The sequence below is a fragment of the Amblyomma maculatum genome, chromosome 11 (assembly GCF_055883805.1).
Source record: "Amblyomma maculatum isolate TAMU_Amacu chromosome 11, ASM5588380v1, whole genome shotgun sequence".
Classification (NCBI taxonomy): Eukaryota; Metazoa; Arthropoda; class Arachnida; order Ixodida; family Ixodidae; genus Amblyomma; species Amblyomma maculatum.
This window is the reverse complement of record NC_139354.1, coordinates 35,752,070-35,824,158: the sequence shown is the minus strand read 5'-3', so window position 1 is coordinate 35,824,158 and position 72,089 is coordinate 35,752,070. Positions and strand designations below refer to the sequence as shown.

The 72,089-nt window shown below is 47.7% G+C and overlaps 1 protein-coding gene and 1 non-coding gene across 6 annotated transcripts; one reads left to right on the top strand and one right to left on the bottom strand.

Moving 5' to 3' along the window:
- Positions 1-19,517: 19,517 nt before the first annotated feature.
- Positions 19,518-19,604, bottom strand: TRNASTOP-UCA (transfer RNA opal suppressor (anticodon UCA)). Its single transcript has one exon. It is a non-coding gene; the product is annotated as a tRNA-Sec (tRNA).
- A 3,108-nt stretch (positions 19,605-22,712) lies between these two features.
- On the top strand, positions 22,713-40,134 carry LOC146173473 (uncharacterized). 5 transcript variants are annotated; one of them, XM_084584920.1, is made up of 6 exons: positions 22,713-23,082; positions 31,520-31,867; positions 35,982-36,198; positions 36,665-36,886; positions 38,659-38,887; positions 39,059-40,134. In XM_084584920.1, exons 1-6 carry the CDS (start codon positions 22,982-22,984, stop codon positions 39,397-39,399), a joined length of 1,458 nt encoding a protein of 485 aa, XP_084441046.1. In that variant the 5' UTR covers positions 22,713-22,981; the 3' UTR covers positions 39,400-40,134. The 5 variants fall into 5 exon arrangements, with proteins under 5 accessions (XP_084441046.1, XP_084441042.1, XP_084441043.1 ...); XM_084584916.1 differs by having other exon boundaries at positions 22,720-23,082; positions 38,659-40,134; XM_084584917.1 differs by having other exon boundaries at positions 22,927-23,082; positions 31,438-31,867; positions 38,659-40,134.
- The last annotated feature ends 31,955 nt before the right edge of the window (positions 40,135-72,089 follow it).

Below are 72,089 nucleotides of genomic sequence, written 5' to 3'. Positions count from 1 at the left end.
GTGTTGCCAAACCTCTGCGAGCGGCGGCTGACGTGGCTATGGCGCTTGCGGACGTTAAGAAGCGGCAGATCTCTCTCTCTCGCTCTCTCTTTTTTTTTTTTTTTTTTTTGCGAGAGTCGTCCATTCTTACCGTTACGCTGTACGCGCGGCGTAGCGTCAGATATGGCTGCTGTGGACATTAAAAAGCGGCAGTTATTATTATTTTTTTTTTTTTTTGCGGGAGTCGTTTATCCTTGCATGTATGAATCAACGAAAGCACGCGGTCAGCTGCGATCATGACACTGGCTTTTAGCATTTTTCACTTCAAACAGCATTTAGCTATCACACTTTCCAATAATTTTGTGGCAGTGGACTACGCCCGCCCCAAGTGCGGCGTGATAAATCGAACCAGGCTTGTGCAATCAAGCCATCACGGGCACTCTTCCAAGTTCGCTCCCCGCCACCGCAGGAGCTATCAAAAGATAAACGCGCCCTGACGTTATCACTGCGCAGCATCTTGGCACGCTGCCAAGAAATGAGCTGTGCATGAGACGACCCAAACGGAGTGACGCGCGCCATCGACATGCAAGCGAAAACGCTTGCGATTTCTGCCGCAGCGACACAGAAACCTTTTGAGCTTCCGCGGTGGCGAGAGGGACGCAGTTCCAACAAGTTGGAAATTCTTCGCTCTGTCATGGCCGCTCGCTGCTGAGATCGTTCAATCGCTTGCATGTGAGCGAGCTGGCCTTAACGCTTTTTTTTTTTTTTTTTTTCAAATTCTCTGGTGCAAAAGTGGAGGGTGGGATCATTATGGGATTGGGTTGATTACGCGACAAATACGTAGTTTTTTCGCATCGTAAGTGCCGTCACAAGCCGATTTCTGTATATCGAACTATTTCGCCATCCCCTTCGAGTTCGATATATCCGTGTTCGACTGTATGCCATTGTCTGTTTCATGGCTTGGACTTAGTCCACACTTGGACTAAACACTCAGCTGCATGCAAAAATAAACATTTATAGCGGTGTTTAGTTTACTGAAATACTCTGTATGCTTGCATAAAATTTGTACCTGGCATCATTCGAGGTTCAAGCGGTAGCTCTACTTATTGCCCACACATATTGCTCGATGCAACACGGAAATAGCAGGCTAAAATGTGTAGGCTATTGATGCGACTAGGAAGAAGGAAAAGAAAATGCACGGTCCTGAGGTGGTGAACTCTTTTATTGCGCCCAAAAACAGGGGACCAGTCTAAGGAACGGTTGCGCTGGTTTAGAGGAGGTCGGCGGAGATCCCTTAGCATGTCGCGGCCTCCACCGCGCGCTGGATAAGCCAGCGTTTGTCTGCTGGCTCGGAAGTACGCAGGAGAGACTCCCACGTCTCTGGGGTGTTTGAGTTGTCTGTGTTGTAGTGTGTACAAGTCCACGCCATGTGTATAAAAGTGGCCAGAGTTGAGCAGTGTTTACACATGAGTGCTATTTGTTCCGGAAAGATCCTAACTGCTGTATAAGAGGGGGTGTGGGAAGCTGCCAGTTTATAGTTTGTGCAATTGGACGGCCTCGCGTCGTGTTAGATAGCGGTGTGCGGGAGGATGTGTGCATCTTTGGAGTCGGTAGTGCTGCAGTATGTCCGTATAAGTGGTGAGTAGAGAAGCGCGTGAGTTATGAGTGTCAGCGGAAGGCTACCAACCCAAACGCTATTGTACTCACCGACTCCCAACATTCGTGCAGGAATATTACCAGCGGACTCATTTATCAATCATGTCTGACACTATTAGCAAAACACCCCCCTAATCGGGCCTCAACCATATGGTTTCCGGGACACACGGAACACACAGGAGGGAATGACGCCGCCCACCGGCACGCCCGAGCTCTCTTACACCGGGATCCCCCCTTAGCCGATGAGGAACACATCACACAGCCTATAATCACCTTTGCTGAACTCCTACAGGCCTACAGACAGGCCAGACAGACATACCCCACACCTCACAAAACTCTAGACAAGGCAGAAGAGCACACCCTCCGGCGGCTACAGAAAAACTCTCGTTACACCATTTAAACTTCACCAATGGTACCCCTCACTTTACAACCCAGAGTGCCCACACTGTGGAGAAATAGCTACGGCTTTTCACATGGTGTGGGCATGCCAATTAAATCCCTTTATCGATAAACTTCCTAATCACAATTTGGAGCAGTGGGAGGCCATTCTGCACAGCGAGGACCCCGACAGGGCCCACGCTGCGGCGCAGGCCACTGGGCTGCCGGAATAGGCTGACCACCCACAACTCCGAGAACTCCCATGCACTAAATAAAGTTTTCAATCAATCAATCAATCAATCAGCGGAAGCAGGGTGGCTGATCATACTGTCAGCTCGGTAGCTGAGATCTCGAGCGAGAGTGTGCGCCTGGGCATTTCCGCTGAGCGGCTCGTGGGCTAAAGCCCAAAGAAATAAGCGAGATGTGGAAGAGGGTGCTGTAGAACGTAGAATGTGTAACGCCTGGCAAGAGATATACGGCCAGCATCGTAGTTGCGGATAGCCTGTTGAGAATCACTGATGACGACTTTGGTATTAGGGTCGGCTAGCGCTAGCGCAATGGCAACCTCCTCAGCTGCGGTGATAGTTTCTGCATTGGGAACGCTGCAGGCTGTGTACCAGCTGCGGTGAGGGGCGAGAGCTACCGCCACAATCGCTGGCCTCGATGGATGGTAAGAGGCGTCCGTATACGTGACGTCCGGACGTCCGCTGAAGCGTTTCTCGAATTGAGCCCGGTCGGCCCCTCTCTTGGCGTGGTGTTCCGGGTGCATCCGTTTGGGAATGGGGAGGGATGCGGAGATTTAGGCTATATTCCCGTGTAAGTTCAGAGTAACTTGGGGCCGATCTTGGCGGGGAGATCCCAATTTGCTGCAGTACCGTTTGGCCAGTGTCTGTTTGTGAGAGCCGCTCATACTGGGCGGTGAGGGTTGCTTCGATCAGTTCGCTCACGGTATTTGAGATTCCGAGAGCCATAAGGTAGCTGTGGACATGGGAAGACCTAGGGCCGTCTTGTACACTTTTCGAAGTGACGCCTCTAGCCGTTCGCTTTCGGTACGAGTGAGACGTAAATAGGGTCCAGAGTAGGTGATACGGGAGCAGATGAAAGCTTGAACGAGGCTTAGGAGGTTGGACTCTCGCGTGCCATGATGCTTGTTGGAGATTCGCTTAAGCAGGCGTCCGATCTGTACCACCGACTGGTCGATGCGTTGGAGCGTGATCTTGCTGCCGTTGGCCTGTAGATGCAAGCCCAACATCCTGATGTTTTATCTGTTCGAGGAATCGGGTTTCCTTGCACCTGGAGGTTGATGTCGGGAAGTATCTTTGGAGGGCGTCGTTCCGGGGAAGGGATTATGATATACTCGGACTTTGTCGCCGAGCAGGTGAGGCCAACTGTACTTAGATAATCTCCGATCCGTTCGATGGCGGTCTGTAGAGTCTCTTCAATCTGGCCGTCACTGCCGCGCGTGACCCATAGTGTGAGGTCGTCAGCATAAATGCTGTGATGCAGGTGGGGGATGTCGGCCAGAAGCTTCGGCAGGCCTATCAGTGGGACGTTAAAAAGCATCGGCGAATGTATGGCGCCTTGCGGCGTGCCATGGTTTCCCGGAGAGATGATGGAAGGATCTCCCGTGCCGGCTTTAAGTTGCACTGTGCGGTAGGTGAGGAAGTTCGGATGTACGCATACGCGCGATGTCCAACACCGAGAGCCTGAAGTTGTTAAAGAATCGCTTCATGGATGACGTTGTCGAATGCCTTGGCAACATTGAGGCCGACGATGACTTTCGTGTCTAGTGTAAGTCTCATGACTACCTGATGATGGAGAAGAAGCATAATGTCCGGAACAGCTAAATGAGGGCGGAAGCCGAACAAATTGTGTCTGGTAGAAGATGGTTGTTGTCTATGTATCATAAGAGCCTGGTCTGGATAACGTGTTCCATCAGCTTCCTAACGCAGGACGTGAAAGAGATGGGACGGAGGTTGGGCAAGGTTGGTGGTTTGCCCGGCTTGGGGATGAGGACTAGATTGGCGCATTTCCACTGGTGAGGAATGGTAACGCTAGCCCAACATTCTTGAAATTAGTTGTTAAAAGCATGAATGGATGCGTCGTCTAGATTTCTAAGCATTTTATTTGAAGTGCGGTCAGGGCCGGCCGCCGAAGTTGTCTCGAGGCGATTGAGTTATGCTCGGACCTCCGCAAAAGTGATTGGAGCGTTTAGACAGATATTGTCCGCGCCCTAATAGAAGGGGAGGTTAGTTGTTGGTTCGGGGCGGATGCAAGTATTCATAAGCTCTTGTTTGAGCTCGTCAGACGTGCCAGGATACTGGTGGAAGATTCGCTTGAGCTGTTGGCGTGTTTGGAGTTTGCCTCCAGCTTGGTCGAGTAAATGTCGAAGGAGGTTCCACGTGTTACGAGCGTTTGCAGTCTTGTTCATCTGGTCACAGATGTGCCAGCTCTGTTGAGTGAGTTCTATTGCATAGTTCTCGATATTCGCGCGCTATCCGATCTAGACTAGCGCGCGATGTGCGCGCGCTAGTCTACGTCGGATATCGAGGTTCCATTTCTGAGGGGCGAGTAGAGCTTCGAGCAACTTCTTGCGCTCCCACAGATGGGCGTAGTAGTGGTCGCAGTGTGGGACACTGTCCTCTAACTCAACGGTTTGTGTGGCATCGGCCACTTGTTTGAGAATTTCCGTTCATGCCTTGATGTGAGTAATAGCGGGGTGTTTGTCCTGCTGTTTCCTGTGCGTCCGGAAGGAGTCCCAGTCAATCACCTGAGCCGGCCGCGTACATTGCCTGGTGGGCTCATGTATCATGATTTCGAGCACGAAGGGATCACTCTCAAAAGTTTCGTGACTGTGACGCCAAATCGCTTTAATTCCGGAGGTTATAAAGGCAAGATCCGGCGTTGTATCCCGGTGTAGGCCAGTACCGTTGTTGGGGTAGGACACGTCGGCGATAAGGGTCATCTGGTGCGTATGCCAGTCATTCCAAAGGTGTCGGCCTTTAGCAGCGTCGTAGTGGTAACCCCAAGCGCGGTGATGCGCGTTAAAGTCACCGAGGATGAGGAGGAGTTGCCCCTGCGCCAGCTGCTGGGCTTTGAGGAAAAGCGGACGGGCCTGCTACTGACTCAGTAGCTGAGCCACCCCGTTGTGGCTGTAGGACGAAGGAAAAGAAAATGCACGGGACTGCTACTGGCTCTGTAGCTGGGCCACCTCCGCTGCCTCTTGCGGACAGAAGGGATTGATTTATAGGAAGGGAAAGGCGCGGTAACTGTCTCACTTGTTTTCTGTGGACACCTTAACCGCGCCGCAAGGGAAGGGAGGAAGGTGGGAGTGAAAGTGGAAAGAGAGAAAGGAGCCGTAGTGGAGGGCTACGGAGTAATTTCGACCTGGGGGATCTTTAACGTTCGCTCACATCGCACAGCATACGGACGCCTCTTCGTTTCGCTGGACAGAATAGAGAAAGTAGAGAAGAAAAAGAAGAGGGAGAAAAAGACGCGCGCCGCGACAACTGCCGTCGTTCACCACCTAAGCGGTGGCGGGTGCAACGACGGCCTACAACTGTTAAAAAATTAGCTGTGGCTTAGCTCTGGTTAAGCCTGAGTGATTGCGAAAGCAATATCTCCCTGGCTGCGCTTGGCTCTGCTGGTGGTTTGGCATGGCTTCGACTTTTGTGCAACTAAAGGATTTACTCTGGACACAACATGGTTTCTATTGTTTGTTTATTCCAATGAACACGCTTTGGTGGTCCGTAAAGTAGTGACTCTTGGACTGAACACTGGTTGCACTGGCTAAAGTCGATCGTCATCCCACTCTGGATAGGCCTTTCGTAAGGTAGGAAACATCAGTTCGCTTACCGATGAAAGTTTGTCCTTGTGTCACAACCGCCCGCACACAGAACACTCGTAGCCGAACGGATTGTTCGTAAAGCGTTTCTCAAACTCACGCGTAGCAGACTCAAACTCGCCGACTTTCATCTCTTGTTCTTCTAGTCATTGAGCCATAATGTCACCGCCTCGGTTCACCACAACGTTCTGCTTCTTCTCTGCATACGTCTTTCTTCTTTTAGCAAGCCGTTCTTCTCTCCGGTCCGGTGGCTCTTCTACACGGCGCTTTCTTCTGTGGTAATTATATCGCTCTGCACTACTCATAGACGATTGTTCGGCATTCAGAGAATCCATGAAACTACTCTCGCTCACTGAACTTGTAGAACGCCTCCGGGCTCGCCATTCTGCAGCATAGGCGCGTTGCTTAGCCAACCGCTCTTGCCTTTCTTCATCTGTCTCGGCACGCGGCGCCGGCGTTTGCGCGCGCAACACCTTGTGCAACTAGTCAGACATCACTAAGCGGAGCGCGCCTGCGGCGCCCCGTTTATCCTTTCCTAGCGAGGTCCCTCACGCGGCGGGCCAAGGAGGCCGTCACGTGGTAGCCGCCGCGCCGAGCGAAGGAACGACTACGGCCGAAGAGGAGTGTTGGGGCCCCTGCTCTCCTCTGGTCGTGACGTCACGCTGTCACGTGGTAGCCGCCGCGCCAAGCGAAGGAACAACTACGACCGAAGAGACGAGTTGGGGCCCCTGCTGGTCGTGCCCCTGCTCTCCTCTGGTCGTGACGTCACGCTGTCACGTGGTCGTGCGCCGCAGCTGCGCCGGAGCGAAGGAACGACCTCCACCGACGGCAGAAAAGTGCTAGCAGTATTGCTTTCGCAATAAAATTCGGTAGCTGGCTAGCCCCCGCCGCAAGCGGCATTGACCTACCGTCCCAGCACCGTAGGGCCCCTTGGAAGGGCTCAGTGCCGGCGTAGGTCATTTCATGACTCTATCCAGGGTCCGGGCAGCCGCGACAGAAACGCGGCGCCTGACAGCAGAGGGCTAGCGTGATAACGTAGGGTCCCGCAACTTCTTTCTCGTCACTGGTTGCCGCTAAGCGGGTTAAACGGCGATTGTTACTGAGAGATGTGTCTGAACGCAACCTAACGGTAACATACGGTCACTAAAGGCAGGAAATGATTACGTTGAAAAATATTAAATACTGTAAGCGTTGTCACTCTGTTGTCTCGCGGCTGTGTTCATGACAGGTTTTGTGGCTATTAAGAATTAAAAACATCACATGATGCAACCTACTAAAGGGAAACACCCTCCACAAAGATATTAGTAGCTTATTTTAATGTTGCAATAAAAAAAAAACGAATTTCGAAGAAGTTTACAAACGCAGGATTCGAACACACATTTCATTCGCTACATGCTCAGGTAAGCAATGTTGCGCCACCAAGGCAACGAATACGGCAGGCTTTAAATGTACTCTTATTCATTTTTAAAATGTTTCCACTATCTGTCGCCAGGTGCCGCTGCTCAGGGGACCCTACTAAAGCCCCTCTATCTCTGGAAAGTAGCGAAATTGTAAGATCTTTGCCGCCGTTTCCCTCTCCCGGTGCTTTCCTCTACGCTCCCCTCTCCAAAGAGAGAGTGAGGGCGGATTTTCTGGTTTGTCGTTGGCTGCCGGGCCCCCTGACGTTACAAACACGTCACCATACGTCATCAACGAGCGCAAAATCTTGTTTTGCTTGTTTTTTATTTTCTCGCTGCCGCCATTAAACTGCCTCGTCGTACCGTTCCTGTAGCTTGCGCGCGTGCAGTTTCGTGCACGCGATGCCGTGCTGCTGCGCGTTTCAGTGTTTAAGTAGAACAGAACGACTGCCGCGCTTCGCTGATTACCAACACGGCACCGGCAAGGTTAATTGAGTTGTAGAACTTTTCACAGTCTCACATGTCACTGACGAACCCATCGCCAGCCGTAATCGAAACTGTAAAAATTGCTGAGAACTTTTTCCGCAGTAACAGAGAGGGTCTCCTCAAAAATTCAATCAGCACTGCACAACTGCAGGCCCGGATAAAAGATAGCATTTTATTGGTATCTTGCTTCCCAGCCTGCCACGATGTTGTAAACGAGATTGTGAGTGTTTTCGTGAAAGTACGGATCCAGATTTTTGTCCGAGATGAAGCCTCCAAAATATCTCCAGTGACTAGTAGTAAATACGGTAGCAAAAGCGTAGGCATGCGGGTCGCTGCAGCTCAGATTCGGTGACAGTATGCATTCGTAATTTCATGTTTTATTAATTTGAAACATTTGTGAAAGTTGTGGTTTGAAAATATGCATACAATTAATATTTTGTCTGTCGCCTGAATGAATCTGTAAATTGTTCAAAATTTCTGGTAACTGCTTGTATTTTTTAAAGATATTCTCGTGCATATCTGAAGCTTATAATCATCGAAATTAAAATTGGATTGTAGCGTGTGTGAAAAATGTTTCTACGAAAATTATTTGCTTCCACTTCGTTTTCTTATCTTTTCATTTCGTTAAGGTTTCTCAGCATCTTCCAATTGTCTAACAGTGTTTTTCTGTGCATTTATTTTTATTTGAAAATGTGTGTTTTCAATTAATGTGCCTGCGCCAGTCTTAGGACCCTTTTCAAAGCGACCAGTGCTGTGTCAGTAAAATCAGATGCTACTTGGTTCCAATGTGCAACAGTGTTTATCGCTACATTTCTTCTGTATTTGGAACTGTGTATTTTGTATGCGCCACATCTTACGACCTTTAAAGCAAACCAGTATTGTGACAATAAAATAAGACCCTATTTTGCCTGAGTCATTTTGCCGATCAATTGATTTTGCGAAGAAATAAAAGCCACTTTTTTCACCTACAATGCCTCTGATTAGCAGCTGTAGGAACACTGCTTCATCGTTTTCTTACAGATGTGATTTGAAAATGAAAGCATACAACAATCGACGCTTTTGCTTATCGGTTAGCCAGAAGCGACCGATGTTAGAATTCGCCGGTTTGCCGCTCACGCGCAAAGATGCAGAAGATTTCTGAAGGGGCCATTGGCTCTCATTCAGGGTCATCTATCTGTCACCCAACACAGATGACACCATAATTGCCTGCTCAGTTTATTTCCCGTTCTTGATGCTTCAGAGTACCCGAGCGCGATGCTGAGTGCAAACATTTCTTGCCGTTTTGAGCATGTCTTCTCCTTCCTTCTTTGTTATTGCGAACCATATGTGCCGCTAAAACCAAACATAACATTTTCAAATCGATTAGTAGTTACCTGTACAAAGCAGATTTAAAAGAAGGCTTTAAAAGGCAGCACAAAAAGCCCCCACCATTCACTATCATTGACCCTTCCGCGGCGCCCCTCGAGCGCAGGCAGGTTCAGCGTGCCGTGCGCAGCGCTCCCGCCGGTGGGAGAGTGAAATCAGAGGAGAATCGAGGAGGAAAGCAGCCGAAGGGAGGAGAGTTTCGCTACTTTCCAGATAGAGGGGCTTTAGACCCTACTAAAGCGACCCTACTAGTACAGTGTTCTGTTCTACTAGGGTGCCTCGATGTAGCGCGCCGCCGTACAGGGTGGAGACACCACCTTCGACGGCGCCATGTTGGGGCAAGCTCAGATACGGGGGGCTATGGAGTGCGGCCCGATTTCTTATTCAGCACGCGCTTGCGCTAGATGGCTTAGCTGTGTAACGTTTTTACACACATATTCGCAATTCTGAGCGCTTTTTTGCTCGAAAAAAAAAATGTGAAAGCAACTACTGCTTGCTAGCATGCGTAGTTCTAAGAGGAAATGATCAAATTGCAGATGGTAAGAATTAACTCTTTCGCCGTCTCGGATGTTCAAATGCGGCTATTTTGACGACTGGCTGTTTTATAAAGCAGTGCATTTTGTTCAGCCGGACATGAATGAGTTTATGAGGTGCATAACATTCAGTTGCGTCTATTGCTATAGATCAACAACCATGTCTGCGTTTCAGTCAGCCGTATATTGAAAATTATTTGTATCGCAATGGCGCATCGTAAACCGTAGAAAAAACACAGCAAAAAACGATGCGTAAATCAACCTTTGACATGTGTCACACGCTGATGCACGCGGCATTTTATTCCAAAACAATCCTCATCAAGACTTTGAAGCTAATTTTGGATGCACGCCTAGGACACATCTTTTAATCAAGGTTGGCGCCAGCTACAGTTTTGCTGCCGTACCCATCATTCGATTTTTCTGGCTGACTTAGCCAACTCAAGTAAATGCGCAAGCGCATCGTCCCAAATCGCTCTAATAGTCTGTTCATCAACTTTGGGTGTTCCGCGCAATCAACCACTGGAATCGGAACGGTTTGTTCGATAAGGCATTGAACGGATTTTTTGGACTCTTCAAATAGCAGGTGTCGTTTTGCTCTGATAAATTTTTACACGCGATAAAACAATGTCGGGACAGCCGTTGACTTCAGGAGCCGCTGTCCATACACTGTGCTTGCCCTCGAACTGGCGCTAAAATGAGATAGGCGACAAAACAGTCATTTTGCGTCTTTTGTAGTGTGTACGCAAATAAATGAAAGTGCTTGCGGGGACAACAGGTTGTGCACATCGCCTCGCGATGAGTAATTAATTATACAGGGAAGGAAAAGCTGCATTCGGGATGAACTTTTGTACTGCGCAAGCACATTGCTTCCTCACGACCGCTTTCACAAGATGATGCCGCTACACCTTCCAGCTCACGAGAGCAGTTTCTTTGCGACTTGTCAAGCTGCCAATCATATACTTAAAACAACTTAATTTTCATGAGAACCAAACTTTTTTATACTATTGCGAATCTCAAGAACCTCGCGAAAAACTGCTCCACTGTAAAATTAAAAAAAGAAAAAAACAGCTTCAGAGGACCTGTTATCTCTATTTCGCGAAATTTTGTGGTAGCGATAAGCGCACTTGACAAATTCCAGCGCGGCTGACTCACGGGGAGATTTTTTTTTTTTTTTTTTGCAACCAAAATAATTGCTACAAACTGCGTTTCACTTCCTTCTCGGTCGCGAGGTGACATGCCATCTGTCGCTCTTCATTGTGTTATTTCCCGAGAAGGAGAGAGGGAATGCAATCTGTGTGAATCTGAAGCCTCGGCGGTTGCCACCAGCTTTCAAGATCGAGTGTAAAGGGGAGCGTCGAAAGGGCGCAATGGTGCATTCCTTTGACGAATACCAGGCTCAATCTTCTCCACATGTTCTTGGTGCGACTATGAGCACATAAAGGCAGATCCTCAACAACAGATACTGTGTGACACTACGCGAACGATACTAAAGTCTAGTGTCACTCACTGAAAGTTACACTAAATTTTCCCGAGTAACTAAAACATAGCAGACGCAATTGTCCTTATATTTAGCTTATAAGTACTCACTAAAACATAGCAGATGCAATTGCCATATATTTAGCTTATAAGTACTCACGTAGGCTGGAAATTCAAAATTTACACTTAAAAAACAGAGCGCGCTACTCCCGATGCCAGGCAATGCGATGCTTCGACCTGCTTCAACGTTAAAGAAGGCAGACCAAAGTCTGTTGCGCGCAATGCTAGATTGGGAAGCCAAAAACCGCACAAAGCTCGTGCTTGCAAGCAGATGGGTGAAGCGGCGTGAGATAATGTCATTCCAAACAGAAGTGGGTAACTGCGTTCGACGAGTACAAAAATATCTTTTAAAACGCTTTCGTATAAACAGATACAGACCGCAAGAAAGACGACACGCGCACATATGCAAGCGCTTGTGTGTATTTTTGTCATCTTTCTAGTGGTCTGTGTCTGCGCTAGACCTTTTAACAGAATAGAAATGCACCTATTCGCTCAAAGGAAATTTTATGGATGCATAAAAGCAGCACAGGTATTGTGGCTTACCTCGCGGATCTTCGCGTTGCCATTCGCTGTCCAGCCTTCACGCTTCATTTTCGCCTCCCATACATTTCTCCGCATCATCCCGTGGGAAAGGAGAACATCTGGCTCCTTTTTTTTTTTTTTTTTTTTTTTTTTTTGCTGAGTCAGCACACAATGGAACACAACAGCCCGGCATGGTAGTTTTTGCGATAGAACACAGTAAAATCGCCCAGCACTCAGCGCACCGCACAACCGCTTCGGACACTCAGCAACGACACGAAGCGACTTGCCCCAAGATGGAGAGCTCGGAGAAAGCGGCGGCGTGGGGCATGCCAAAGAGTGTCATCACCCTGTACGGCGGCGCTGGTATCGAGGCACCCTAGACCCTACTAGTCTCGGCGAGCGAATATTGCGCGCTGTGCTTTTATTGCAGCGTGCAAGCTCTATGCCGTGCTGTTGCGCGTACAACTGCAGCAAGCGACCTGAAGATGGTTATGCGGTATTCATGATATCTCAAGGCAAGCGTGACGGCTTGCGCACGAGTCAATGGATTCACAAGATTAGTCGAAAGACGTTTATTCCTAGAAACAACAGAGTTGTTTGCGACGTCGAGTGCCTTTCTCACTCCCCGTAATAACGCGTCACCTGACGCTGCGTTTTTTATTCCTGCTTGCTGCTCAATATTTTTGCGGCGGCAGCATGTTCATTGTTTAAAAATAAGGCTGTCCTCTGCAGCATACTGAATATTCTGCGAGGCTCCAAGGCTCCACCATTTAACACGCTTCGACTTCTGTACAGTCAGAAACAGGGCGCTATAATCTGCTTTTTGCTGTCAGAAATAACTGGAAAATTACAGTCTCTCGATTGCATTTGTCGCGATTATGCTAGGATCCCTGGCCTCCTTCACTAAAAATCAAAATTCGGGCTTGTAGAGGAGCTAGCCTTTCCAGCTTTTACTTGTAGTGTGCGTCGGTTACTCGGGAGCATTGAATGCTGGCCCTGGAAAACTCTTTTGCAAGTAAACCCGAGGTATTGCGGGTAATCTGCACTAGTTAGGTCGTATGGCATTTTTTTTTTTTCAATTCTTGAATGTGTCTTGCCATGCTTCGACGCACGCGTGGGTTAAAAAATATGCGTTCGTATTATCAGGGATACGGCCAATGTGCAGGAGGTGTTCATATGATCACACACGCTTCACTTTGACCATGACTACAAGGCGTTGGCAGGTTACCTTCGCTTTGAAAGCTGGAGCTCTAAAAGCGCGATTCCGCGTATTCATTTATTGCGAGAAAAGTTATCCCATCGATGTCAAATCAGCCGGAATCATTGCATCAATTTTCTGTATTTACGAAACTTAAACAATCAATGATGATTATAGTTATTATGTAAAAATAGGGGAACATTTTGCGAGCAACAATTCTTAACACTGTAACATATTGCTCATTTCAATTGTATGCAAGATTTTTGTTTTTCACCTAGCCTGAGTAATTATCTCATCGCTCTATGTTCTAGCTACATTTCACTGAAGACCAGTTTGAGCCGCCAATATTACACGAACTCGAAAAAAAAAAAAAAAAAAACAGACCAAACGCAGTTCCATCAATTTTCTCTCACCGACCTGTCCTGAAGTAAAGGAAGCCTCCTCGACAGAGACATGAACCTCGCGCTGATAGTAGTCAGTTATTTCGGTGGCTTGCTCTTTTCCCACCTCCATTTATGAGAAAACAAGAAAGTATAAGAATTAAAAGTCAATGTATAGTTGTCTCGTCAGATATTATGAGATATTAGAGATATGACTGACAACGTAAGTCAATGAAAATTGAAGTATATCAATGGGTCATGGGACGGCATCAGATTAAATAGTGATGGTTATGAATAGTGATAGGTAATGATGGTGACTGTTACGGATAATAATAGCAAAATTATAGTAATAGGCCCGGATAGTGAGGTGATAGTGTTCATTGCGGATAGTGACAGTTACGATAGGTCTCTGGCATTAGTAGATATAGTGATAGGATAGCGATATTTAATGAATTGGCAGTTATATGCTTTCTCATTTCCGCACGTTGAAGACCTATGTGCACCTTGTAATTTTTTTATTTGATTGTTGCGTTCAATGAAATCAAGCTCTTTTACACAGCGCATGAGACCACAGCATGCTTACCCCAGAACTTCAGTGCATCGGCAATAGGGCCCACCACTCCTCCCAGTGTACCCTGCTGTCTTTTAACCACACGCGAAGTCAGTGAGGGGCCACGTACTCATAAAATTATTTAATTCCTCCATCAGCATCATATCAAGACTGCCGTGGCAAATCTGTTCCTTGCCTCGAAGCAGCAAGGAACAGCTCAAAATTTGATTTTATACAAAATTAACTAATGAACGCAGATTATCGCGGATCGCTAACTAGCACAGTGCCATTACACATGGCCTAAGCTTTCCAACGGTATACGGTTCGGTGTTGCAGCTAAAATTTAGATTTTAATTGCAATTTACTAAATATCAATTAATTTGGCCCAGTAATTGATTGAAATACATGTACAATTAACCAATAATCCAATCTCATGGTTGATCACGTGAAATATACTATGCTTAGAGAGATAGCTTGACAGTAACGAAATAGACTACGTCCTGCTTTAACCTTCTCTAATCTTGAAGTTCAAAGCACCAGCCTGGATCGTTTTCTGAAGTTTTATCGCGGTGACAGATTTCACGCTCTAAAAAAAAAACAAACACAAAGTCAGAGGCAGTACTAGATTAAGTGCACAAAATAAAACCTTATCTGAGACTTAACAAGTGTCTGTAGCACAGAACTCGCCTGAAAGCTTTGTTTATCAGTATTCCCCATTCAAACAGTTCTAAGAAGAAACCAATCAATTCATGAACTTTACTATCGGCATTCTCAATGCTTTTCTCGCAATTTTTCAAAAATTTTGTGCACTCCTGGAGCGCAGACCTGGCCCAAAAGCTCGCGCTTCACTCACTGCTGCGGCCGGCCGGCGGGCATCAGGGGAAAAAAGCGTGTCGTGCGCAGCGCTCGCCGCCGCCGCGCGAGGAGAATCGAGGAGGAAAGCGTGGCGCGGAGGAGAGTGTCGCTACTTTCAAATTATCAAGGGACTTTAGACCCAAGTTACGCCAACGATTGAACTTTGCCGCCGCCGCGCTACTTCCTCGCCTCCTCCTCGCCCTTTGCGCGCCCCTTCGCTGAAGGCCGGCTCTCCGCCCGATTTCCTGAGCGACGATTGGTCTCCCGGCCGTTGCCATTGGAAACCGACGCGCATCCGGCGTTTTCCTTGTGTTTTCTTTTTCCTTCGCGCCATTTTTCTCCTAGTCTCGGCTAAAGCCTCTTCCTACTAAAACCCCTCAATAAACTAAAAGTAGCGCCATCTCCTCTCTCCTCCTCCGGCGGCGCCGCTCCTCCTCTCGCATTTCGACCGTGGCTCCACCTACGGGGTGCGCGACTAGCGCGCGCTCTCCGGAGCAGGCGCCCTTCACAGCCGTCTCGATCAGCGCCGCGCGCGCCGATCGAGGCGGCCGTGCGCCGGGTCTCACCAGAGCCTTGCATTTTGTCGCAATGTGTTCAGGTTAAAATATTACTCACTGCTGAAACATATTTACCGAATGTTGACAGGGATTTCCCGCCAGAATAGTTTCAGCTGTGAGTGTCATACACCACATATACGCGATTTCGGCGTTGGTTCAACTCGCCGTCATCTCCGTGTGTCCGTAGTTCGTCACATTTGGCCACTCAGCGGCATGCTTTATAAAATTTGTAACTAGGCGGCGGACAGGAACAATTCTGGAACAGTGTGTATGGTTTCTTCGCAGCGTTGACTGGATTGCGAGCTGCCGGTAAACTTGAGAAGTGTGGCAGCAGCTGTCTTCCATGTATTTTCAACTTAAGCTGCAGATCAAATTAACTATAGGCGGCGGAGGCAGCAGTCTGTGTGGAGTCTTTGCAGCTTTGATTGACTTGTGAGCTACCGGTAAACTTGGGGAGGGAGGTAGCAGTTATTTTTTTTTATATTTGGCGTTGAGACGGTGCCGTGTTCAGCTGCCATGGTGTGTCACCATAGGTACACGATTTTGGCGTCGATTTAACACGCCTTCACCTCCTTGAGTCCGTCAGCCGTTGACAAAAGTGCGCAACATGCTTGAAAAAAAAATTAACTAGGCTGCGGAAGCTGCAGTCTGTGTGGTTTCTATGCAGGTTGGACTGAATTGTAAGCTACCGTGAAACTTGAGAAGCGTGGTAGCAGTTTTCTTTTTTATATTTTGCGCTGAAACGGTTCCGTTTTCAACTGTCAGTGCGTGACACCATTTGTACGCGATGTCTGCGTTGGTTGAACTCGCCTTCACCACCGTGCTTCTATCAGCCGCCGGCCAAAGAGCGCAACATGCTTGAAAAAAAAAAAAATTAAATAGCCAGCGGGAACGATTTAGTAGCAGTCCGCGTGGCAGCAAAACACACGGCGATATGTGCCGCGCGCGCGCCGCCCGCCCCGCTGGAAAGGAGGAAGCTGCACGCCCAGCAAAAAAAAAAAAAAAAAAAAAAAAAAGCGCGCGCGCGCACGTGACGGCGCTCGGCCAATGAGAGGGTCGAACGACGAAGGAGAGCGCAGGAGAGGAGGCGGGCGGCAAACTTCACATGTTGGCGCTACTTTTAGTTTTTTGAGGGGCTTTAGACCCTACTAGGGTGCCTCGATACCAGCGCCGAGGCACCCTAGACCCTACCGTTGAGAGAACGGAATCGCGCGGGCTAGCGTCAGTAAAGGGACGGTTGAAGAGAATTTTATTTTTCATAAACATCTACAGAAAACCGTCTGGGGCCTTAGCGGACAAAAATTGCAATAATTCTAGAGGTGTTCAATCACGTACATATACATACAAATATACATGCTCTTTCGCTGATAACATTTCTGCAGAGCTTTTTTGCTTTGTGGAGCTATTTCACCATTGAAACGTTTCTCTCACTTGCCTATCTTCCTAGTATGAAAGGATAGGCGCGGTCACTTTACCATTTGCAACAACAATGAATCTCGTTGACCAATGTCGGAGGAATTCTTCCTCCCCCAGCATGACAAGTTCCTCATTCAAGTGAGTATATACTAATGTTCTTAATCTATGCAGCATCGGAAACATGGCTTTTTGCGGTCGCCCCCGCAACACAGCCAGGCCTCTCCGTTTCCACAGTACATACATGCCTATACACATGACAAGCTCTATGAAAATGTCTCTGTGGCGACTCTGCCACTGCATTCTGGCCTGAAACATGCGCGTCACTAGGCGCCAGAATGTGCGCGCCACACAACATTCATGCCAAACATGATCTAAGGTTTCAGTGCGACCGCATTACGGGCATAAAGCGGAGGGCGCCACGCCCCACGCCGCAAGACGATCGGCCGTAGGTAGCGCTTCCCATTGCCGGAGCCAAGTAAAGCTTCTTACATCTGCTGGGAGGGACAATGGTGCGATTCATCCGCCTTCTTTTGCGCATTTTCCTGCATTGCTCATCGACAAGAGCTTGGAGTGCTACACCTTCACAAAGCTCGCTCGCAGTCATTTCTCTAGGGTCACATTCAGGCGTGTTTTTAAAGAAATGCAATGAGGTAATTACATACATGTAAAATGGTGGCGGTCTCTCGGCCGCCGGGCCCTTCCGAACAAGAAATTTTGCTATCCGATTCAATGGAAACAAAAAATTAATGCGAGTAACAAGCCGAGTAACGCCATATGAAAAAACTTCGCTAGAGATATAGGCAAAGCATGGAATTTATCTAGGTTCTCATGTATTTAAGCTCGCTCTTCAAGATAGTCAATGCCATGACATATTTTATCTTACAGTGCTCATAACTATTGTCTTACGTTTCTTCCGCATTTAATTATAATGTTTAAACTCTTCATTGAGTGGACTAACATTAATCATAATTGGCTCACAGGAAAAGGAAGGCACAGTATCTGTCACACACGTTTTGTGGACACCTGAACCGTACGGTAATGGAAGGAAATAAGGTGGGAGTGAATTGAAAAAAAAAAGTTAAAGAGCACTGCAGAATCCGCGCATGGAGTAATGCGAAAGCACGGATACTGCTGTTGGTTGCTTCTAGTTGCTTAATTCACTTCTTGCTTGCCCATTTTAGTCTTTGGTACTTTTAAATTGCGCGCCAATCCCTTACTATGCCCGTCTTTCGGCTCTAATTCCGGTAGCGTGACGTCACATTCTTGACGTCATATCCACTACAGCACCCTTTTTTCTCTTTCCGCTTTCACTCCCACCTTCTTTTCCTTACACGCGGTTCAGGTGTCCACAGAACAAGTGTGGCAGATACTTTGCCTTTCCTTTCCTGTGACCCAGTTATTCTAATTCTAATTAATTCTAATTATATTCTAATTAATAACCCAATTAACTTATTGACCTAATTATTTCTTCGGCAACATTACGTCACCCTCTATTGATTGACATCACTCATTAACCTCTACCACGTCTCAATTACTACTGCTGCGGACGCGATATTGCAGACATGATCTGCGGCCACGGCCTGCGGACATGGTCTGCGGACAGAAATCTGTGAACATAGCGAAGTAATGCTTCGCATTAATAATCTGGCGACAGCTACAAGCCAAAACCTTTCCTTCCCCAGCTTGGTTGACCTTGGCACACCAGGGCCGGTACGACCCCACATGCTCTCTATGTGGCGTACCTAGAGCCACCTTCAATCACATAATGTTTTTATGCGAAGATTTCAAGCCACCGCCCCAATGGGGCCTCACTGACCAAGAGGGTTGGAAGATCGCGGTCTCCAGCTCGGACCCAGCAGCGCAAAAAATGCTGGTTGACTGGGCTGGGACAGGGGAGTACTCTGGCTGGGGCTGAGACAGGGGAGGTCGCTAGGGGAAGGGATTAGCGCATGCCGCTTTGGAAACTCTATGGCTAGTGTCAGCCTGCACAGATAGCTTCGTGAAGGCGCCATGAAGAACCCATGGTGGAAGAACTAATTAATCAAGATTATGCTTCTTATGAATTTTATTACAGATGTTCGCTCTAAAATTATTCACACACACACACACGCACGCACGCACACACACACACAAACACACACGCGCGCGCGCACACACACGCACACACGCACGCACGCACGCACGCACGCACGCACACACACACACACACACACACACACACACACGCACGCACGCACGCACGCACGCACGCACGCACGCACGCACGCACGCGCACACACACACACACACACACACACACACACACACACACACACACACACACACACACACACACACACACACACACACACACACACACACACACACACACACACACACACACACACACACACACACACACACACACACACACACACACACACACACACACACACACACACACACACACACACACACACACACACACACACACACACACACACACACACACACACACACACACATTTCGTGGGAAAGAAAGGGAAATTTTGTGTTGACACCTGGGAAACTCCAGCTGATCAATGTGGCAACACTGGCTGGTACCTGCTGAATGTAAGATTTTCTCTTGATCTGCTCTTCACGACGAGATCTACTGTTGTAACTAAGTTATAAAAAACAAAAAACTATCAACAAAAACGTTGGCCGTTTTAACATTCTGGTAACAAACAGTGCATATACCCATTTCAAGATCATGGCTACTACCATCTACATGTGTGGTATGCCCATAACTACTTCATGTTTATATCCTTCGATTACGGCCGGGAAAAGCAATAATTTGTTAAAATACACGTCTGTAAACTTTGTTTAAATGAGAAAAAATGAAACCGCCCAGAAGGTGGAATCGAACCACTCTGACGTCAATCAGCTACGGGTTTGAAGCCCGCACCCCGGACCACCGAGGCTCGTCTGGGCAGTTTTCATCACTGACTTTGTGGTATATATACTCAAGTCCCAAATAGTACATTCGGTGCCAATGGCTTGGCCAATTTAATACAGCTGCTAAAGTGCGCTGGCAAATCTAACTGAAAGTTTGATGGTCTAGGAAACTTATTGGCGCAAGGGGCACTTAGCTGCATATAGAAAAGCAGAAAATAAAACGCGGCCATTTGCTGAAACTAAAATGTTTTGCCAGCAGAGAGCTGCATGGATGGATTGAATTAGGAGCGTCCCCTTTGAAACGAGGTTGTAGCAGTAGCTATCATGCTCATTTTTCTCCCTATATCTTAATTATTGTTTTAGATTGGTTAACTATACCATCATTCTATTTATTGAATTTTTGTTTCTACATTACTAACATCATGTCACTTTTCTGCTTTTAAGCCACCAATCTTCCAGTCATTTTTTGCTAGCTTCCACCCCACGTTTATTCACCCGGCCACTGGTATCTCTGGATGGATGGATGGATGGAATATAGGAGCGTCCCCTTTGAAACGGGGTGGTAGCAGTAGCTATCATGTTAATTTTTCTCCATATATCTTAATTATTGATTTAGAATGGTTAACTAAACCATCATTCTATTTATTAAATTTTGCTCCTCGGTTTTAGGATTAAAAGCGCCCCCTAGCGTCTCAATCTGGAGGTTGGTGCCTCTGCTCATGGCCTCAGAGATCACCCCCGTGCGCGCGGGGGAGATGGGCTGATCTCGGAGGCCATGCGCTGCTGTGTAAGAACAAAGCGCACGGCGCTTTCACTATACATATATACTCCGTGCTCCTAGCGGGCGTGCCTACGTATGGATATACCCACACGGCTGTCTTTGCAAAGATGTATGTATACACATATGCTTGGTTAGAATTTCATTACGGGTGTAAAAACCTCATTTTGACAGCATATGTATCTATACAAAGAAGATACATTATTGAATAGTTTTTTTCTTCACTAGGCGAGTCCACCTCGTCTTCCCTCCCCGTCACATGGCACTTCTATTACGTCTTTACTGCGAAGGACGTTTATTGCAGTAAAGGGGCAAAACTGAAAAGGAGCAGTGGCGAAATAGACGGGATGATGATGAACCATGGATTGATGAGATGGATGGAAGAGCCTCCCCTTTAAAACGTGGTGATGACAGTCGTCACCATTCTCAGCCTTTCTTATGTTTTTTTTAGGCAACCCTTAAAGCTTAACGAATTTACTGTTAGACTAGGTAGACTAGGTATATTTTAAAATACCTTTTAATTATAATTTAGCCCCTTGAGTCCTGGCATTTCTAGTTCGCCGCCAATGTTCCAAACGCCTCTTGCTAACAGCTAGGGCCCAGGGTCACGCGTGCTTTAATGCTGTTTGAGCCCGATGGCGAGGGGGAGGGGATGAGGAGTGGCGGTTCCTGGCCCTACGGGGCTGGTAATAGGAGGGGGCGGGGCGGGGGTGGTGGGAAACTTTATTTCCAGCATTAATTGCATTGCATTAATTAATGAGTTAATTTTAGTGTGCTTAACTGCATGCTGTCCATGATGGCTTAATATGTAAAGATAAGTGCTGAAAAGGTTCTCAAGAGCAGCTTCTAATATCCAGCCGCCACCGACGGTGACAACCGATGCGCCAAAAGTGAACACGTGCGACACGTAGAACAATAAACAAAATTCTAGGGGCACTTTGGACCACTAAAGTACGGTGAGGCGAAAGCGTCTGTTGCGAAGTGGTCCGAAGCCTTCCATTACGGCACATTTTTCTCTTTTCACTGCCACCCTCCTTTTCTTTACAGCTCGGTTAAGGTGTCCGCGGAGAATTGAAAGTGGAAAGAGAGAAAGAGGAGCCGTAGTGGAGGGCTATGAAAATTACTCCGTAGCCCTCCACTACGGCTCCTCTTTCTCTCTTTCCACTTTTCCCACCTTCCTCCCTTCCCTTACAGCGCGGTTGCGGTGTCCACAGAAAACAAGTGAGACAGTTACCTCGCCTTTCCCTTCCTATATATAAATCAGGTTTTTTTTAAATTGTGACAGATACTGTGCCTTTTGTTTGCTGTCAACCAATTTGAAACGCCGCTGATGCCTGCTGTACTGCGTCTATTTCTAATGCTCTGGGGTGCGGAGTTTGAGGAAACTGCAAATGAAAGGCGCCGCACGGACGCCTGGATCGAACGCCCGGCGGGGTCAGCTTCGTATATGCCAGTGTGTGTTTGTGTGTGTGTGAACTTTTATTTCCACCATAATAGAGTCCCCCTACTCCCCGCCCCCGGCACGCAGGCCTAGGGGAGGGGGGCCGGGACCTCCGCGATTAGAAGCAGGCAAAGAGGTCTTGATTCCTTGCGGCCTCTTCCGCCAGGCATCGGATGGCTTGCTTCTGACGAGTGGGTCCTCGCTCCGCCTGGTGACGTCATCACTAGTCCAGACTGGATGTGATGTCATGATGACGTCACATCCGATCATGTCGTCACGGTCGATGGCGTCATCGTGTGATGTCGTAGCCAGTCATTACTCATGAGTATTTACTCATGACTAATGACTAATTAGAACTAGTTTTGTTAAACATCAGTACCCCGCCGGGGTGGCGCAGTGGTTACGGCGCTCGACTACTGTTCCCAAGGATGCGGGATCGAATCCCGGCCTCGGCGGCCACTTTTCGATGGAGGCGGAAAGCAATGCGCCCGTGTGTTGTGCGAGGTCAGTGTACGTTAATGAAACCCAGGTGGTTGAAATTTCCGGAGTCCTCCACTACGGCGTCTCTCATAGCCTGAGTCGCTTTGGGACGTTAAACCCCACAAACCAAACCAACCAATCATTAGCTAGTACTGATTAGTGACTAGTTATCCAACAGTTAGTACTGGTTAGTGACTAGTTAAGCGAAGGCGAACGCAACGATGAGGTTGATTGATTGATTGATTAAAACGGTGTGACGTCATACCAAACGGCGGCTGCGGCTCCGCGCCGAGCGCGCGGTGGCCGCCAGCTACGCCGATTGCTAGGCGATGGCTCAAGGTCATTCTGTGCCTCCTCGGAGCACCACCACGGCGAAATCGCAAGTTCGTGGCCAATGTAGCTTTGGCTACAAAATATGCTGGCATACCGGGGAAGGGCATATCTGCCACGTGTCAAACGTTCAGCAAGCCTAACATTTTCCAGGCACTGAGCGTCGAGGTGCCTTGATTCGGCGGCTTACAGGGCATTCCTTTATCGGCGATCGCTATCACGGCTGTGGACCAGTGGGACGAAGATGAAGGCAGTGTCATCAGTGCGACGGCGCATGCTCAGTCGTCTGCTATTTCAGAACAGGCTTCATCGGTAGGCGTCACCCATGCAGTTCAAAGCCGGCCTTTCGAGGGTTCTCGACGTTTACGCTAGTGTGCGTCCGTTATGCTGGAAGCCAGCCTCGACACTTCACCGGATCTAGTTTGCGCAAAGAAATCTGTCGCTACTGGAGCAGAGCAAGCCTTCACGCCAGATTGTGTGTTACGGTGAGCAGAATTTCGCTTTACAGCGATCGACACGATTCACTGTTTCAGAAGAGGCCGTTGCTAATGGCTCACGTCGGACAGATCCGATCAGTGTCTTTAATCTATGCCTGAAACTACGTTGAATATCTCATAAAATTTATGTGCAAAGGTAGTAAATCATAAATGCGCGTAGGATGTATGCGTAGCTCTCGCGAGCGTGTCGGTGTGTACACTTGGTTGTCTACTGTTAATCTCATTGATGCGATAGTGGCGGTTCACGCGCTAGCACGCAGTTCGGAGCTCTGCCACTCTGGAGGAAGAGAACAAAACATCTTTATTTTTATTCTGTTAGCGGGGGGAGGGGGGATGCCGGCCATTGCTGGCGCTCCTTATATCGGTCCTGCAGGGCGGCCTCTCAATCTTCTATGCAAGGGTGAGGGTGTGGAGAAAAAGGAGTAACCTGGCACGTCTATACCATGTGGTAGGGAGTTGTCCGCTCCCCGCAGCGAGGACAGTCAGGGGAATAAAGGAAGGATTACCAGAGGTTGAGAAGAGATAGCGAAAGGATGGTATTAGTTTGCATGCGGTGGTAGACAGGGTGAGAGAAGGGGGTGGTAGTGTACGGCGATGCAGTTTGTAGTGTTCAAGCAGTTATTTGTATGTAAGGATTGGGGAGGCATACGTGCGTGTGATCCAGGAGAGGGGAGGCTCGGGGAAGGAGCGCGCTAGCGTGTCGGTAGGCAACTTCATTAGCGGGCATCGACTGATGTCCCGGAATCCAGATCACACCAATCATTTGCGGCTTGTTATCGAAGAGCATTCGAAGGCTGGTGGCACCGATGCGTCCGCAAAGATAGTTACGGCAGGCCGTGCGGTAATTTGGCACGATGGTAGCTTGTGCATTAGTGGCGGCGGCCAGAGCGATGGCTGCTGCTTCAATATTCGCTTCTGTGGTGCGAAGAGAGGCACTGTTGAGAGTGCCCGCTGGGGTTGTCACGGTGATGGTCATGTGACTTAGCAGGACCAACAGCGATAATGTGTCCGGTTTGCTGTCCCATACTCGAGAGAGACCGGTTGGTGGCTCTTGCCTGTCGGCAGGATTGGTGATATTCTGCATGCATGTGATTGAGGAAAGGTTTGACGGTTGCGTAGCGGATATTCTGTGGCAAATCTTCGCTGTTTTGGGTAGTATAGGGCGGAACAATTCGAAAAGTTTGAAAGACGAGCCTTCCAGTGGGCGAGGCTGCTAAGCGGACAACTTGTGTAGGCGATGTGCTTCATGCAGCTTTTCTAGGTGTTATGCATGCCAAGTTGGAGGAGTGTATCGCGTAGCCGTTTGTTTCTCTCTGGATGGTACCTTCAACGTATTGTGTTCTTGGCGTACTCTTGTAGATTGTTGAGAACGATGGCAATGTACGACTGAAGCACACACACCTCACTGTCCAGGACGGGCCAAGTAAATGGGGTCGCACACCTTATCACGAGTGCACGTGTTCAGCGACGCACGTGACTGACACCTACGTTTCTCGGTTGTACTGATCTTGCCTAGTCTTACGTAATGATAGGCACACGTGTTTTTCTACGTGTGTGCCTAAAACATGATACATTTAGCACGGCTCTGACTGGCGAGTGTGGGAGGGTACCATACCGCCCGCTATAACCAAGCACATCTGAACATCCCGAAAGGTGACCAACGCAGATAGCCCTTTGCTTGTTCTGCGGCACAGTCGAGTCTGCAGCTAGACGCTGATTTTTGAGGTGAGGCTACTTTGATCAAAATATGCGCGATCGCATCGAGAGATTAAAGAGCGCTCGAAGTTAAGACCGGAGATACTGCGCGCGCTCATGTCTATTGATTTTCAGCATAGTGTAGATGGATGCGAATACGTCACTCACCTGCCAAGAAAAAACGTCGTAGTTATTTTTTTTCTTACACGTATAGCCAGACTTTCACACACGCACACACAAAATACTTCAATGGTTGTACCGCCACAAGCAGCCACCCTTTTGTTGAAAAAAAGAAAGATAAGCGAGGTTCATGCTTTGCCTGCATGCATAGCGTTGCCTATGTAAGAAGTGACAGATAAGTCATTGTTCGTTTGTCGTTTACTGCCTTACGGCAGTTTACATTTCACGTGATATATGGAGCACATGGAATGTCATGCTACGTAACTAATTGTTAAGCAGACATCAGATTAACAACCGTCAACAACGGGCCTCAATGGATACTTATGCCCAGACCTATAGCATATATGTACAACGTACTTTTAATGTATCACGTTTGTTCATATAACGGGGAATGTCATGCGGTTGCCGATATTTCTATCGAGTGTAGGGTTCGAGCTCAATGGGATCATCATAGTTAATAATAATAATAATAATAATAATAATAATAATAATAATAATAATAATAATAATAATAATAATAATAATAATAATAATAATAATAATAATAATAATAATAATAATAATAATAGGAGCTCCGCCGGGTTGGCGAAGCGGTTAAGGCGCTCGACTACTGTGCCCAAGGACGCGGGATCGAATCCCGGCCTTGGCGGCTGCGTTTCGGTGGAGGCGAAACGGAATGGCATGCGTGTGCTGTGCGATGTCAGTGCACGTTAAAGAACCCCAGGTGGTCGAAATTTCAGGAGTCCTCCAATACGGCGTCTCTCATAGCCTGAGTCGCTTTGGGACGTTAAACCTCACAAACCAACCAACCAATAATAATGTTCACAGGAAGGGAAAGGCACCGTATTTGCCACATTTGTTTCAGTGGATACCTGCACCGCGCCGTAAGGGAAGGGAGGAAGGTGGGAGTGAAAGTTGACAGAGAAAGAGGAGCCGTAGTGATGGCTACGGAGTAATTTCGACCATCTAGGGATCTTTAACGTGTGCTTGCGGCGGAGGCTAGCCAGCCACCGAACTTTTATGTTGTAGGCCGTCATTGCACCCGCCACTGCTTCGGTGGTGGACGACGGCTGTTGTTGCGGCGCGCGTCTTTCTCTCCCTCTTCTTTTCCTTTCTTCTCTATTTTATGTCCTGTCCACACGAGCCCCGCCGGGGGCCCCGTCGGGGTGGTGCAGTGGTAAGACGCCCGACTACTGGGCCGGAGTACCCGGGTTCGAACCCGACCTCGGCGGCTGCGTTTCGATGGAGGCGAAACGAAGAGGCGTCCGTGTGCTGTGCGATGTCAGCGCACGTTAAAGATCCCCAGGTGGTCGAAATTTCTCCGTACCTCCACTATGGCTCCTCTTTCTCTCTTTGCACTTTCACTCCCACCTTCCTCCCTTCCCTTACGGCGCGGTTGCGGTGTCCACAAAAAACAAGTGAGACAGTTATAAATCAGCCCCGCCGGGGTGGTGCAGTGGTAAGACGCCCGACTACTGTGCCGGAGTACCCGGGTTCGAACCCAACCTCGGCGGCTGCGTTTCGATGGAGGCGAAACGAAGAGGCGTCCGTGTGCTGTGCGATGTCAGTGATGTCAGCGCGCGTTAAAGATCCCCCGATGGTCGAAATTACTCCGTAGCCCTCCACTACGGCTCCTCTTTCTCTCTTTCCACTTTCACTCCCACCTTACTCCCTTCTCTTACGTTGCGGTTGAGGTGCCCACAGGAAACAAGTGAGATAGTTACCGCGTGTTTCCTTTCCTATAAATCAATCTGTCCGCACGAGGCAGCGGAGGTGGCTCAGCTACAGAGCCAGTAGCAGGCCCGTGCATTTTCTTTTCCTTCTTCCTACAGCCACAACAACAACTAGAAGTAATTCAATTTTGAATTCCTTATTGTCAGCAACGGCATCTGACTTGTGTGTTAACAAATATACAGATGTTTTTAAGCTAATGTTTTATGCATTAAACAAACTTCAGCTCCCTGATGGTCGAAATTATTATCCAGCACTCTAGGAACGACGATTATAAGACACTGTACGCCCCATCCCGCTGCTTAAGACCACAATAACCATACGTGATCCCTAAAACATCCACCAAATATGGAAAAAGAACGCGTCAGTATTATGCTGCTGCCATATTTAACAAGCTACCAGCGTCGGTCTTAGATGCTAACAGAAGACATAAGAACATGAGCTTCAAATGTTTAAATTGATTTTGTTTCACTTTTTTGTTAATAGCTTTGTGCAGATTTTTGTAACCTGACTGCCAGGCACTGCTAGTTTCAAGCCCTCTGAGGCTTTGGCAGGGCTGTTATTGTATAATGTATACTTTTTGGACAATAAAAGATTGCATTGTATTGTATTGTAACCAGAACTTAACGAAATAGCGGAGTTTAAACCTTCATAATATAACTAGCACGTAAAACTGGGTAGGATTACCAGCAGATTCTATTGTAACCAAAACTTAACAAAATAGTGGAATTTGAATCTTCATACCATGACCAGCACGTAAAACTGAGTAGCATTACCAGCAGATAACTGCCGACGCGGCAGTTATCGCAGCATACAAAAAACAAAAGTGAAAAGGCAGCCAGCATTTCACCCCGCCTCTAATCTGCTCTTGTGTTCTTGCTAACGTTACGTCAGCGACATTATACGCCGCAAAAAAAGATTCCTCTGAACAGACCGAAAAGGAATAATTTCTGGCTGTTCTTTCCTCTAGTAATTTGCAAAGAAAAGGAGGCAATTTCAGCTTCATTAATTCTATGGAAATTGATGGTTATTCCCTTCTATTTTAAATTCGTCTCCTGAAATTTTCTCAGGAAGATAAATTTCTTCGAATAAAAGAACACTCGAATCTCTGAAGGCGCAAGGGAAACCTCTTTTCGGGTGTTGTTGTGAACGTTGTGTGGCAGTTAAAAAGAGCAGGAGATGTCTAATTTTGCAAACGCCAGATGGGCTGTAGCTATTTCACAGGTCTTCAGCCTTGCAGTAAGGGCAACACCTGTGTTCGATCCATTTCTCTGCGCTGATACAAACAGCCGACGCAGCAGGACACCACTTTCCCCAAGCCTTATCCCGTTATCGCCAGGGGGGAGGGGAGGGCGAAAGTGATAGGTCGCCAGACTCTCCCACACTAACAGCTGGCGAGCTGAGCCTTATCTCCACCACCAGCAGTCCCTTCCCATCCCCTCCACTCTTCTTCCTTCCCTCCTTCCCTCCTTTTCTCTCGTTCCGGCCACGACCGCAGTCTTGAGTTTCACAAGGACGACGCTTGAAGACTCACTTTTCAGTGCTGATCTTGTGTTCTAGATTAATAGCTCGTTGCTCGAGCGGCGTATTATCACTGTAAGTACAGCCATGCACGGAAGAAAAAGCCGTCCTTATTTCTAGCTATTCTCCTTCTTCTTCTGGTTTTGAGATGACTTTTATTTAAAGCGGTAGTAATCACTCGCTGCTCAAATGTGCCTCGCAGTAACTCAGGGGGCGGTAGTGAGTGACTCGCAAATGCGTGAGCGTGCTTTGTAGAACCTCAGTATATAGGGTGAGCTTGAACGTGTGCAAATCAATGACACTTGAGGTTAAACGTGGGCTTTAGTTGGTTTCGACCATAGTTTCAATGAGCGGGCTATTGTACAACTACACCGTCGTATAGGCATGTTCAGAAACTAAACTTTGTAAACTATGTAAACTTTCTTTCTATGCACGTGTTAACTACCACCATGTCAATTCAGCGCACTGCCTTATTGATCATGCCCTAATCTTCAGTAGTCACAGTGCCTTGTAGACTGTCAGTGTTGATATTGTTGTTTTGGATATGCGAGTTGTGCTGTCAGGTCGGCATTGTGGTGCTCAGTGGTGTTTTCTACTTCTTGTCCTTGTCTGCCGCACCGAAGCATTTCTTGAAGTATGGATCACCAAACTTGCTTACAAAACAACCCTTCTCGGCATACGTCTTCGTTGTCACAGATGGTTTATGCTAGGACAAGGGCAAGATGACGGGCCTCCCGCTTGGAACAGCCAGTCAATGTAGTAGTGCGACTTTACTAACATACACTAAAAGAAAAAAAGTCTGCACAGATGTTGTCATTTATGTGATGTAAAGAAAAGGTGTGCATAGACGAAGTATACATCACTGACACGCAAAAAGAGGGTACTTTATTATTTTGCGAGTTGTCTTAGATCTGCGATCGCCTCCCGCGTGCGTAGCATATGGGCGACTCGAACTTTCTGGTCACCGAGATGAAATCGCTTGATCCGCCGTGTCAGCCAGAGTATGGTACAGAGCCGGATGATAGAATCTGTGAGTAGAGCGAAGTGTATCATTTTATCTACTTTATATAAGCTTTCTTCCGAGTTAAAATATGTCGTTATCTTTAGAGCTTGATAGCCAATCTAAGTTGGTAAAGTCAATCGGTCTTTGTCAGTGTCTCACTCATGGTCTAAAGAGACACTGTATCACAGCGGACTAAGCTTGAGTAGTGAACTCGCATTGACTCGAGAGGTCTGTTGATCTCTACACTCCCAGAATTCAGCAATATGGCTTTCATTGCCGATTCTTAGTTCTTTTGGGCAGAACGCAGGGGCGGGGGGGGGGGGGGGGGGGTCGTCGAGAAACCTGGTTTCATTTTATTAGCGTAGATGTAGGAAAGCTGCGCATCATCGTGCTCGCACGTGTGGTTGAGCTCAACCATTACTTATTGGAAGCAATTTCTTCAATTCGAAAGCTACTCCGCATTGAAGCTAAAACACACACAAAAAAGCGCATTGCTTCAGTTGAAAAGGATGGTGAACTTCCCCGATCGTGTTAGATAATTCAAATTTGCTTTTACTTTTGTGGGGGCAGGAGGGAGACGACTGTAGACCAGAATAATAACAATAAAAAACGAAGGCATGTGGTCATGAACAACCCGAGGTTCATTTCTCATACAATGTAATGTGGACGGGATGGTAAGCAGGAAATTCCGGGAAAGAAAACAACATGAGCCTGGGAATGGGAAGGAAGCTTGCAAGGCTGCCGCAAAAAACAAAAAGAAAAAAAAAATCTTCTAGCTTTTCGCACAGGCGACACTGCGAAGTGATCACGCTTTTGATCATTCTAGCACCTTTACGTTTAGGGAATTCCCCTTTTTTGAATGTTTTCTCCTCTTTCGCCTCGGATATCCAGATAGGGTTTTCTGTAAGCTTTTCCGATATTTTTCTTTGTGCAAATTACGTGGCAGTATTTTTGCACCTGACCTCTGTTTCTCAGTCCCGTTCATCGCGTCCCTACAGACACCTTAGTGTCTCCCCCTCTATTCACAGTAAACTATGTGTTAACGCGCCTATAGATATTGCGCCGCCATAGTACTGTCACTATGCCATCGTCTAGGATCCAAGAAAATTATTGAATGTAATTCATTGGTCTTTCGTATCCGTCGGGGAAACATGATTATTATTGCTGAGTATAAATGTTATAGTAGTTCACTGTCTTGTTGCAGATTCTCACTGCAGTATATATCGATACGTAGCTACGAGGTGTGCAGCTGATAAATCAAGGCCAGTCAAATTGCCAAAAGTGGCGGAAAGAGTAGCTGGTTTAACGAAAAGAAAAAAATGGTGGTAGCCATGATTCACGGACAAGTCAGAATGAATATTTGCAGTAACCATACCTTAAAGTAGCGGGACTATACAAGGCGTCTCCCTCAAACGTCTGGCGACCGGTAACATTATTACGCTATGAAATACTATTAAGGCCTTAATGCTTTCGTCTAAGAAAAGTTGAAAGCTTTAGGACGGCGAAACAACCAATATAGTGTTGGGCTTGAGGGGAGATACATTTACGTCACTAGAGGAGCGTGGGGTTGCTTTCCTCAAGAAGTGTGCCACTTTGCCCTTTACGAAAATGATAACGTAAGGTTTACCGAACTTCAAATATTATTGCATAAATGCGCTGTTTTTTTGAAAGGAAACTTAGCTTAAAATAATTTCAAATTAGGAGCAGGAAATGGACATTGCCAGGACACGTAATGTTTAAAACAGATAGCATTTGGTCTGTAGGGTGACAAGTTAACTAGAAACTGGACGAAAATGAAGCTGATGATAGTAAAGTTGTGTTAAATGTGAGATGGAAGGTATGGGTTACGTAAAGCACAGTGCTAACGTAACTGTAGTTGGCGTAAAAGATATTATTGAGGGGACATTGGGAGAGGAAGAAGACAAGTATAACTTCGTAAGAGATCACCCGAGTTCTTAAAGTATTAGTGAGTGTAGGTTAAGCGCCACCCTGAACTTTCCGGATGACATGCTCTTGTTTCGTATGGACAGGCGTGTGAAGAAAGCAGGTGTGGACATTACCGATATTCTTATAATATTCAGATGATCCCTTTTTATATATTTCGGTGCTTTCCATAACGCTTAGACTTGCCCAATGATTCGAGTGAGCGTGGATGTCAATATCGCTGGCTAACTGGTGGAACAACTAGTTTTCCTCGATGCTCTCACGTACAGGTCTCCAGTGCGGGGTGATTGCATTTTTCTGCAGTGTACTCATCACGGCCGGTGATGGTGATTAATGTGGAGCTCCGTGCAGAACAAACGTGCCGACCACCATGGACTGCAAGGAAGCGATGGAAAAAGACATCAGTGAATTCGGAGACATCGATGAGCTCGCCAACGCTGAAGACCTGATCATTTTAAAGTTAGACAAGCCGTTGCCGGCGGGTCGTCTCGTCCCGAAACAGCTTACTCTCGACACCGACCGCTCGACGATCACGACCGACCACAGTGGCCTCGTCAAAAATCGCAGCTTTCTGGTCAAGCAGTGCTTCCCTTCAGCACTCTTTGCTGGATGTCCGGGCTTTAAGTCGACGAAAGGGTTTCTGAGCACAGTCGAGGACGTGCTGTTCAATACCCACAGACTGGTCATAGTGCACAATAGGTAAGTCAAATCAAACAGCCTCCTTAACGTTTATGCAAATATAGATGCGGTCAGCTCCTGCTGATATTCTGAGTGGCTAGAATTTACAACGTTTCCAGCTGTTTGAAAGGATTTATTCTGGCAGCATACTAACATTGAATATCTTATCTGTGGAACCAAAGCAAAAAATTAAAGAGCACTGCAGAATCTGCATTGGAGTAATGCGAAAGCACGGATGCTGCTTTTGGTTGCTTCTAGTTGCTTAAATTCACTTTTTGTTTACCCATTTTAGTCCTTGGTACTTTAAAATTGCGCTGCAATCCCTTCCTATGCCCTTTTTCGGCTCTACTTCCGGTCGCGTGACGTCGCATCCTCTACGTCACATCAGTTCACTTCTTGTTTACCCATTTTAGTCTTTGATACTTTCAAATTGCGCGCCAATCCCTTCCTATGCCCTTTTTCGGCTCTACTTCTGATTGCGTGACATCACATCCTTGATGTCACCCTAAATGACTGACTTAATTAACTCTTTAGTATTTGATACATCTTGACGTCACCCGAATTGGCTGACTCAATTAACTATTTTAGCATTTGATACATTCAAATGTGGCTCCAAGCCATTGGTTAATGACTATTTTCGCCTTTACTTTTACATTTACTTGACTCTAATTAATTACTTAATTAACTTATTGGCCTAATTATTTTATCGGACACAACATTACGCGACTCTCTATCGATTCACGCCACTCATTAACCTCTACCACTTCTCAATTCTCACAACTGCTGCGGACAACTTTTATATTTTTTGCCTCTATTTAATTACTTAACTACCTTATTGGCCTCATTATTATTTCGGACACAACATTGCGTCACCCTCTATCGATTAACACCGTTCATTAACCTCTTCTCAATTCTCACAACCACTGCGGACAGCTTTTACATTGTTTGCCTCTAATTAATTACCTAAATAACTTATTGGCCTAAATATTATTTTGGACACAACATTACGTAACCCTCTATCGATTGGCACCACTCATTAACCTCTAATACTTCTTAATTACAACTGCTGCGGACACTTTTCTGCGGACACAGTCTGCGGACAGAAATCTGTGAACATTGCGAAGTAATGCTTTCGCATTAAAAGAAAACACGAGCACGTACTCCCAAGCACGCAGGTATGTTGTCCTGGTGTCAAGTGCCAATACTCACAGTACAGTGCCTGATTCCTTCACCTGTTGTTTAGAATGGTGTGTTTTTGTTTTCCGTCGGCAGGGGTCCTCATTTGCAGAAGGCGCTTTTGCAGGAATGCTCAGTTTCAGTGTGGATCACGATCGAGAAAAATACTTGCGAACGGAACCTATTGCGTTCTGAGGTAATCACACATAAAGCTCTCGATCGCATGCGGACACAGAGGGGCAATGAGCTCGAGGTGGCCACTTAAAAAAAAAAAAAGTTGGAGATCGTCTCTGGTTCTATACCATGCGAATTCTAGAAAGATCCTGAAATTCTGTTACGAACTCTCCATTGGACACTTTTTGGGCTACACACTGCGCTCTGCGTGTAGTTTAAAAAAAATGGCGCGAGATTTCTCGGGCTTTTCTTAGGCCACTTTATTTACACGTCAGATTCTTTTTTGTAGCAAGAAAACATTGAAATTTTGAGGCGCTGTGAAAGACCGCATGTCCACTCTCGATACCTCATATCTATTGGTGTAATGAATATATTTGTTTTATACTTTTTTTCGTAGTTAAATGGTTTGCAATAGTTGCAACTATCGTCGATTACACAAGCTAGGAGGGGAAGGATTGGCTGCAACAGGGATAGTCAAGTGTGCGTGCGGATGGCTTCTTTAAGTGAAGCTTGTAGCTGGGCTAGCGTAACTGCACATATTATTCATATTACAAATTAGAGCAACCGAAGACGATCACAATGTAGACGTAGTTCAGGACACCAGCGGCTTCCTTTGCAAGTTCCACCAGAACGTGGGTGAAAGGTGCCGCAGTGCGGAATTCACAAGTTGGTGACTGGCTTCCCGGGGAACCACGGATTGTGTGATGCCTTTATGAGAGATGCGTGCAAGGCTATGCAAAGCCTTGTATGGGACGACGAATCTTAGTGCTTTACATGGATTCCGCACCTTATGCTGCGTCGGATTCCTTTCTTTGGCGGTGTCTGGCGCCAGGTCCCAGGTCCCAGGTCCCAGGTCCCAGGTCCCAGGTCCCAGGTCCCAGGTCCCAGGTCCCAGGTCCCAGGTCCCAGGTCCCAGGTCCCAGGTCCCAGGTCCCAGGTCCCAAGTCGCGCGAGCCAACGAGCTTTTCTAAGCGTCAATACGTACCAACGCCACCCGGGATTGAAATGTGCAGTGTCGCGGTTCTTGTGCTTGTTCGCTGTAGACAATCGCTGTTGGAGACCTTACAAGAGATTCCATTTCTGAGAGCTTCATACGAATTGGTAAATATGGCGAACTTTAGAGCGTTTTATCCTGGTTGCAGTTCTTATTTATATTTAAAGGCTTGCTGTCTGGACATGATTTTGTCTCCGCTTGGGATTTGTATTTCCCTTAACACTCATAAAAAATGTGGCACTGCTGTGCCACGTTTGCCATACGTAAGGCGGGCATTAACGGAGAGGTATTTGCGACTTCTGGTTGCCCTGTTGATAAATTTTTGGCAAAAAAGTGCAGTAATTTTTGGCCTAAGCATTATCTTCGTGGTCTATTAATAGCAGTTAATAACGCAATTTTAATTAGATTTCTTGTGGTGTTCTGTGGGCGGAGTGTTTGTTGTTTTATGTGGTCTTTTAGAATTGCGCAGCGTAGCCTAGTAATGCGAGGTTTGCCTTCCTTTGCTTTATAGCAGTTGTTGAAACGGGTGCCTTTTTTTTTTTTTGTACAGAAATTACTTCACCTGCAGTGGAGCGGCTGTTTGTCGAAGCAGATGATTTCGTACTGTTATCAGTATGTTCAGGCAAAACTGGCGTCGGATATTCTTTTACAAGGTGACGAATAAAGATGAGAAATTAGGTTTTTATGAAAGGGCGGGAAGAGGATGAAGCTATACTTGGGTAGACATGAATTTCTGGCATTGCTTCCCAGAAAGATTAGAAAGCAAAATTCAAATAACCTAGCGTCTCTCATATAGCCCGAGTCGCTTTGGGACATTAAACCCCATAAACTAAATCATCAAATAACCTAAATAAGTGCGACAGACTCAATTACAAGAAAGGGATTTTAAAGTCCTGTCTCAATCCTAAGGAAGCATTCGGGTAATTTTAATGATGGCCACGGCCCCTTGGAACCCCTTGGCGCAGTCACTGGAGCAGTGCAACATTTTTCTGCATTTTTTATGATGGCCTCGAGTCTACATTTACGCTGTTGCATGTTAGCTGGCAGCTTAAACGTTAACACTACATCTTTATTATAACATCGGTCTCCTCCTGTAAGTTGATGTTTGAAGCCACCATTTTCACTATGTCAGTGACCTGTTCGCCTAATCTTAGAAGGCGGATAACGTCTGATTTATCATAGCTGCGAAGGCTTCGGTCACAGTGCTGCTGAATGATAGGGGCTTTATTTAGATCAAGCACAATTTATCCTTCTCTGACACCACGCAATGTGATAGCTAGAGGTTAAGAATGGCTTGCCGAGCACTTCCAATGTTTTGCTATTGCTGTCGTTTCTGAGAGACGAAGTGCTTTCTGGGGCCTTTCTCGCGCGCCACCAGATTTACCATTGCTGGCCCAAATTATTATAACGTCTTAATTCAGGATAAATTTAATGCCATATAATATTTAAGTTAGCCTAGCAATTTGATCGCACCAGCTTTCAATATGGCGACTGGAAAGATAAGCATGCAGGGTAGTCGTTGACGTGTAGTCCTGGCATTTGGTGCGTGTTTCTGCGGTGTCGTGTCATTTTGTTGCGCGTTTGTGCCGTGTCGCGGTGACGATTGATTGCATCTTGAGTGGGCCTCTTCAGAATCCGTGTCCTTTAGGCCGGTACAATATTCTGAAATTGGAATGAACAAGCCCACCCCTTCCCTTTAGCTTGATGTGTGCCTGTGCCTCAGGACGTAATCGTACCACTCCGTAGTGTCTTTTTAAGCAACCAGAAGTAAAAACGGAGACACTTCTGCAGGAACCATATCGTGGACCTCACAGCCTGGTTTCCCGCAGTTCATGTGCTCATCTTGTACCACAACCTGAACGTGCAGCTCGTTGAGAAGGCGCACGTGCGAGTGAAAAGGCCCGCGTCGTGTCTCGAGCGACTCTGCGGCACAACGCCCGGAATGGGAGCCGATGAGCTGAGCCTTGACCCACTTACGCTCACGACCCTCTTTGCCTGCTGCCCAGAGGTGAGCGTGTTTCGCGAATCGTCCATTGTAGAATTACCCGGACCTACATAAAGTCCACAAAAAGTGACCTACTTATACCTAGATGTGTCAATGAATCGTCCATTCACAGTTGCTCTCATCAAGGATTATATTTACACTTAAGCTAACATCCACTCAAATGCCACAGCAAAGTGTCCAAGTAAACGATGAAAACCTTTAATACTCTTCGACGACTTTGTAGTGAAACAAATACTCCACACCAGGACGCAACATTAAGTGCCTCACTCACTGCACCTGCTGAGCTAACCGTAAAGCCTGGGAAATATAAATTAGTTATACGAAGCTGTCTTGAGTTTACTGCAACTGATTAGAAAGTACACACATAACAGTATCTATTTAGAACATGTGTCTAAAGATTTGATTCCGTCAAGGTTGAACTGTTAGCCTTTTTTCATACGTTTTATTTCCTTTCCCCACTATGGTGTAGCTGTCCCAGTTACAGGCTCCGATGCAGTACATCCTGAAGATGACCGAGCAGGTTAAGGAGGGCGTGTGGGAATACCATCTGCCGGTACTCAACAACTGCAGGGAGCTGTCTCTGGGTGGCATCGCACGGATCCGAGACAGAAAATACACCATGCTGGCTTCCGCCGACGCCGAGACCATGAACATGGCTCTGGAGCAGTACCCGGACATCGAGGAGATGCAGGTATTCTGGCCATGGTGCTTCCTGGTCACCAGAATTCAGGAATTTTAATTAATCCGCAGCCTCCATAAAGGCATTCCTCATAGTCCGTGCAGAGATCTTGGCATGTTTCGCCCTTCATACAATACCATATAGTTCTAACCTACTCAGAAAAAAACATGCTCATGACACGGAAAACACACATTCGTTCATGTACTGCTGTGGACATGCACGTACCACCTGCAGCGAAAATACCGACGGTGACTCTACTCTCTAGTTTTACAAGTGAAGTCGTCGAGCGATCGCAAGATCCCTCTTTAAAATGAGTGGATGAGCTTTGTCCGTGTAAGGTGGGAGCTCTCCAAACGCTGCCAACCTGCGACCGTGGATTCCGACTCTGGGAAAGCTGACATATGAACTTCTGTAAAACGTATTGCCGTGTACTATTAAAATCTGTATTGGTTACAGCCGCTGGCATTAAAGTTAAATAATAGTTAAATTGGTTCACAGGAAGGGAAAGGCGCAGTAACTGTCACACTTGCTCTGTGGACACCCGAACCGCGCCGTAAGGGAAGGGAGGAAGGTGGGAGTGAAAGTGGAAAGAGAGAAAGAGGAGCCGTAGTGGAGGGCTACGGAGTAATTTCGACCACCTGGGGATCTTTAACGTGCGCTGACATCGCACAGCACACGGACGCCACTGCTGGCATTCGGCCTTATCAGTGTTATTGTAGCGCACAGATTGATTCTATACTCTTTGTTTATTCTTGTCCCGAGACGCAGCTTCATCATTTTCTTCGTTGCGCGAGGTGCGCCGAGATGTATCTCGAAGATTCCAGCCATTTTCGTGTGTTTATACGATGTTTCAGGTTATGCTAGTAACCGTTAGCGGCTTTAGCTAGATGTTTCCTTACCGCCTTTGAATTGAGTCGGCGAGTACGACGGGCACTCTCTGTTCAACGGCCAGCGAGCAGGTTTGTTGCTATCGCCGCCGCCGAGTAGCTATGGGCGCAAGTGAACCCAATAAAGAGTTCATTGCAGTGCTGTACCTACCTGTCTGTTCATTTGTCGCCTACAGCATCGTCACCACCACGTGACAGTACAGTATCAGGTACCCTTTCAGAGTTATACCTGGCGTAACAAAGGTTTTGGACTGACCGTTAGCTTCTACCGGGTAAACTCTTTCAAAATATCCAGGGGGCATCACGCAGGTAATAAAAAGGCGAATTATGTCTTTTATATGGACTGGAGGGAGGGCAGGGGATGTTAGTTTTGCTGGTGTATGAATCCGGAAACCATTTGAAATAGTTTGGCATAGCCATGACTCTTGTGCGCATTTTTAGGCATTTATTTTTGTTATGGTTGCGATTATAGCTTCGTTAGATGTTTGCACCTCTTTCCTGCAATAAAATTGCCCGTGAGATTGTTGTTCTAGTCTTGACTGCGATTGCTGCACGGCATGTCATAACAGAGGCTGGAACCCACGAAAAAGAAGTTATGCTCTTAGCAGAGCCCGGTCGATAAGCTTCTAGCAAACTTGCTCTGAACGTTTGTCATATTTCACGCCTTTTTATGGGTGAATACACTCAACTGGGGGATATGTCATTACATCATGTTTAGTGTTCCACAGACACGGCTTGAGTAATAATATACGGTATTCTGGAACTGTGCAATAATGCGATAGTTTGTGATTCTTTCATTATTTTTCTAGTTTTGCCGTAAGTTAGATATGACACATCTTGCCAACACCTTCTGGAGGCGTTGGATAACATGCATACCATTTGCCTCACTTTTCGCAGGTGGCGACGTTGTCACCCAGTGTTGTCGCCCTCATTGCCAAGTTCCGCCGACTGCAGCGGCTTTCCGTGATGTGCTACGAGAGCGACGCCCTCTGCCGCTTCGATCCACTAATGAGCGCCGTGCTGCAAGAGTTCTCGCTCACGCATTTGACGCTAGTGTGCTTTGCCGACGTCCGACTGTCAGCCATTGCGGCGACTTGCCGGAACCTCGAGAAACTCTCACTGTCGGGTAGTACATTATTAAACGAGAGCGTCCCTCTCGACTCGTTTCCGAAGCTCAAATCCCTTAGCCTAGATGATGACGTCTCGAGGCAGGCGTTCTTTAGTCTTTTGAAAGCTGCTATAGGACTGACTGAACTGTGCCTAGACTCCCCGTGTACAGTGGCTTTGTTCATCGCAGGCCCACGGCGTGAACCAAGGCCCAGGTTCGAATTGTTGCGGCTACTTACTCTGGGTACAGACCTTCCAATAAAAGCTTTGTCTGTGCCTCTAGAAGATCCGCACGAGGATGTCGAACGCCTGCACTCCATTCCCGAAGATCTGCACGCGACTATGGAATGCATGCCGGCGCTCCAGAGACTCAGCACGGACAGTTACGACATTCGGCTCTTCGTCGAAAACTACTATCCGGGGATTAAGGTGACCTGGACGTCTTGCACGATGTGCGCGGCTGAGTTCCCCAAGGTAGACGCTCAGCAAGAAGAACTGTGGCGGAAAGTTTTCAATGGAGGTCTAATGTAGCTCGTCCTTTGTGATTCAGCAGTGGCTTTAATTTAAGGGTGGATTAACGCGACAGATCGGATCAGTGTTTTTCTTGTGGATGAGGAATCACTGCACCGTAAACAGCCCCATTGTTCTCGGGGATTTATTAGCTATACCGCAGAAAGTCTCAACACAAATCGGATCTTCAGGGCGGATACATGAAAAATTTGCCATTGAGAGGCAGTAGGCAATCGCAGTTTGTCTTATGAATCCACCTTAATGTGGCGCGCGGATAATGCCCGCCCTGATTACCTTCGAAGTGGAGACTGGCTGCAGAAGACAGATGCGAGTTCAGTTTTGATTTTCTTATTACGTTATTTTGCACTACGGCATACATTGCGTTCATTTTTGCCGAGTCGACAATGACGTGATAGAGCACGTGATATAGAATCCGGACGATTTGTTATATTGAAGGAAACGCACGGTATTCGTCAGAGATGTAGAGCGATGCTACGTGCAATGCTTTTCAGGGGTTCTTAAGGCTGCTAGATAGCGACTGGAATATACACTGCGCCGTAAGCTCGGGTTGATAATCTGCTTCCTTAGATGCACTTTTGACAGAGAAGATAGCCTTTTGTCTTACGTCTCAAATTGGTCTACACATTCTGTAGACATCGGCAGTCCACCGTATGGCTCCCTCAATGTTGCGATCTCACATTGTGATTTTCGTACTTTCTCAAAACACTGTAAAATAAACGGCTGTGCGAGGCATGGTCCCTTTCGTATTTTATCAAATGCACTGACTGAATGAGCGTTAGTATTTTTATACGAATGCCGCGGCCGCAACTGATCGCCCTCGGCCACACATACACAACAGAAACACACATAAACATAAAGATAACATAAACATAAACATAAACAAAGATTTCTTAAGCTCGTGCTTCCATTGCTGTATCCAGCCAGCGTCTTCCAGGAACTCGATGGAGGACTCGATGGAGGACTCGTTGCAGCGCAGTTAGCTTCATCTCTTCCATGAGGCTGCTTATAAGAGTGATTATGGCATCATACAGCGCTTTCCATCACAAAACCTTTCAGTGAATTGCGCGTCAGATGTGCCTGCCCATTATTGAACATCGTTGCTTGTCATACAAAGATTCACTGCATGCTTTTCTAGAAAGCCTCGGAGGTGAAGGTAGCAGATAAAGCTTTAAGGTTTTTGCTGATTCATGGATCAGGTGAACGACCCTTAGCTGGATGTTCAAGACATTGGTGGACAGCGCCGCCCTCCTACTGCTCGCAAGTGTGTACTATTACGGCCGTATTATCAGGTGTGGTTGCCGCGTGCAGCGCGCAGTCCAGCCGGTACCCAAATGTATCGGCTGTACTCCAGCTGTTCTTATTAGGCCACTTTAGAGCAGGGGGACCCTACCTGTTAGGGGATTAGGGTAATTGCGGGGCAACAATGCGCACGCGCAGAATGCTGCGATTTAAGGGCGAGTGGAGGGGGTGGGGGGTCCGGCAATTACTCTGAGCGTGCTCACTAAACTATTTGAAAACTCCCTAATACATATTCTTAAGCTCCCTAATACCTTCGAGGGTCGTCATATTGCACCATACTAAAAAGTTCGGCCTCACCTGATTACTCCAATCCTCCATCGGTCTCTATAGACGCCCTCAATAATGGCAGAAAATTTTCCACCAAACATTGCTCTCACGATGTGACAACTCGAAGGTACGCACACAGCTACAAATCACCTAGCAGGGACTACACTTCAGGAAACGAATGATAACGGCGAGTGTGAAGTGCTCAAATGTCCGGTAAGAAATTTCGGCTGGCATCAACGTCGGATGGCGAATGCGGCTGCACTCCGCTATCACCGACGTTGTCGACACCGCGGAACTAGAGCTGCTCACTGCAAATATTCTCTCAACACGACTCCAGGCACAGGCTGTATTTCAAAGACTCGTTTCACGCATATTGTCACGTACACGGTGACTAAGGATACCAATGATAGCAGGGGGTAGCCCAGACACAAGAACACAGCAGCACAGACGCAAACGTGCAAGCGACACTTTGTCGTCCTCTTCAACTTCGTCCTCCTTTCACACCTCAGTCATGCGCCACCTGGCAACGCTAGGTGGCATTACCCCCTCCCTCCGAAAAAAAATGAGAAGGGCCGGTAAAAATGGTGTGAAAAGCAAGAGAGTGGTCACAGCGGGTGGCCATACGCTATCGGTGGTAGTACGGCTTCAGTCGCACAATGTGCACAATGTCCGAGCTGTGCTTTCGACGTTTTGGTTGTGTGGCACCGTCTGGGATAACTTCATAACTAAGGTCACTCACACGGCGCAACACTTTGTACGGCCCGAAGTAGCGGGAAAGGAGTTTCTCTGACAAGCCTGGACGGCGAACTGGTGTCCATACCCAGACTTGATCTCCAGGCTTGTAGTCAACCTGGCGGTGCCGGAGGTTGTAACGGTGCGCGTCAGTGGTCTGCTGCTGCCCAATGTGCACACGGGCGAGCTGGCGGGCTTCCTCAGCGCGGATGGCATATTGCTGAGCATCTGAGGATAGCTGGTCATCATCTGGGCACGGGAGCATGGAATCGAGCATGCTCTGAACTTCGCGTCCGTAAACAAGTCGAAATGGTGTGAAGCGCGTTGTCTCTTGTAAGGCTGTATTATACGCAAATGTAACGTACGGCAGCACCTCGTCCCAGGTCTTGTGCTGCACATCGACGTACATTGCCAACATGTCCGCAATCGTCTTATTCAATCTTTCTGTAAGGCCATTGCTTTGTGGATGGTACGCTGTGGTTTTGCGATGGGTCGTGCAACTCAGCTCAAATATGCGGTCGATCAGCTGTGATGTGAAAGCTGTCCCTCTGTCGGTAATGACGTAGGAAGGGGCGCCATGCCGCAAGACTATGTTGTGCATGAAAAACTCTGCTACTTCGGAAGCTGTGGCATGAGGGATTGCCTTTGTCTCAGCGTATCGAGTCAGGTAGTCAGTAGCGACTACTATCCATTTGTTTCCGGCCTGCGACAAAGGGAAAGGGCCAAGGAGATCCATTCCAATTTGGTCGAACGGAATGCGGGGTACTTTAACGGGCTTGAGAAATCCGGCAGGCTTCTGGGGCGGTGTTTTACGGCGCTGGCATTCGCGACAGCTTCGTACATAGCGTTTCACTGCTGCGGAAAGTCCTGGCCAGTAATACATGTTGCGCACTCGAGCAAGAGTCCGTGAGCAACCCAAATGACCAGACGTTGGTTCATCATGGCAAGCAAGGAGAATATCCTCACGGAGCTCGCATGGCACTACCAGAAGGTAAGTTCTGTCTTGGCTCTGGGAGTTTCTTTTATACAATACGCCTTGCCGTATGCAGAAGGAACCAAGGTGCCGAGATAGGTGTCGAGGCAGAATCGTATCACGCCCTTCCAGATAATCGATGAGTGGAAGGATGTCTGGATCAGCTCTTTGTCGATCCCGGAGCTCAGATGCGCTGAGGGCTCCTAGAAAACCGCTATCGTCATCGGCTGTAGTATCGCCAGTGTCAACGGGTGCTCGTGACAGCGTGTCGGCGTCTTCGTGTTTGCGGCCGGACTTGTAAACAATGGTTATGTCAAACTCCTGAAGACGTAAACTCCAGCGTGCAAGTCGTCCAGATGGGTCTCGCAGATTTGCCAGCCAGCACAAACAATGATGGTCGGTGACGACTTTAAATGGCCGGCCGTAAAGATAGGGACGAAACTTCATAGTAGCCCATACGACCGCCAGGCATTCCTTTTCTGAGGTGGAATAGTTCATTTCGGCACGAGAGAGAGTGCGGCTGGCATAGGCTATTACTCGCTCAAACCCGTCTTGATGCTGAACAAGGACCGCGCCAAGACCGATACTACTGGCGTCAGTGTGTACCTCAGTGTCAGCCGCTTCATCGAAGTGCGCCAGAACAGGGGATGTTTGAAGGCGCTCACGAAGCAAAGAGAAGGCCATCTGCTGCTCAGAGTTCCACACAAAGGAGGTGTCCTTCCTTGTAAGGCGCGTCAGAGGTTCTGCGATCTGAGAAAAGTCCGCAATGAAACGCCGATAATATGCGCACAGGCCGAGGAAGCGCTGAACAGCCTTCTTATTAGCTGGAACGGGAAATCGTGCGACGGCAGCAGTCTTATCGGGATCCGGGCGCACCCCATCAGCGCTTACAACATGGCCGAGGAACTTGAGTTCTGTATACCCGAAGTGGCATTTCTGGGACTTCAGCGTGAGATCAGCAGAACGGAGGGCTTCCAGGACAGCTCGAAGGCGTTCGAGATGTTGATCAAATGTTTCGGAAAAAACAACTACATCGTCCAAGTACACAAGACAGATCTGCCACTTGAGGCCAGTGAGGACGGTGTCCATCATCCTTTGGAATGTAGCTGGGGCAGAGCACAATCCAAATGGGAGTACTTTGAATTCATATAGGCCATCTGGAGTGACAAATGCGGTTTTTTCTCGGTCTCTTTCGTCTACTTCGATTTGCCAATAGCCGCTTTTTAAATCAATAGATGAAAAATACTTCGCACGTCGCAATCTGTCCAGTGAGTCATCGATGCGCGGCAACGGGTATACATCTTTCTTTGTCACATTATTCAATTCCCGATAGTCGACGCAAAATCGAAGAGTGCCGTCTTTCTTTTTGACAAGGACTACTGGTGAAGACCACGGACTTTGTGAAGGCTGCACAACACCATCATCCAGCATCTCCTGAACTTGCGTCTGGATCACTTCTCGTTCTTTGGCAGACACACGATAAGGCTGCTGTCGTATTGGGCGAGCGTCGTCATAAGTAATGATGCGATGTTGTGTGATGGGCGTTCGACGAACCTTCGAGGAAGAAGCAAAGCAGTGCTTGAAGTCTAGCAGCAGTTGCTCTAAAGCCCGCCGTTTCTCCTTTGACAAGTGACAGTTAATGTCGATGTTGTCAAGAGATGGCTCGTTAGTTTCTACTGCCGTGGATGCAAAACAGACCGGATCGTGCGCAACATGGTCAGAAAAAGCGATAGCAGTCCCCGGGAACAAGTGTCGGTACTCATTAGAAAAATTTGTGACAAGGAGTGCAGCCCGGCCATTGTGAAACGACAATAAGCTTCGGGGAGCGCAAATGCCATGAGCAATCAGGAGTGTATGGTTCGCCTCCGCTACAGCATCACCGGTACGGAAATCGTCACAGGTAACTTCCACAAGAGCACTGCTTCGCGGCGGCAGCGAGACGCTCTCAGCGGAAACACGAAGTGCGTTATTGCAAGGACTGCTACTATCTTGTTCGGTAGATTGTCCCATCGAAAACGTGACGAGTCTATTTCGCAGGTCGATAACTGCTCCGTACTCTCGCAGAAAGTCAATGCCGAGGATAAGGTCACGGGAGCAGTCACTTAAAACAACGCAACTAACGACGAACGTACGTCCGTTAATCTGAATGCGAGCCGTGCACATCCCCTTTGGAGTAACTATATGACCGCCGGCGGTTCGAAGGCACACACCTGGCCAAGCAGTGAGCACCTTCCTCAAAACAGTCGCCATGCGACCACTCAAAATTGAATAATCGGCACCGGTGTCCACTAATGCATTGACCGTAGTGCGACCGTCTAAAATAACCGGAATGTCCAGAGAAACGCTTTTTGCTTCCCTAGGTGACGGTACCAGCAGCTCGCGGTCGGATCGAAGCGGCGACGACGGGAGGTCTTCAACGCAGCGACTACCAGCGGCCTCGCCCCCGAAGGTCGCTGTTTTCAGTTTTCCCGACCAGGGCTAGACGAGCGGCCTTGGTCCTCTCGCGAGGAACCGTGAGTGAACGAGGAGGAGCGCCTTGGCGAAGGGGAGCGGGGCTGACGCTGCGAACGAGATGAACGCTGCTCCGCCAGGTACTCCTCAATAACTCGGGGCCGTTGACCAAACCGGGGAGGAGGCGAGTCGATGCGGAAGCCGTGGAGACCGAGGCGTCGATACGGACAATCCCGGTAGAGATGTCCTGGTTCACCGCAGTGGAAGCAAAGCGGACGGCGGTCAGGCGTGCGCCAAATGTCGGCTTTGCGTCGGGGCAGCGGGCGATTGTCGAAGTTCTGCACTGGCTGCACCGAGGGCAGCGGAACTGTAGGTGACGCGAGAATGGGCGGTGGTGAAGGGGGAGCCTGACTCTGCAGAACTTCCGCATATGTGGGACGATTGTCGGTCCCCGACAGCAATGGCGGGCTCGGAACTACAGGCGAAAGAGGGCTCTTGAGTGCCTGCCGCACCTCCTCCCGCACTATAGCAGAAACGGAAGATGGCGATTGCTGCAGAGGGCTCCAGAACTTGCTTAGTTCTTCGCGCACGACGCTGCGAATCAGTTCGCGCAATGCATCGGGATGCCGCTCTGAAGATGCAAATGATTCCGCGGTTGTGCGTGTATGAAAAGGTCGGTCATAAGCCACGGCACGTTGGTGTAGCACCTTTTCCATTGTGGTGGCCTCCGCAAGGAATCCGTTTACAGTCGAGGGTGGGTTTCGCACAAGGCCTGCGAACAACTGCTCTTTCAAACCCTGCATCAAGTGCCTGACCTTTTTGTCCTCGGACATGGCGGGATCGGCTCGCCTGAAGAGGCGCGTCATGTCCTCGACGTATGCTTGGACACTCTCATTCGGCCTTTGGATGCGAGAGTGAATGGCACGTTCTGCATGCTCGCGACGATCTGCGCTAGTGTAAGCCTCGAGCAGTTGACGACGGAATTCCCGCCACGAAGTTAAAGCTTGCTCTCGGTTCTCGTACCAGATACGGGCGCCGTCCTCAAGGCTGAAGTAGACGTTCCTTAGTTTGGCAGCATCGTCCCACTGGTTGAATGCAGCGACACGTTCAAACTGAAGGAACCAATCCTCCACATCCTCAAAGAGGTCCCCATGGAAAGTCTTCGGTACCCGAGGGGCCTGCAAGGTGTAGTTACAGGCCGGTGCGAGGCCCGTCACCTGCTGCGCAGGAGCACTAGATGTCATGGCGGCGGGTGCTGGCTGAAACTCCGGAGACAGTCCCTGGAGCCGTCGACTGGAGCGATGCACGGGGGTGTCCAATGGTACAGGGCTGGCGCGACGTCTTGTAGATGGAGATTCTTGCATAGGCGATCGTTTTACCCAGCAGCTCCACCAGAATGTCACGTACACGGTGACTAAGGATACCAATGATAGCAGGGGGTAGCCCAGACACAAGAACACAGCAGCACAGACGCAAACGTGCAAGCGACACTTTGTCGTCCTCTTCAACTTCGTCCTCCTTCCACACCTCAGTCATGCGCCACCTGGCAACGCTAGGTGGCAATATAAAGCGTGAAGGCGAATTAGAGCAAGCCAGGTAACGTACAAATTCCTTCTGTTGGTGATCTACCAGTAAGCATTTGAAGAGCTGCACCTAACAATTACGTCATTGTGCTAATATTTCGTGGTTGCCTGTGCACGCTGTTATCGAAGGCAGTGAGTGGACGAACCGCAAGGCGCAAGAAGCAGAGCGGAAACCGCGGTGACCGCACTTGGGCACACAGCCTTCCCATGATTCCGGCGCCATATGAAGAAGCGATGCCGCAGGGCCCTTAAGCGCCGCCATGCGGTGGTGAACGAGAGGAACGAATTGATTGTGCGCATCGTATTCCACCTTTATCGGAAGAGCTACCGATGGGCACGCAGACTGTATAGTTCGACGACTTGCAACCAATGCAGCGCTGAACAGGGCCTTAAGGCACATTTTTCAGGAATGACCACAACGAAGAGATGTGCTGATGCTGCAGAAAGTGCGGCGAGCGCTACCGATTTCATCTGAATTCCAGGAGTATCGGAACAAGGGTAGAAGGCTGACAGAACTTTTTGTGATGTGTGCTGCCACGATAACGACAGACTCCTTGCAGCCCGAATCCATATTTGCTTTGGGCAAAGCTCGGGAAAATCTAGGCAGTAGACCCGAGACACAGTCTTCACGGCAGTCGCCCCTGACATATTCAGCACTCGCTTCGGCCGCACTGACAACGATGATGCCGCGATATGCAAACGGAAGACTTAATATTATACGTCTCTCAATCAATAAAGTAATGTTAGTGACTCGTATATTCGCCATGAGCCGCTTGACGAATCCACTCCCGCTGTCACGAGAAGTACACCGAGAAACCTGCGCATTTCTCCTGTGTATTTTTGCTCTAATACCGTGAGCCCCACCCTGCCTCTTGAAGGCTGTCAATAATTGTGAAATAAGTAAATAAATAAATGTAAAACAGGTGATGTGTAAACTGTGTTGGTGGGACACGAAAGTAATATTTAATGTACTTCCCTCCAAAACTGCCACTTTCTTAGCAGTCATTCGCGCCCTGCACCACAATGAAACGATCATCAAGCCTAGTGTGCGCCATTAATGATTTCTAGCTCCAGTTGCAAGGTTTCTTAATTGTGAATTTAGTGTGAAGTGACTATAGATGGCTTAAACCCTACTATACTGCTAAGCGCGGTGATAATGGCGCGAAGAATAAAGACAACCAAAGATCATAGCCTTTCCCGTAATCGAGAATAGCCGTAAGCATGAAATAGGTTTATTACCGGAAAAGCACGTGCACGTTACTACAAGTTATCTGTGTCATCTAGAGGTGACAGAATAAACCAATTAGAGCGAGTTACTTGCCACGCCGATATGTAGTGCCTCGGGGACTGCAGTTGTTTATGTCGTTGTCCCCTTGCTCTCAAGCGCTGCTAGGAATTGGCGCGCAAGACTCGGCTGAAAGACCAAACGTAGACCCCTTGGCATTGGGTGCCGGCTCCACACACCATGCAACTGTATACACAGGAAGGCACTCGTTGACGCATACACCGGCGGCAGTGCAGCTTATACGCACCAGAGGCGAAACGAAGAAACTTCGTTTAGTTTTGCTTTCGTATCCTTCAGTCTGCCTCCGTGTCCTCCGATTTAATCACATGTTAGCCCTCCACCACCCTGAAAACGGATGCTAAAGTTATTTCATCTTGGAAAGTAAAATAATGTGGCATGCGGGGCGAAGGTATACAAAAGAATATTGTGAGCCTTCCATGGATCTTCATTCATTTGTACATACCATGATCTTCTTCTTTCTTTTGTACATACCATCGTCATCGTCTCGCGGCGCCGGCTCCAGCACGCGCCTGGGTTCGCCATCAGATTAAAACGCTGACACGGCGTACCTTGCCTGCCGTCACGACTTTGGCGTCTCGACCTGGCCTTCTTTCATAAGTGGTGGAGGTTAAATTTGATCCCCTTGCTGCCTTGTGCCCTGCCTCTCGCTGGAACTACGTTCCGGTTGCTATTTGGCAACAACCACCATCGTTATGTCAACCGAGAGCAGTCCCGACCCGACCGGACCCTCTACCTCGGCTACACCGCCGCCTCCCACTGTGCCCACTGTGCCTACACGACAACGCGACCCACTGCTGTTCGCCGGTCGTCGCGACGAGGACGTGGATGACTGGCTTGACACTTGTGAACGCTGCAGTGCCCACAACCGGTGGGATGATGCTTTAAAATTCCTCAACGTTTCCTTCTACCTTATTGAGGTCGCCAGGAATTGGTTTATCAACCGCGAACCCCACACCACTAACTGGCCCACCTACAGACAGCAGTTCCGCCAATACTTCGCCGACCCGGCAGTTTGGACTGAGATCGCGAGGAACAAGCTCGCTTCCCGTCTTCAAGGTCCCGATGAGTCGTATGCGTCTTACATAGAGGCCATACTTGCACTTTGCCGGCGTATTAGTCCCACCATGCCTGAACCTGAACGCATGCACCATATCATGAAAGGAATCAATTCTGTGGCTTATAACACCTTACTTGCCCAGAATCCATCAAGTGTTGATTCCATTATTACGACCTGCCAAAGCCTCGAACAGCTGCAGTCCTCCCAATTGCAGCCCCCTTTACTGACTTCGATCTACGAGCCCTAATTCGAGCGATAATCCGCGACGAGCTCCAAGCCTTGAGCCCTTGCTGCCGGCACGGGTGTGATCACTCTTCTTCTAATGACGCCAGCCTCCGCATCATCATTAAAGAAGAATTGGCAACTATTACCCACCCTGTCGCGCCTGACCCTCCTGCACCTCGTACAGCGCCGACTTATGCTCACGTTGCTACATCCCCTCCTCCTTTTGTTCCCCCCCCCGCCCCCCCCCCCCCCCCGACAAGCACCGCCCTACAACCACATCAACGCCGTGACGACGGCTCAGCCTACGCCGCCCTATTACGCACCTTGGCGCCCCTCTCGCCCAGTGTGCTACTACTGTGGAATCACAGGACATATTTCCCGCTTCTGTCGTCGACGCATTCAGAACGAGTGGCGTGGTTGCGACGCCTTCGAAAGTGACGTACCCTCATATTATCAGCGACGATCTATTCCCGGCCCACCTCGTCGATCCTCTCCACCGCCGGTATCCTCGCCTGAACCAAGTGGCGCCCATGTATCCCGACGCCGGTCCCTTTCCCCATACCGCCGCTCTGTTTCTCCACTTCGACCAGCAACAACTGTTCCTGTCCGTCATTTGGAAAACTAAGCGGTGAAGTTTCCGGAGGTGAAACTGCACTCTGCGAATTTACCAAAAGTCCTCCTCATCGCCCGTATAATATGATTTCCGTTTTAGCTGAAGGATTACCGGTCGAAGCTTTGATTGACACAGGGGCTGCAATTTCTGTTATACGCGCTGATTTGTGCCACCGTTTGCGGAAATTGACGACACCATATTATGGACCTGAACTTCGTGGAGAAAATGACGTCCCTCTACATCCTTCAGCAAAGTGTACAGTTCGAATTGTTATAGACGGCGTCCGCCATCATGTGCAGTTTGCTGTGCTTTCACCGTGTGCGCATCAGATGATTTTTGGATGGGATTTTTTGTCGACCGTGTCAGCGTTAATTTCTTGTGGCGACCGTGTCATTCATATGACAGAGTGATTTTTCATATGACCTGTCTGAAGGCCGTCATTCCCTCATTGCCGCAATTGACACTGTATTGCCTCCACAGTACGAAAAACTTGTTACCGTTGTTTCGGAACATATCACTGACGGTGATGTACTTATCGCACCATCTCATCGTCATCTTGCACGTGGAATCGCCTTCCCATCAAGTCTTGTGCGATTCCGCAGCGGCTCAGCGATAGTAGCTGCCACGAACGCATACAGTGAATCCCTCGTGCTGACTAAAGGAACTTCCCTGCCATGCATAGTGGATGCTCACCCTAAGTTCATGATGGTGCTTACAGCCCCGCTACCTCAGCAACGTGATTCATCGCACGTCTCTCTTCCGATGCTGTCGAAGACAATCAGTCCGGACCTCATGCCGCACCAGCGCAAAGAATTGCTGGAATTGCTTCAAGCCCATCAAGCCATTTTTGATGCTACTTCCCCTCCACTGGGACGGACTAATGTTGCACACCACCACATCATTACGGAAGATAACTCGATCGTACGCCGACGACCTTATCGGGTTTCTCTCTCGGAACGAAAAGTAATCGAAGAAAATGTGAATGACATGCTCCGTCGCGATATTATTCGTCGATCAACAAGCCCATGGTCCTCCCCAGTAGTATTAGTTAAAAAAAGGACGGTTCGGTACGATTTTGTGTTGACTATAGCGCTCTCAACAAAATTACCCGTAAAGATGTCTACCCGATGCCGCGAATAGATGACGCCCTTGACTCTCTCCAAGACGCCGAATATTTCTCGACCTTGGATCTCCGCTCAGGTTATTGGCAAATACCAATGCATGAGGGCGACAAAGAAAAAACCGCTTTCGCAACTCCCGATGGACTTTACGAGTTTAATGTTATGCCCTTCGGCCTGTGTAACGCACCAGCGACATTTGAAAGAATGATTGATACGGTACTTTGGGGCCTAAAATGGAGAACCTGTTTATGTTACTTGGACGACATTGTTATCTTTTCGGCAACTTTTAAAGACCATCTCACGCCTGAATGAAGTCCTGACGTGTCTTTCTTCAGCGGGCCTTCAGCTCAACACCAAGAAGTGCCACTCTGCACAGAAGGAAATTAAAATATTGGGACATCTGGTTAGCCGTGACGGCATTCGTCCAGACCCAGATAAAATCAGCGCGGTCTTGAACTTTCCTCGTCCGCAACGGACTGCAGATTTGCGCAGTTTCCTCGGCCTGGCGTCATATTTCCGGCGTTTCATAAGGCATTTTGCAGCTATTGCTGCGCCACTTCACGAACTACTTAAAGCGCGCAGCTCTTTCGTGTGGACTGAACAGTGCAATACTGCTTTTACCGACCTAAAGCACGCCCTCACATCAGATCCCGTTCTTGGCCACTTGAGCGACAGCGCTCCTACCATCCTGCACACTGATGCCAGTGGTCACGGTCTTGGCGCTGTCCTTCTGCAGCGCGATGCAACTTCGCGTCAGAAAGTCATTGCCTTCGCCAGTCGGACCTTGACTCCAGCTGAGAAAAACTACACCATTACCGAGCAGGAATGTCTTGCCGTCGTCTGGGCTGTTCAGAAGTTTCGCCCTTACCTCTATGGTCGGCACTTCACAGTTGTTACCGATCACCATGCTCTTTGCTGGTTGTCTTCACTGAAAAATCTGACAGGCCGACTTGGCCGCTGGATTCTGCGCCTGCAAGAATACAATTTCGACGTCGTTTATAAATCGGGTCGTCAACACCAAGACGCTGATGCTCTTTCTCGCTGCCCACTTACGGAATCAGCCTGCTGTTTTTCTTCGCAACGAATTTCCACCTCTGACCACAGCCGACCATATCACAACAGTTTTTTTGACGATTCTGAGCACAAACACGCACTCCGCTAGCAGCAATTAGCTGATGCCTACTGCCGGCCCATCATCGACCGCCTTATCGACGCTTCGAACCCGCCCAATGCTAGGCTTCGCCGACAGCTTCGCAATTTCAAACTCGAAGATGGCATACTACGCCGCTACGTGTATTGCACTGATGGAACTCGTTGGCTCCCAGTCGTGCCGCGTGCGCTTCGCCCACGTATACTGGCGGCTTTCCACGATGACGCTACTGCAGGTCACCTTGGTTTTGACAAAACATATGACCGCGTGAAAAGACAATTCTTTTAGCCTGGCCTATCTTCTACCGTAGCTAAATACGTCGCTTCCTGCCATCTGTGCCAACGTCGCAAGCGGCCGACTTCTTCGCCCGCTGGCCTCCTACAGCCTCTTCCATGTCCCACCACGCCATTCGACATAGTCGGCATCGACTTATATGGTCCCCTACCTCTCTCCGATGGGGGTAACCATTGGATTATAACAGCTGTCGACCACCTTTCACGCTACGCTAAGACAGCCCCTGTACCGACTGGTTCCGCCGAAGAGGTAGCTAATTTTTTTTGCGATCCATTGTCCTGCGTCATGGCGCTCCTCGGGTGCTTCTAAGTGACCGCGGGACGGCCTTCTTATCGACAGTCGTTGCCGAAGTTCTTCATACGTCATCCTCTCTTCATAAGACAACCTCAAGCTACCATCCCCAGACTAACGGTCTGACTGAGCGATTTCATCGCACTCTATCCGATATGATATCCATGTACATCACACCGGATCACCGATATTGGGACACTATTCTACCATTCGTCACATTTGCCTATAATACAGCAGTACAGCGGACTACCGGTTACTCTCCGTTTTTCCTCGTTTTTGGCCGTCCTCCCACTACAATGCTCGACACTTCCTTCTTCTCTACGCCCGACTACTCCTCATCGGTACCAGCCCAGTTCTTATCCCGTGTGGCCAGATGCCGTCATCTTGCCCGCCTCAATACAGAAGCGCGCCAGGAAGACCGCAAGAGTCGCTACGATTCTACGCATCGTGCGGCCTCATTTTGTCCCGGTGACGAAGTCCTGCTTTACACACCACTGCGCGCCCCGGGCCTTAGCGATAAATTTCAGTGTCGCTATCTTGGTCATAAATCAAGATCATAAATCAAACTTCCCCCGTGAACTACCAAGTCACACCTGTTGATCCTCCAGCCGATCGACGCCACCGTGGAACTGAAATTGTTCATGTCTCCCGCTTGAAGCCGTTTGTGCGCGGCGGTGCATCGGTTGGTTAGGAGCGGCCAGGCTGGCGGCTTCCGACCCCCCGGGAAGATTGTGTGAGCCTTCCACTGATCTTCTTTCATTTGTACATACCATGATCTTCTTCTTTCTTTTGTACATACCATCGTCCCGTGGCGCCGGCTCCAGCACGCGAATGGGTTCGCCATCAGAATAAAACGTTGACACGGCGTAGCTTGCCTGCCGTCACGACTCTGGCGTCTCGACCTGACCTTCTTTCACAATATTGTAACGTAACGTTACAGAGAAGGCGCTCTGGCACCGAAGAACACCAACAGCCAGTCAAGGCAGCACAAAAGCGCAGCACCGTGTTGCTTCGTCGTCTTTTCCGAATCATCCGTTCAAATCTTCATTGTCTATGAATGGCATGTGTCATTGCCCCCCTTTTTGGCAGCATCGCCTCGATGCTGCAAATGCTGCTTGATGCGATGAGCTGACAGATAGTATGCTAGGTTGGTATGGGATACCACAGCACAAAACGGGGCGCCATCAGTCTCAAGATTAGTCAGCGGGGCGATCGTGGTAGGGTTTCATCCGGACGACGTGCACAACATCAGTGAACTTGCGTCGTCTGCGGCTTGAGGGATCTTGGGTCGCGGATTCAACTTCATAAGTAACGTCGCTGAGGCGGCGGAGGACACGGTATGGGCCGAAGTACCGACGCAGCAATTTTTCAGAGAGCCCACGATAACGAACGGGCGTCCAAATCCAGACATAATCTCCAGGCTCGTAGGCAGCGAAGCGCCGTCCCTTGTTGTAACGTTCAGCGTCTAGCTGCTGTTGTAGGTATATGCGCTGTCTTGCCAGCTGCCGCGCTTCTTCCGCACGCTGAGTAAAACTAGCAATGTCTAGGTCAAGCTCATGTTCGTCGTCGGTGTATACGGGCAGCATTGTATCCAGTGGAGTGGTCACTCGACGGCCGAAGACAAGCTCGAAGGATGTGAGCCGCGTCGTCTCCTGAAGTGCCGTATTATATGCGAACGTGGCATATGGGAGGATTTGATCCCAGGTCTTATGCTCTATATCCACGTACATAGACAGCATGTCGGCCAGAGTTCTGTTTAGCCGTTCCACCAAGCCATTAGTTTTCGGGTGGTATGCCGTGGCCCGTCTTTGGCTAGTATGTGTAAGGTTCAGTACAGCCTTAGTCAGGCGGGCCGTAAAAGCTGCCCCGCGGTCGGTAATGATAACAGCCGGAGCGCCATGACGCAACACGATGTCGTGGACAAAAAACTCTGCTACTTCGGTGGCAGTTCCATTTGTGAGCGACGCGGTGTCAGCATATCGGGTCAAGTAGTCTGTTGCGACAGCAATCCTACGCTTTCCATTAGTTGACTTCGGGAAAGGACCAAGAAGATCCACTCCCACTTGTTGGAATGGAGTTTGCGGTGGAGCGATCGGCTGAAGAAATCCAGCTGGTTTCACGGGTGGAGTCTTTCGGCGTTGACAGTCACGGCAGGTTTTAACGTAGGATCGTACTGAAGGTAATAATTTCGGCCAATAGTATTTCTTCCGAATTCTTGCAAGCGTACGACTAACTCCCAAGTGGCCGGCGAACGGTTCGTCGTGACAAGCGCTCAAGATGTCAGGCTGTAGGTGCGTAGGTACTACGAGTAGAAATGTCTCTCTTGATCTTTCAAAATTGCGCTTGTAGAGAACTCCACTTCGTAAAGCGTATGACTGCAAGCCACGACGAAAAACAAGCGGTACTCTACCACCACGTCCTTCCAGATAATCCATGAGCGGCGCCAGCTCCGGGTCCTTGCGTTGAAGGTCAGCCATATGGGATTGAGTAATGGCCCCAATAAAGGGAAACTCGTCGGCGTTTTCTACTGCGGTGGAGTCCAATGGCGCGCGTCACAAGCAATCCGCATCTTGGTGTTTATGTCCCGACTTATAGACACCAGTAACGTGATACTCTTGAAGACGGAGGCTCCAACGAGCTAAGCGTCCAGACGGGTCTTTAAGGCTTGCCAGCCAGCACAAGGAATGATGGTCGCTGACAATACGGAAGGGTCGTCCGTACAAATATGGTCGAAACTTGCTGATGGCCTAGATTACCGCATGGCACTCCTTCTCCGTTGTCGAATAGTTCGCCTCTGATCGTGAGAGTGTTCGGCTCGCGTAGGCGATAACCCGTTCTACTCCGCCTTGCCACTGAATGAGTACCGCGCCGAGGCCAACGTTGCTGGCATCAGTATGTACGTCTGTTGCGGCATCTTCATCGAAATGGGCGAGTATTGGGGGTTTGTGTAGGCGGCTTCTAAGCTCCTGGAAGGCTTGCTCTTGATCGTCTCCTCACAGGAAGGGTATGTCATCTCTGGTTAGTGCTGTCAGTGGTTCAGCTATCTTAGAAAAATCTTGGACGAAGCGTCGATAGTACGAACAAAAACCTAGAAATCGTCGAAGTGCCTTTTTGTCGGTGGGACGTGGAAAATTTGACACTGCGGTAGTCTTCTCGGGATCAGGGAGAACGCCCTGTGCACTGACAACATGGCCGAGGAAGCGTAGTTCTTTGAAAGCAAAGTGGCATTTCTCAGGCTTGATCGTTAGTTGCGCGCCTTTGAGTGCTTGAAGCACGATGCGCAACCTGTCCAAGTGTTGCTCGAAAGTAGGCGAGAAAATAACATCATCTAAGTACACCAAGCACGAATGCCACTTGAGACCTGATAAAACCGTGTCCATCATACGTTGGAACGTGGCCGGTGCAGAGCAAAGACCAAACGGAAGCACCTTAAACTCGTATAGGCCGTCGGGCGTCACAAATGCAGTCTTCTCTCTGTCTCTGTGGTCCACTTCGATTTTCCAGTATCCGCTTTCGAGGTCTAATGAGGAGAAGTACCTGGCATCGCGTAGTCGGTCGAGGGCATCATCAATCCTGGGCAGCGGACTGACGTCCTTTTTGGTCACGTTATTTAACTTTCGGTAATCGACACAGAATCTCAAGGTGGCATCTTTCTTTTTGACAAGGACCACTGGCGACGCCCATGAGCTCGTCGAAGGCTGGATCACGTCGTCCGCAAGCATTTCATCCACTTGCGTTTTAATGGCGTCACGTTCCTTAGGAGAAATCCTGTACGGGCGCTGGCATACCGGTAACGTGGTCTCATCGGTGATGATGCGGTGCTTGGCGAAAGGAGTACGACCGACCTTCGAGCCTGTGGCGAAGCAGTCTGCGAAATCGCTCAGAAGAGCCGAGAGAAGATTCCTTTGCTCGGGCCTCAAGTCGGGGCTAATTTTAACGGTTTGCAGAGCATGACAAGGTGCGACCTCTTCTTAAGGGTTCGTTCCGGCGGTGCATAAATGAGGTAAGGCAGTAACATCGTGAAGGACGGCAACAGCCGTGTCCTTGGCAAGATGCCGCATCTCCTTAGCAAAATTTGTCAGGAGGACAGTAGCACAACTGTTCTGGAGTTGTACGAGTTCTCGAGCAACGGCTCATTCCTTCTCGAGTAGTAGCGGAAGATGCCCATCCGCGATGCCCTCGTAATCGTGAAACAAATCATGCTTTACAAGAACCAGCACACTAGAACGTGCCGGAACCCTCACGTCATCGTCGACTATACGCAAAACGTTCAGACCCGGATCTTCGTTTTCAATGCGCGCCACGGCTCGTTTCGTCGAAAAGGAAACACGCGCTTCTTTCAGGTCAATGACTGCGCCGTTGGTCTGCAGGAAGTCTAGACCAAGGATCAAGTCTTTCGAACACTCAGGAAGCACGATAAATTCTCCGACATACACAAAACCACGGATGCCGACCCGCGCTGTGCACTTGCCTGCAGGTTCAATCAAGTGACTTCCCGCCGTACGAATTTTCGGGCCGGACCAATTTGCCAAACTTTCTTCAATTCTCGGGCGAGACCACGGCTCATTACAGAATAATCGGCACCAGTGTCGAGTAACGCGGTGACATCCACTCCATCAATCGTTACACACAAATCGGAGGTAGTATGCCGGATGCTGTCGCTACCTGACACAAGTGAAATCTCGTCGGGTCGGCCTGATGATGACGGAGGATCTTCACATTTCCCGACATCAGCGACCCTGCCTCCGAAGGCCGCTGGTATTAGTTTTCCCGGCCAGGGCTGGGAGAGCGGCGTCGGGAAGAGTGGGGACTTGTCGAATGGTTGCTCGTCTGGGACGTAGACCGACGCTCTTGGTAACCGGATGTGACGGGGTACTGTCGCGCTGCAAGGTCACTTGCAATCTCAGTAGGCCGTTCTGCATTCCGAGGGTAGAGGCCCTCCGAGGCGAAACCCCGCATGTTGACGCGGTGGTACGGGCACGCCCGGTAAAGGTGACTGGCTTCACCGCAATGATAGCACAGGGGCCGACGATACCGGGGCTGCCATACTTCACTTTTACGGGGTGGCTGGTAGATTGGCGGAGGGGAGTAGCGAGGCTGCATGCGGCTCCATGCTAGGTGCTCCATGTGGGGACCCTGCGGCTCCATTGCTGGAGCTGCGGCGTTGATACTATGGTCTGGCGGGGGAGCCTTACTCAGGACGGACGCGTAGGTGGGCCTCGCGTCAAACGTCTGGTGAGGAACGCGCCGCTGGGGAACAACGTCAACAACTTGCTGAGCTGCCATACGCACCTCGTCCCGGACGACTTCAGCCAATGAAGGAAAAGATGCTGTGTTGCAAGGCATCCGGAGCGCTTGCAGTTCCTCCCGCACGACAGAACGGATGAGATTGCGTAGTGAGTCCATGTCACTGCCAACATGTACAGGGGATGCGTCAGACCTAATGATGTTCACGTCACGGTTGTACTGACGGGCTCGGTGTTGCAGCGTTGTCTCCATGGTCGCTGCCTCGCTGAGAAACTCCGCCACAGTGCGTGGTGGACTGCGCACCAGTCTCGCGAAAAGTTCTCGTTTAACGCCCCGCATCAGGTGACGCAGCTTCTTATCTTCTGGCATTTGTGGGTCTGCACGGTTGAAAAGGCGTGTCATGTCCTCAAAGAGCATACGCACGCTCTCGTTCTGGCGCTGAATGCGCGAGTGTAGCGCAGCTTCTGCTCGCTCCCGGCGGTCGGCGCTAGGAAACGTGGCTTTGAAATCACGACAGAAGGCTGCCCAGGATGGGAACGAAGCCTCATGGTTTTCAAACCATGTCCGTGCAGACTCTTCAAGAGCGAAGTACACGTTGTGGAGCTTAGGCTCATCAGTCCACCCGTTGTAACGAGCAACTCGCTTGTAGTTCTCAAGCCAGTCCTCGGCGTCCTCGAACAGGTCACCATGAAAAGAGGGGGGTGTTCGCGGCTGATGACACAGAATGTGGGTGGGAAGCCTGCTCTCAGATGTCATTGCAGCAGGTTCTACGGCCGTCTGAAGGTGCGTCGTCCTGGTAGCGGCCGGAAGGGGTCCGAATTCAGGGGGCTCTCCACGTAGGCGGCGGCCGAGGCGTTGATGTACGGGGGTAAGCTCCGTATTGACAGGTTGATTATGCAGGACTGGATCGATACCCAGCACCTCCACCAGATTTGTAACGTAACGTTACAGAGAAGGCGTTCTGGCACTCTGGCACCGAAGAACACCAACAGCCAGTCAAGGCAGCACAAAAGCGCAGCACCGTATTGCTTCGTCGTCTTTTTCGAATCGCCCGTTCAAATCTTCATCGTCTATGAATGGCATGTGTCAATATGTCTTCCTTTGGATGCGATACCACTGTGAAAGAGGCTGCGGAAAGGCGAGGAGCTGGGCGAGACGGCTGCCTTTCGAGCCGGTCTCCCGACGTGTTCTGGCGGGCTTACTCTCGAGGCGTTTCTACTGCAGAAAAGTGAGGCTACAAGCACGGTGTTAAATGGTTGAGAAATAGTCAATATAGATTAGAGCCTTAAAATTACCTCTGCAAGTCTGGTTGGAAAGTGGTATAATCGTAAAGAGATATATAAAGATCAGATGTAAAAGATCATCAGCACGATCGGCTTCCGGCTTTATATGGCCAAGGCTATAATGTAACCACAATAATGTTTCGATGTTTAGAACACGGGCACTAGTTTAAAAGCACGCTTTCTGTTCGCTGCTTGGCAGTTCCACAGTTTCAGCAGCATTGTAGCGTCGGAATTTTGGGTAGACTACTTATAAGGGCGCACATTTGGTGAGTTGGGCGTGCCAAAGCGAAAGGGTACAGCGCATGATAGTAAGGACACCGGGAGACACAAGGAGGATCACTGAATCTCTAAGAAACATTAGAAGGCACGGGCAATGAAAACAACTTGTGATCTTCGGTGTACGTCTTACATGTTATCTCAATGCAGCTGCTTAGGCAGTGTTTTTTTCCTGGCAGTCCTTCTAGTTGGAGTGCTCGTGTATGCAGTTGCCGCATGCTTATGAGTTCGTTTTGGTTCTGTTTATTTTGGCATAGCTCGTTTTTGCACCCTATTTGGGTATTCCTGCGAAATAAAAGTCCATTTGAACGTCAGAACTTGCAGGTGTCTCTTGAAAGGGCCCTGTCGCTATTGGCTGGTCTCAGTTCGCTGTGCGCGCTGTGTGTTCAGGCTTCGTAGGAGCCATACTATGCATAGAACACGTTGGGAACGTGGGTAGAGGCAGTCCTGGTTAATTAACTGCGCCATTCATCTTGAAAGAAAAGCATATACTGAAACGTCCACAACCAGCTACACGATGACACCCGAGGAAGCGTCGGCATAGGTTTCGTGTTGCGTATCGTGTAACTCGGCAGCTGGTGCGCTAACAACGCATGAACGATTGATGAATGCCGTACACACTTAAAGGGGCAGCCGTAGCGGAGGAAAATCCGCGGTGTTTTCATTGATGCTGAGATACCGAAGCATTGTGGATAACTCGGCAGTAGGACGCGGCTGGCAGACTGGAAAATTGTTTCCGGCGTCCACTTAGTTAAAGGTAAGCAGAGACTGTGAACTTCCCAGGTAGGGGCCACAAGCTAAGGTTTAATTAACGCAGTCTACGTTTGTGCGTTGCTCAGAAAAAGGTCAGTTTGGTGTAAGATTAGAACATATACGACAGTTTAGTGTATGAGGATGAGAACTGCACGGTCAGTATACGAATGAGAAAGAGAGATAGAAACTGGGAGCTCTTGGTAACGGCATCACGAAAGATGATGTGAGTCTGCTATGCTCAGTCTCATGCACCTCATGTAGAGGATCGGTCTGCTGCATGAAGACATTTAAAAGAACACTAAGGAGCATTACATCGAGTTTATATTGTGAGTAAAATATTGCATTACACGTCCCTTTTTGGGTGTTGTGACGTTTATCCACCAATAAAAGACGCATATATAAAAATCATATAAAATCGCATTAAAAAGAACTCACGAGACGTGTCCGAGTAACACGAATGTTTGAGCGTCCCCTGTGGCACGGCAGCAAAGAATGTTTCATGGTCATATTCTGTTTTCTTTACTGCATCGCCAAGTCCGGCAGCTAGAAGCCAAACTTGCGCATGATTGCAGTGACACTGGGAAGTACTTTGGAAAGTCTGTTTACAGTCGAGATGGACAACCCCGTTAAAACTTCAAGTTGGTCTAGTTGTTAATTTCTTGCTGGTATCATTTTGTTAGCTGTAAAAACACACGGACACAAAGAACGCAAAACACAAGGGACACCCGCTCTAGCGAGTGTCCCTTGTATATCGTGTTCTTTGTGTCCTTGTGTCTTTACCACTAACACCCACTATAGCGAGTGCACCTTGTGTATCGTGTGTATCGCGTTCTTTGTGTCTGTGTTTTTAAAGCTAACAAAATGATTCCAGCATGGATAACACGAACACCTGTTTCAATATCTTGGTTAGCTGGTACGAACTTGAACCCCCGTGCGAACCTGGTGATAAGAAACACCTTTGCAGTTTTAGATGTTATAGCGACTGGCGTGGTACCCAGAAATGGCGTAGTGGGATTTTAAGATCCTATTTCAGGTGCACACCCTTAAAAAGAAAGGTTTCGGGTCAGAGGACGCTTATATTCATCCTTGTCCGGCGCAGGGTTTTGAACCAAACTCCTAACCTCAGCATAGGTCTGAGCACATGCACGCCACTAGATCAACCCTTGCCTCACACCCGTTTTTCTTCTTTTAGTAAACCTCTTCGTCCATGCAAATGTAGACTATGATTTAACTCTCTCTTCTTTCTCACCTGCCAACCAAAAGAGGTGGGAGATGACGCTGAAGATGCTAGCGTAAGTGTGCCGTTCTGCAATATAGTTCGGCGGTAGGATGGTGCTTCCGACTACCTGCCGCGTTTTTCTCCTCACGGACACTTCACTCCGTTGCTGGAACAACTGGCGCAATCAATAACACCTGAGGCGTGAGCAAGATGTAGCGGCATAGTTACCTGTCGTTGAATTGGGGGCAAGGAAGGCTTGGCAACCATTGGCTTACTTGTAGACAGTTGCTTCTTCATAGAAACAGCGCAAATCATGTCAGACAAGCAATGCGAAGACAGAACAAGTGCTGCTCCGCCTCTTTTTTGCTTGTCTTTTGCTTTTTGCGCTGCTTCTGCGAAAATGTCCTACCAACTAGCTCGGCTTTCGGTGTTAAACTGTAACTGCTTTCAAAGCAACTTTCGATTTCAGCCTGCGCCTGTGATGTCCTTTCGTAAACACTAACCATGTGCATCCTAGACCAGATTGTGAAGCGGCGAAACGTCGTTTAAAGGCAGCATATTTTTAAAACACCACGCAAAGTGTGCGTCGCAGCCGCCTCATGCGGGGAGGAGGGGGGGAGGAGAGGGGGGTTGGTAAGAGGGGCGGTTTTCAGAAGCGCGTGTAAACAAAGCTTTCTGATATATTTTTAAGGTTTCACATAAAAGCTATGGAGGCAGACGTCCATTAACAGTTGACGAGGGTTTTAAATGAGCAATGAAACAAATTTTCAGCTACTATATCACGGTTTGTTATTCTTTTTACTGATTGTGCTAGACATGACATGGGGTACTTGTGGCGCGGCTGCCTGCCACAACTTGCCTCCCTTTCTACCTGCCTTCTGCAACTTGAATTTGAAAGATGTATTTTTGCTTGTACTCGCGGAAAGCTAAAGGCCGTGGAGGCAATAATGATGCCGCTGGTTTTCACCTCACGGCATAAATTATTCAAATATAAACACATAAAATTAGCGTCAGAAACACTTCCTTTCATACATCATCACTCAGGTCAGGATAAGGTGCAATTTTGGGTACCTTCCTGCATTTTTAGGCTATTGGTGTCAAGCGGTATGCACGCCCGGCAAAAGTGACACCCTGTGTACTATACACCAAAAAGCACGCGTACCAAAGAGAATGATGCCACTAAGGAGTTTTGAGCGCAGGTCAGGATGAGGTGTAATTTTGGGTACCTTCTGGCATTATTAAGCTATTGGTGTAAAGCGGTAGGTATGCCCGGTAAAAGGGACGCTCTTTGCTCTATACACCAAAAAGCACGTGTTCCGAAGTGAATGATGTCACAACGAAGTTTTGAACTGAAGCAACAAAATCGCCCTCTTCGGGCGTTTAAGGTGGTTTAAATTCTCCAAGATGCCTGTTCTGAACGCTGGGTGCGTTGCCATTTGTGGTGCAAGAGATATGCTTTTTGAGTTAGCTTCTGCTGCAGCTTGACTGTTGGTTTTCGTTACGCGCAGGCACGAGTGCACCATTGCCTAGCCTTCTCGATACTCTGGGATATCTGCCACGTACCTGGTCAGGAATGGGCGTTATGCTGCGCACTTTTCGTCGAGAATTATTCAAGCTATTCTTACTGTTGCTGTGTGCGTTAGCATGTCAGGAAGCTCTCGCTTGCGACACCAAACTTCCGCGTAAGTGTTCAACACGGCCATGCTGGCCAAGCGACAAAAAGGAAATGCCCATGATTACGCTGTTACAGCTGTTGGTCCCAGGCTGTTCAGAGCTAAGGCGTACTTCGGTGAGGTGATGAGAATGTGCCAAGTAGAGCTTGTTGCGGCGGCGAAAGAGCTTCCTTCTGAGAAATTGCGGAAGGTGAGTAGAGTTGTGCTCAGGTATGGGGTGCAGCATGCCTGAATATTTTTTCTCAGGACATACATGCACTGCTGATGATGGTCAGTGTCATTTTATTGTGCTGAGAAGTACACTGCCAGTATCACTCGAGCCGAATAAAAGAAATGCATGCGTTGTTGCTAAGATTGGCTAAGCAATATCGTGACGTCACAACCACGTAGTATCGGGTGAGTAGTTCAAACTCAGGCCAATATAGCTTAGCCTATACCTAATGGCCTGACTGCAGCCGTGACACAATTACATCTCGCCACATGCTTCCGAAATCCAAGATTTAACTGTGATTGCGGGGGCGTATCCATGCGTACAAACTTCGGCAAAGACCAGGTTGTCTTGGGAGACTTTAACGAAGATACAAAGATGTATACGCACTTTGTCCAAGAAATGAATGATCAAACAATTCAACTAGGAAATGATAAACTTAGATATGTCATCGGCCACACTTTAGCATTCTTTATATTGATACTCCAGTTTGAATTACGACATGCAAGAACGTGGTATTAGCGTGATGAGTATATAAGTATTTTAACTGCTGGTAGTTAAAGAAAAGTCCGTGTCTTGTTTTGCTGCATTGCATGAAATGAGATTTGTATATAAAACGCAATTTCAGAGCAGCAAACGTCTTTTTTTTTTTTTTCAGACTGTGCAAGCGTTTTGCCATATTCTGAACGTGTGCAAGGAGTCATTACCAGAGAATGCGGCGAATAAGGCATCAGAGATTGTATGTATAACTACTCCTTCACACAGCTTTTTGCTGGCTGTATATTCGGGACAACTAAAGATCTTTGGGGCTAGATGAGCAATTCAAATCTGTGTTAGATATACGGATAAATTCGTGCTTTCTACTGGCTCTTAATGCTTAACATGTCTACAAGCCAGAACGATTTGCTTCCTCGAAGTTCGCATTGAGTTTGAATTTAGGGTGGGACTAGGAGATTTGATGGGAAAGCATGAAAACCGTAAAGTTACATGTCAAACCAATAAAAGAACTATCCTTGCCATGTCGCAAAAGTAATCCGAACGTTTCAGGCTTAATGGGAAATCCTCCAGGTATTTTGCAATTATAAATTTAGTGTGACATACGTTATAGTATATAAGGTAAATAGTCAGAGCACGTTGCTACGAAGGAGACAAGAAAGAAGTGGGTCGTGACGCGGGGAAGGGCATTCGCTCAAGGCTCGTCACCCGCTACGAAAGCGCACTTAGCTTTTTTCTGAGTTGAATCTTGACGCAAGAAAGTTGTTGCACAAGAAAGAGGGGATGCAGTTCGAGAAAAGAAATCAGGAGTCGAGAAAGACACACATACTATGCACGGAAAGCAAATTTTCAACTACGTTGGTTTTGTGTCACAGCCCATATTCTTGTATACCAGGCTTATTGATGTGATGTCAGGGGCACTATTTTCTTGCAACAGCGGGCATCCGCTGGAGCGCAAATCATAGCAGACAGGAATAAGCGGATTAGATATACCTGCAGCCTTTTCCCGTGCTACGTAAAACACAAAATGGCCGCCACTGGGATGTTGGTACATCGTATAGGCCTCCCTATATATCTGTATATTTTTAATCCATATTCCCCACGTGCCCAATAAATCACAGCGCCCTTCGAAAAATCGACTTCTTCATCAAAGTGTTTGATTGATGCCATGCCGATGTTCATTACGCGTTCTTTAGAACTAACCGTCAAATATTTGGCGTCAACTTCTGCCGTTGGTTCTCTTTTGGAACACCGTTATCTTGAAAAATGACGCGGGATTAATGCATGTTTTTCAGTGGGATAAAAATGTCCGTTCATTTTGTTTTAACATCCAGTGAATGTTCATGATCTCGCTAGTTCGAGAATCAGCCCGCCTCTGTGAATGTTTACATCAGCCAGGTGCTTATAACGACCAATTATGAAAAATATATCACGATTCCTTCCACCTACTTCCCCCCGAAAAAACCTTTACAAACATGAAAAAGCATATGAGGCAGCTGCGATTGAACAGCTATAATATTCATTAGATTTTTCACTAGTGAGTCAATTATCTTATTATCTCTCTCTCCTCACCGGTGGCCTGGCCCATGTCGTCTTCTTCTGCCTAGTAATTCTATTGCTGCGCACTAAGTGATCGTCGTGGTGAATTCTTATGTACTCTTTGTTATGCCATGCACCGAGCTGGAAAAGCATTCTATAGAGGTTGCGCCATAAACCAGGAAATATTACGGAAGAACCTATGGTAGTTTGCACTTGAGAGAAAATAGCAGTACTGTTTAAGCATAAAAATATACTTTCAAAAGAAATGCTGATTTCCGTGCACAAAACAGATGTCTATATCTTCAGTACATAGCATACATATGAAGGAAGGCAATTGCCAGCGAGGACAAGGGAGGCATAGTTTTTGTTGCGTAGAATAAGCAGTAACGTTTTTTTTTCAATTTGCTCGCATCCGTGAAACGCTCTTAGCTCTTCGTATACCAATGCGACCAAAGAGTATGACACCAGAAAATGTGAAGATTTGAAAATATATTTATTCATATCACATCAGCGGTAAGGGGCGCGCAATACTTGAATTTTATTTCGGAACTGCATCTCTGTATGTGATCAGAAATATCATCATATTAACGGGCTTCAGGTGCAGTCGTCGGGATTAAAAGGGTCAAAATTGATTTGGCCTTTCATTGTTTTGGCTGTCGACTCTGATCGGTGTAAGTTATATACGTGAACCAATAAGCGCTATTTATGCCAAAAGCAAAAAAAAACAACAACAACAAAAAACGTGTATACCTTATGGTGCTTAAAATAATTAGTTCGTAGATGCTACCCCGTTCGGACACCAAATGTTAAGAAAACAAATTAGCGGGCGGGTTGATGCAGAAGGTGCCTGAAAAACAACGCGAGTACGTACTACAAAACCTGCGCTTTTGTGTGCTTACCCGTACTCGCTCTAAAAATCATTAGTCAGTGAAATTTACACCTTCGAAGAGCGTCCTTTAAAGGATTCGATGCAATGACTCAGTGAATATAACACTAGGACTCTGTGCCCAAAAATGCGGAAGGAAACAGCGGACACACTATCACATCTCGGCTGAGGCGAATTATCAACACGACCAAGTGCTGTGCGATGTTAGTGCATTTCAAGGAGTGCTATAGTTCGTCGAAATTAATTCGCGATTCTCCAAAATGGCGTCTGTCGTAGCTCATATGGGCAGATTCAGGACGTTCAACACACAATGCCATACCAAACCATACCATACCATACCATGCCATACCATACCATACCATAACATACCATACCGTACCCCCATACCATACCATACCATACCATACCATACCATACCATACCATACCATACCATACCATACTCTACCATACTGTACCTTATTACATGCCATACAGATACCATACCATACCATACCATACCATACCATACCATACCACACTCTACCATACTGTACCTTATCACATGCCATACAGTACCTTAGTGTACCATACCATACCATACTCCACCATACTGTACCTTACCACATGCCATACACTACCTTAATATACCATACCATACCATACTCTAACATACTGTACCTTACCACATATCATACAATACCTTAGCGTACCATACCATTCCCCATATTATACCAAACCATACCATACCATACTCTACTGTACTGTACCTTACCACATGCCATACAATACCTTACTGTACCATACCATATGGTACCTTACTACCTGCCATACAATACCCTTAGTGTATCATACCATACCATACCATACCATGCCATACCATACCATACCTATACCATACCATACTCTACCATAGTGTACTTTACCACATGCCATACAATACCCTTAGTGTATCATACCATACCATACCATACTCTACCATAGTGTACCTTACCACCTGCCATAAAATACCCTTAGTGTACCATACCATACCATACCATACCATACCATACCATACCATACCATACCATACCATACCATACCATACCATACTCTACCATAGTGTACCTTACCACATGCCACACAATACCATTAGTGTACCATACCATACCATACCATACCATACCATACCATACCATACCATACCATACCATACCATACCATACCATACCATACCATACCATACCATACCATACCATACCATAGTGTACATTACCACCTGCCATACAATACCCTTAGTGTATCATACCATACCATACCATACCATATCATACCATACCATACCACACCATACCTATACCATATCATACTTTACCATAGTGTACCTTACCACATGCCATACAATACCTTAGTGTACCATACTATACCATATCATATTCCATTACAATATCACTGTGTGCCATACCTTATAGGCTCAGTCATATGGTTTTACGATCAGTGTAAAGCTAGTTTTCCCTGTGAACGTGTGTGACTGATATACAAATGGTTTCGAGGGCCCACTATCACTGTATGCGCGAGTTCAGTGTTTTTATGTTTTCTATTGCTTTTCAGCAACATCGCCACTTAGATAAATGCTACATAACGACTGTTGTTATGTCGCATTTCGATAGAAAAAGCTGACACTAGTTACCAAAACTTCTGACTGTGCTTCCAGCGTTAAGTAATCACACCAGTGTAAAACTTTGGATTGATAAATATTCCTCACATCACGATGTTGATGACTGTTAAGAGCTCGCGATGACATACTTGCGGGCATCTCCACAAGGTAGTCAATTTTCGCCGCATTCGATTAAAATATTGGTTTTTCTATTTCAGCTTAATCATTGCATTGACATGCACACGCAAAACAAGGTAATTATTTTTATATTTACTGTTACTTGCAATGCATACCAACTTTCCTCCTGCAGTCTCCAGGAACTGTTGTAAACCCCGATGTTATAGGCGAAATATAGGAACGTCATGTTAAGAATTACGAATCTCGTCAATAAAGAATGTTGAAGCCTTGGCTAACTCAGAGCAAATGTCATAATTTATAATTGGAAATATCGTCGCCCATTATGAAATGTGGGGTACGCAGCACGGCACCAGAATGATTTACTGATGGACAGTGGATTGGAAGCATAACGAAAGTGATTGAGCCAGGAATTATTAAAGAAACGCAGCTTTAATGCCAACAGGGTAGATAGTACTTGAACTGGCATCCAATAAATATTTCGGCTGCCGACTGCTAGACATAGAAAACTTATCGCCGAATAAAATAAAAAAGAAAAGAAGTCCACATCTTTCACTGGAACGTGTATATAAGACTATTTAGGCTGAATAAAGAATATGCTTGAGGTTTTTAAAGTTCAGTGCCAGAAAGATTGTTATTTTCTAAATTTCAGCAGAATTTATCAACTTCAAGTTCATGGGCTCCATTATTGTGTCCCATGGGGCCGAAGGAATAAAACAACCGATGTTCTGTGTCTGTGTGAAGGTACAGCGTGGCGGATGGAATCAGAGGTTTTGTTTACAGGTTCTAAAATAATGTTATTGAGAAAAGTGCTGAGTGTGTTTGGGTTTCAAAACTTATCCTTTAGTTCATCTCTACCTGTTCATGATGACTCCACTGAAGGATTCTTAATGTGGGGATTCGACTCACTGAAAGTGATGGTGTAACTTTGATCATTGTTCTGTTAACGGCTAATTCACCACAGCAGAGGCTGTTTGGGTGGAATGGTCTTGTCCCCGGAAAAATATGGCCTAGGTACGTAGCGATGACTCGGTGAATGTTATCTTACCGAAACTCGGATTAGCGAGCACCGAGAGGTTTTTTGCGGCTTCTTTATATTGTTGTCTGATTATATTTCTATAGACTGGAATCCTGTACTCTGAACTGGGGCTGCCTTATGTCTTTGGTGAGAAAGTTCAGAAAATTTTGGTAAGTTGAGAAACTATTAATTTATTTTTGAATACCCTCCTCAAAGTTTTTGGGCGGGTGTCAAGAATTCATGCGTTTAGGTGCGTCTGACAGGGAAATTCAAACGCCCCTGAAATATAAGTATCTAATTGCCGAGGATATAACAATCATATGACAGCTGATATCATGGCAGATATTACGCATTAATGTGTTAAGACTCACGATGACTTACATCCTCTGTATTGCAACCACCAGCCCAAACGCGTCATGTCGGCGCGTGATAGTTTCTTCAATCCTGTTATATTCTACTCCAGTGAACAATCTGTAAATTTGGGAGTGTATGCCTAAAATCTTATTTGACTAAAAACATAAATGTCACAGAAACTTTAGGTATTCATGTCGGGCGCACTCTTCCAATCTGAGTGAGACGCAGCCTGTTCTTAAAGAAAAAAAAAAAAACAAATCAAGCTTTCACTTACGTGCAAATAGTCGTGTTCTTTATCATTCGTACATGAAAAATCAGTTGCAGTTGTCTCCAGTAAAAAAAATCTACCGCATGACACGAGCAGTTTCAGTAGCAGACAGCGCTTCCTAGGCGCGCTGTAAAATTTCGCAGCATCCATTTTTTATTTCATGCCTTTAAATGCGACGCATTCCTAAAGGCGCGAATTGTGCCCTAACATGGTTTGAAGCAGAGGTTTAAAATGTGTTCGAAGTCATTGAGTTCGCGAATACATACCCAAGACGGTTGAAAAAAAAAAGTTCGAAAAGTTGCATTTAGAATTGTGAACACTTTTCGTGGCACAAAAATACTACATATTAAGTTGCGCAGCTATTTATGTTATCCGCAAAATTATACTGCCTATATAATCTACTGATGAAGATAAGAACTGTTTTATCAGAGTTAATAAATGTTTCCTATTTGTGGCATCGAAGCTGCAGATTTGTTTTCCAAGCAAGCTTGTCATGCACTGATTAGAAAGTGCTTTGTTTTGGCAAATCATCAGCTGATTGATTGATTGTGCAGGACACTACATACCTCATATGTAGCCATTTATATATACTCGTAAAATAAACAGTGCTGGGCACAAAATTGATACCTGCAGCGCAGCTGACTTAACCTATAAGAAAAAGAATTGATTCCGCAGACTATTTTTTTGATAGATGTGACATAACCCAATTGTTTTTTTTCCGCATGAAATGCATGTCGTTTTGAATTTTGTTACTATTTTAATATGATGGACCTTATCAATGTCTTGTAGTTGTATCAAACGTTTGGCAGCGGCACTTAAAATTGCTGTCGTGTGGGACCTCAAAAGCATGAGTATTTTAGGCCTTACTTTTTCCGTAAATTTTTCGACACAAAAGTTATTTGTACAAACTCCCGTGCCTGCGTAACTGTTGCGCACCGGGCCGGCAATGTTGGGGCCTTTCTTGCTTTAAAGTCATGGGGATTGCTGAGCGCGCACAGCTTAGTAACAAGATGTAATTGAGGCTTTCGCAGTGCTCAATATATTTCTTTCTATGTCAATGTTTATGACTCTATGCGGTGAATTTATTGTGCCTCAAACGTACTGCTCATGTTGGATGCTCATGCATATTTGGTGATAACATGTGGTCTGATGACGTTACAGTAATCCTCCACTATGTCTCTTGTCGAATATCGCCTGCCACGGGCACGGTTACGATTTTTGACCACAGAAAGAAAAAGTCTTGCCTAATGGGGCTAGTACCAACCAGTAACTGCCCAAGTTTTTGGGAGCAACATAAAGCTTCCCTTTAACCAAGCCATGCAAACGTGCCTGTATTACCCAGCGGTAGCCTGTCTGATTCGGCATCCAAAGATATCGGTGGGTTAGATTCCCGTCTCAAATGTGCTTCCCGTGTTGACAGCTCCTGCAAATATAACATTTCCAAGCCATGTATCCTTGAAGGCCTAATACCAGCCCGGGCGATTCCTTGTATCCATTTGAGGAAACATATGAATAACCAGGTGGCAGCGAGAGTCGAACGCACCGTTTACCGAAGTCGAGGCGGGTGCTGTGCTCACAGAAACCGCCGACTAATCAGTGCCTATCCATGTAACCAGGCATGGGATTTTTATACTCGTGATTTGTATGTGATGGGCAGACATTAAGGCGGAAAAACATTAAAAATTTTGATCTGATGCTCTGGAAACTGCCGCCGCACGGAGCCCCACCAGTGGCGAGCATACATAGATGAACGACATATATAACATCATCTGAAATAGTGGTGACCTTAGTCTGTGACTGGTCTGGAGGAATACCATGGGGCAGCGGAGATGCTCAGAGTGCTTTTTGAGGGCCGTTTTATGACGTCACCTCATTTTTATTGTCACCGCTCGGACTTTAAGGAACATCTCACGAGCACAGACGCCGGCACCATCTTGTATCATTATGGGACGAGTAATACTTTACCATTAATAACTTAGAATAGCTCATCTAGAGTGGCCATCTGCTGTAGCTGATAACTCTCGTCGAAAACGTTACTCCTCCCAACTGCTATAAGACATTGTCGAAGCACATTGTGAGCAGTTTGATAGAATAAGTTTTTAATTCACTTCTACTCGCTTCTTAAACATAATTGCGTAAGCAGTTGTGACAGAGATGTCCAAAGGCCAAAGGCTACCAACAGCGTATTAACATTATCATGCAGTATTGAGTAACGACAGTGAATTGTGTAAAAAAGAAGCATTGCTTAAGTGGCCGACTGGAACGAAATATTTTAGTGCACTGAGATGGGGGGGGGGGGGGGGGTGCACCCTTATGATTACCCAAAACGAAAACAAAATTGTGCGTGCCTTCGCTCTGAT

What these genes read in the sequence shown, in the direction of transcription:
- LOC146173473 (XM_084584916.1), top strand. Translation starts at nt 22,982, where the DNA reads ATGCTGGAAGCCAGCCTCGACACTTCACCGGATCTAGTTTGCGCAAAG. An exon ending in ACGCCAGATTGTGTGTTACG is followed by an intron (nt 23,083 to 31,519) that starts GTGAGCAGAATT and finishes AGCTCCGTGCAG; the next exon opens with AACAAACGTGCCGACCACCA. An exon ending in CGGACATCGAGGAGATGCAG is followed by an intron (nt 36,887 to 38,658) that starts GTATTCTGGCCA and finishes CACTTTTCGCAG; the next exon opens with GTGGCGACGTTGTCACCCAG.